The following is a 72,089-nucleotide window of genomic DNA, read 5'->3' as shown; positions in this document are numbered from 1 at the left end:
ATTTGCAAAAAGGAAATAAGAGCGGCTAAAGTAGAAACTGAAAAACTAGTAGCAAAGGAAAGCAAAATGAATCCCAAAAAATTCTTTAAATACATTAATAGCAAGAGATTAAAGAAGGAGAGTATAGGCCCTTTAAAAGACAAGTTGGGAGTCTTAAGCAAAAATGATAATAACATAGCGGACACACTAAATGAGTTTTTTTCAACAGTATTCACTAGAGAGGACCCAATTCAGGGACTGACACACAATCTCAATAATGAGAATATCCCACTGATAGGTACTTATTTAAGCGAGGAAGTAGTCTGTGACCGATTAAAACATTTAAAGATTAATAAATCACCAGGGCCCGATGGTATTCACCCAAGGGTTCTAATGGAGCTTCACTCTGAACTGGCAAAACTGCTATTTTTGATCTTTAAGGATTCAGTTATATCAGGTATGGTTCCCAAAGACTGGCGTATAGCGGAAGTAGTGCCTATATTCAAAAAGGGAAGTTAAGCTGAACCAGGTAATTATAGACCAGTTAGTCTTACATCTATAGTGGGGAAAGTATTGGAAGGTATTCTAAGAGATAGTATTCAGAAGTTCCTTGAAGTCAATAAGGTCATTAAAAGGAATCAACATGGGTTTATGAAGGACAGATCCTGTCAAACCAACTTACTTGGCTTTTATGAAACAGTAAGTGCAAACCTAGATCAGGGTAAAGACGTGGATGTAATCTTTTTAGACTTTGCCAAAGCGTTCGATACTGTACCACACATGAGACTTATCTACAAGCTACAAGAATCAGGGCTAGGAAGCACAATATGCACTTGGGTCAAAAACTGGTTAGATAATAGGGAGCAGCGCGTTGTGGTTAATGGATCTTTTTCAACTTGGACTGAAGTGCTAAGTGGTGTGCCGCAAGGCTCAGTATTAGGACCGCTATTGTTCAATATTTTCATTAACGACCTAACAGAAGGTCTAGAGAGCATGGTGTCAATTTTTGCAGATGATACCAAATTGTGTAATGCTATAAATACAGAGGAGGATGCCGAGTCTCTTCAGAACGACTTAGTTACATTAGAAGCATGGGCAGCCAAATGGAGAATGCGCTTCAACACAGACAAGTGTAAGGTAATGCACTGTGGTAACAAGAACAAAAATTACACCTACCTACTAAATGGGGTAAAATTAGGGGATTCTGTACTGGAAAAGGACTTAGGTGTCCTCATAGATAGCAAACTAAGCAGTAGTACCCAAAGTAGGACTGCAGCAAAGAAGGCTAATAAGATATTAGCATGCATAAAACGGGGTATTGATGCTAGGGACGAGAGTATTATACTCCCGTTATATAAATCACTAGTGAGGCAACACCTTGAATACTGTGTACAATTCTGGGCACCGTACTACAAAAAGGATATCCTGGAGCTAGAAAAGGTTCAGAGGAGGGCGACCAAACTAATTAAGGGCATGGAGACGATGGAATACAAGGAAAGGCTTGAAAGACTAGGCATGTTTACATTGGAAAAGCGGAGACTAAGAGGGGATATGATCAACATCTACAAATATATAAGGGGACAATACACAGAGCTTGCGCAGAACCTGTTTTTGGTTAGATCAACACAGAGGACTCGTGGACACTCGCTCAGGTTAGAGGAGAGGAGATTCCGCACAATACGGCGTAAAGGCTTTTTCACGGTAAGGACAATACGTGTTTGGAATTCCCTGCCTGAGGGAGTTGTAATGGCGGAATCTGTCAACACCTTTAAGAATGGGTTAGATAAATTCCTAATGGATAAGGATATCCAGTGGTATGGTGCATAGTCATGCATTATCGTTACTATCAGGGCCGTAACTACGTGTGTGCCAAGTGGGCTTGGCACACAGCGCAGTTGCCCTGAAGGCACACGGCCAGCGGCATGTAATGAGTCAATTTGACTCATTACATGCCGCCTCTGAAGTCCGCGCCGTGCGCCGCCACACGCGCACGCAGGGGGGGGGGGGTTCCGAGTACCTGGAAACCCCCCTGCCCGCCGATCCATCAGCGCAGCTAACCGATGTGTCTGTGTTTTGTAATACTCTCCTCGGGCTGTCTGTAACGCTGCAGCAGCATCCGTCCTTATAGAGGACGGATGCTGCTGATTGAAAAGTAGGGGGAGCAGGAGAGCACAGCTCCTCTCAGGCAGTCTCACTCCATGTGGCTTTGTGACGGAGAGCTGGTCGGGTGAGGCAGTGACTGTCTCTCTACTGACTGCAACATCTAGAAGGTGTGTCTCGCATGTGGGTGCCAGAGGTGGGTTTGGGGAGCGGTGTATTTATAAATGACAGTGGCTGGGTCAGCACTTACTCTACAGGTGTGTGGCTGACTTGCAGGGGGGGGGCGTGTTTTTAATGATGGTGACCTGTTTGCTTTACTTGCTGTAAAAAATGATGCTGGCTGTGTTTTATTTTAATGTGAAAGAGGTGTATGTTTGTGTCCTATCTATCTAGCTATCTGTTTGTGTTTGTGACATACATGTGTGCTATAGAGTATGGTGTGTGTGTGTGTGTGTGTGTGTGTGTGTGTGTGTGTGTGTGTGTAGCTATGAGTGTGTGTTTGTGACATACATGTGTGCTATAGATATAGCTTTGTGTGTGTTTGGATATACATGTGTGCTATAGATATAGCTTTGTGTGTGTTTGGATATACATGTGTGCTATACAGTATAATATATATATATATATATATATATATATATATATAGAAGAAATGTGTCTGGCACTCTCCCGTGGGCTAATAGAGCAAGGCTCACGCTCCGGTGCCCTCCCAATCAGACCCGATGGTCTGTATATAGGATGAAAGAACGAGGCGGCACTCTGGAGACTTTGGTGAAGCGGTGAACTTTGTCAGGTGAGACTTTATCAACGTTTCGGGGTGCAAGCCCCCGTCATCAGGACACACACCGCTTCACCAAAGTCTCCAGAGTGCCGCCTCGTTCTTTCATCCTATATATATATATATATACACACTGTGCGTGTTTGTATGTGTGTGTGTGTGTATATATATATATATATATATATATATATGTGTGTGTGTGTGTGTTTGTGACATACAGTACATGTGTACAGTAGCTGTGTTTGTATGTACAGTATGTGTGTATGTATATAGATGTGTATTTATATATATTATATATATAATATGTATATGCGGCACACCTCAATACTTAAAACATGCAGTTAAACAAACAAAAAAAGTGGTACCCTCCAGTTCAGGCTGTACTGATGTGTACAGCATAATACAATGTCAATATGCAGCGGGACTCAAAATAAATAGATCAGGCAGGTTTTAGTTAACTAACGTTTCAATGCTCAGACAGCGGCATTTTCGTCAGGGTGCAAAACCTTGCACCCTGACGAAAATGCTGTTGTCTGAGCATTGAAACATTGGTTAACTAAAACCTGCCTGGTCTATTTATTTCGAGTGCCGCTGCATATGGACCACACACACACACACACACACACACACACACACACACACGAGTGCCAACATTAAACATTACTGTGTGTGTGAAAATATATATATATATATATATGTGTGTGTGTGTATGCATATTGTGTGTATATATATATATATATATATATAAAATTTGTTATGGAAACCCCCCCGGATAAATCCTGCGTTTGCCCCTGGCCGCAGCCGCGCTGGAGGAGAGAGAAGCGCCGGAGGCAGCTGAGAAGGAGGAGGAGGGAGGGGGACTGGAGCCGCAGCAGCGCTATTTCATTGGTAGCTAGCGCCGCTGCAGCATCCCCCTCTCCTTCCGTATAGGCTGCCCGGAGCTGCTGTGGATGCGGTTCCTCCATCCCAGCATCCACAGCAGCGCCAGGCAACCAATACGGAAGGAGAGGGGGATGCTGCAGCGGCGCTTACTACCAATGACATAGCGCTGCTGCGGCTCCAGTCCCCCTCCCTCCTCCTCCTTGTCCGATGCCTGCACACTGCACAGAGGGAGATGCCAGCAGGAGGAGCCTGTCAGCGGGGAGAAGGTAAGTATATCCCTCTCTCTTTCTCTCTCTGGGGGACACCGTCTGCCATAATGTGTAAAAAGGCGTCCTGGCTGCCGCAATGTGTAAAAAGGGGGCCTGGCTGCCGCAATGTGTAAAAAGGGGGCCTGGCTGCCGCAATGTGTAAAAAGGGGGCCTGGCTGCCGCAATGTGTAAAAAGGGGGGACTGGCTGCCGCAATGTGTAAAAAGGGGTCCTGGTTGCCGCAATGTGTAAAAAGGGGTCCTGGCTGCCGCAATGTGTAAAAAGGGGGCCTTGTTGCCGCAATGTGTAAAAAGGGGTCCTGGCTGCCGCAATTTGTAAAAAGGGGGACTGGCTGCCGCAATGTGTAAAAAGGGGGACTGGCTGCCGCAATGTGTAAAAAGGGGGCCTGGCTGCTGCAATGTGTAAAAAGGGGGACTGGCTGCCGCAATGTGTAAAAAGGGGGACTGTCTGCTGTAATGTGTAAAAAGGGGGACGCTGTCTGCTGTAATGTATAAAAGGGGCTCTACCTGGTGTAGTGGCGCTACTGTGCAGCGTAATTTGAATAATGGAGACTACTGTGCACCGTAGTATGAATTGCTATTATTTTGTGGCCACGCCCCTTCCCCATGAAGCCACGCCCCTATATATGTTTTTGCGCGCCTACGGCGCGCACTGCCCCTATCTTGCATGGGGGGGCGCCAATGCCGTTTCTTGCACACAGCGCTAAAATGCCTAGTTACGGCACTGGTTACTATAAATAGGGATAAAATGCAACGGCTGACAGCAGCAGCAGTCAGAAATTTTAGTCAAATTATCATGCATAGGAGACCACAAATAGGTTGAACTCGATGGACAATTGTCTTTTTTCAACCTCAGATACTATGTTACTATGTGGTTAATTACCGCTGATGTATCAAGTTTATATACAATTATTCCACATAATGATGGTATCTCTGCAGTTGGAGACCTTTTGAGGAGTGAGGGTACCATGAGACAGGATCATATTGAAATTGTGTTGGCATTAGAAATGATTCTTAAAAACAATTATTTCATGTTTGATAATAAGTATTATCTACAGCTTACCAGTTGCGCTATGGGGTCCTCCGTGGCCCCAGCTTACGCAAACATATTTATGTTTAAAATCGAGGAAATGCTGTTTTTAGGGATCCTGAAATTTCTTCTGATATACGATTTATACTCGATTTATTGACGACCTGTTGATTTTTTGGAGTGGGTCACAAGATGCTTTTGTGAAGTTGATTGAATTCCACAATTTGTCATATAATCCAGTGAAACTTACCCTTACTATGAACAAAGAGGTAATTGATTATCTGGATGTGCGTATTATGAAGGATAACAACACATTAACATCTACATTATTCACTAAACCTACTGATAGAAATTTGTTGCATGAATATCAAAGTTGCCATCTACGAAGCCTAAAAATGGGGCTTCCTTATTCACAAATGCTTCGAGTCCATAGACTCAATAGTAATATTGATAGAACTATTGTCCAATTGGACAATATGGTTGAAAAAATTGTGTTGAGGGGTTATCATAGCCAATTTTTATTGGAAACCAAGAAACGGGTTCTTGCTATTGATAGATGTGATTTGCTTAAATGTACTACTAGAGATAAAATCAATAATAAGAAACTACCATGGGTATCCCAATATATGACTGCGTCACCCTTTGTTCGTAGGGTTTCTAATAAATTATGGCCATTAATTAGTTCAGATCCTGAGATTGGTCTAACTGATTCGGTACTAGTGCCATGCTATTCAAGAGGGAGGAACTTGCGAGATATTCTCGTTAAAACCAATTATACTGCACCAACTAGTTTGAGTAAAAAACTATTTTTGACTATTAAAAAACCAGGGTGTTTTCGATGTGGATGTGTGACCTGTGGGTTTATGATGTCTGGTGATACATTTAACCACCCTCAGACTGGTAAACCTATTAAAATCAAATACCATCTCACATGCAGTAGTTGTTTTGTAATATACCAACTGGTATGTCCCTGTGGATTGTCATCTATTGGCAAGACACAGACTAAATTCAAGGAAAGAATGGCTAATCATCGCCATGCTATTAGATCAGCGTTGATCAATGGATCTAGTGAGCAGCCTGTGGCGAGACACTTTGCGGATAAAAGCGTCCATTAGCCACCCTGCGATATAGAATGATTGACCACGTTCCTCCTAATACTCGTGGCGGTAATCGTAGTAAAACTCTTTTACAAAGGGAAACATTTTGGATCTCTAACCTGGATGTTGTAGCCCCGAAGGGGCTAAATTAATCAATTTCATTTGCTTGTTTTTTATAATAATATGTGGCACTATTTGAGCGCTCACAGACATGAGGTCCCTTGTGATGTTGATTTGCCTCATATTTATTGCCACAATTTATTATAGATTATAGAATATGTATAAATTTCTGGTATCATTAATATATATTTATTTAATTAAAGCATTATGCACTGTTTTGTGATAAAAATACCTGATACTAGCGATCACCGTATGATATAGTGAAAGATAAGGATAATTTTATATCAATTTGCCTGCAGTGAATGGTGATTTTATTGTTTCCATATATCAGGATGAGTTGGATTTAAAATTGTTGATTTCACAACTGTTAATATGATGACGTTATAATCAATGAAACTATAAATATCTTTGCTCACTATGGTTGCTTGGCAACAGATGCAGTGACGGGTCACGTGGTGTGCGGCGCGTTCACGTCATGGACGCGATGGAGGCGTCATGACGTCATCAACAGCGGACGGACTGGGGAACAGCGTCATCTGTTGGACATGCACATGGTGATGGTGGAGGGTATTTAGGTAAGATTATTGTACTGATGTTGGGCTCTTGAAAACAGTTAATAAAACTGAAACGTTGACATAAGGTTTGCTACATATATCGTCCTGCTGTGCCTGTATTGTGAGTGCCGCATCTTTGGGAAATTATTTACACTGCTTATGCTTATGCTGGCACCGGATCAAGTTTCCCATGGTTATGTGAGTGCCGGACCATAATAATTATATTTCTCTAACGTCCTAGTGGATGCTGGGGACTCCGTCAGGACCATGGGGATTAGCGGCTTCGCAGGAGACAGGGCACAAAAATAAAGCTTTAGGATCAGGTGGTGTGCACTGGCTCCTCCCCCTATGACCCTCCTCCAAGCCTCAGTTAGGTTTTTGTGCCCGTCCGAGCAGGGTGCAATCTAGGTGGCTCTCCTAAAGAGCTGCTTAGAAAAAGTTTTTAGGTTTTTTATTTTCAGTGAGTCCTGCTGGCAACAGGCTCACTGCATCGAGGGACTTAGGGGAGAGAAGTGAACTCACCTGCGTGCAGGATGGATTGGCTTCTTAGGCTACTGGACACCATTAGCTCCAGAGGGAGTCGGAACACAGGTCTCACCCTGGGGTTCGTCCCGGAGCCGCGCCGCCGACCCCCCTTGCAGATGCCGAAGATGGAAGAGGTCCAGAAGCAGGCGGCAGAAGACTTTTCAGTCTTCCTGAGGTAGCGCACAGCACTGCAGCTGTGCGCCATTGTTGTCAGCACACTTCACACAGCGGTCACGGAGGGTGCAGGGCGCTGGGGGGGCGCCCTGGGCAGCAATGTATAATACCTTTTTTATGGCTAAAAATACATCACATATAGCCCCTGGGGACTATATGGATGTATTTAACCCCTGCCAGGTCTCAGAAAAACGGGAGAAGAAGCCCGCCGAAAAGGGGGCGGGGCCTATTCTCCTCAGCACACAGCGCCATTTTCCCTCACAGAAATGCTGGTGGGAAGGCTCCCAGGCTCTCCCCTGCACTGCACTACAGAAACAGGGTTAAAACAGAGAGGGGGGGGGCACTGATTTGGCGATATGACTACATATATTAAAATGCTATAAGGGAAAAGCACTTATATAAAGGTTGTCCCTGTATAATTATAGCGTTTCTGGTGTGTGCTGGCAAACTCTCCCTCTGTCTCCCCAAAGGGCTAGTGGGTCCTGTCCTCTATCAGAGCATTCCCTGTGTGTGTGCTGTGTGTCGGTACGTGTGTGTCGACATGTATGAGGACGAGGTTGGGAGGCGGAGCAAATTGCCTGTAATGGTGATGTCACTCTCTAGGGAGTCGACACCGGAATAGATGGCTTATTTAAGGAATTACGTGATAATGTCAACACGCTGCAAGTCGATTGACGACATGAGACGGCCGGCAAACATATTAGTATCTGTCCAGGCGTCTAGAACACCGTCAGGGACGTTATAATGCCCATTTTACCTCAGTCGGTCGACACAGACACGGACACTGACTCCAGTGTCGACGGTGAAGAAACAAACGTATTTTCCTTTAGGGCCACACGTTACTTGTTAAGGGCAATGAAGGAGGTGTTACATATTTCTGATACTACAAGTACCACAAAAAAGGGTATTATGTGGGGTGTGGAAAAACTACCTATAGTTTTTCCTGAATCAGATAAATTAAATGAAGTGTGTGATGAGGCGCGGGGTTCCCCCGATAGAAAATTATTGGCGGTATACCCTTTCCCGCCAGAAGTTAGGGCGCGTTGGGAAACACCCCTTAGGGTGGATAAGGCGCTCACACGCTTATCAAAACAAGTGGCGGTACCGTCTCCAGATACGGCCGCCCTCAAGGAGCCAGCTGATAGGAGGCTGGAAAATATCCTAAAAAGTATATACACACATACTGGTGTTATACTGCGACCAGCGATCGCCTCAGCCTGGATGTGCAGCGCGGGGGTGGCTTGGTCGGATTCCCTGACTGAAAATATTGATACCCTTGACAGGGACAGTATTTATTTACTATAGAGCATTTAAAAAATGCATTTCTATATATGCGAGATGCACAGAGGGATATTTGCACTCTGGCATCAAGAGTAAGTGCGATGTCCATATCTGCCAATAAGATGTTTATGGACACGACAGTGGTCAGGTGATGCAGATTCCAAACGGCACAAAGATGTATTGCCGTATAAAGGGGAGGAGTTATTTGGGGTCGGTCCATCGGACCTGGTGGCCACGGCAACTGCTGGGAAATCCACCGTTTTTACCCTAAGTCACATCTATGCAGAAAAAGACACCGTCTTTTCAGCCTCAGTCCTTTCGTCCCCATAAGCATATCTGCCCAGGGATAGAGGAAAGGGAAGAAGACTGCAGCAGGCAGCCCATTCCCAGGAAAAGAAGCCTTCCACCGCTTCTGCCAAGTTCTCAGCATGACGCTGGAGCCGTACAGGACCCCTGGATCCTACAAGTAGTATCCCAGGGGTACAGATTGGAAAGTCGAGACGTTTCCCCTCGCAGGTTCCTGAAGTCTGCTTTACCAACGTCTCCCTCCGACAGGGAGCCAGTATTGGAAACAATTCACAAGCTGTATTCCCAGCAGGTGATAATCAAAGTACCCCTCCTACAACAAGGAAAGGGGTATTATTCCACACTATATTGTGGTACTGAAACCAGAAGGCTCGGTGAGACCTATTCTAAATCTGAAATATTTGAACACTTACAAAGGTTCAAATCAAGATGGAGTCACTCAGAGCAGTGATAGCGAACCAGGAAGAAGGGGACTATATGGTGTCCCGGGACATCAGGGATGCTTACCTCCATGTCCAAATTTGCCCTTCTCACCAAGGGTATCTCAGGTTCGTGGTACAGAACTGTCACTATCAGTTTCAGACGCTGCCGTTTGGATTGTCCACGGCACTCCGGGTCTTTACCAAGGTAATGCCCGAAATGATGATTCTTCTTCGAAGAAAATGGACGACCTCCTGATAAGAGCAAGGTCCAGAGAACAGTTGGAGGTCGGAGTAGCACTATCTCAAGTAGTTCTACGACAGCACGGGTGGATTCTAAATATTCCAAAACCGCAGTTGTTTCCGACGACACGTCTGCTGTTCCTAGGGATGATTCTGGACACAGTCCAGAAAAAGGTGTTTCTCCCGGAGGAGAAAGCCAGGGAGTTATCCGAGCTAGTCAGGAACCTCCTAAAACCAGGAAAAGTGTCAGTGCATCATTGCACAAGAGTCCTGGGAAAAATGGTGGCTTATTACGAAGCGATTCCATTCGGCAGATTCCACGCAAGAACTTTTCAGTGGTATCTGCTGGACAAATGGTCCGGATCGCATCTTCTGATGCATCGGCGGATAACCCTATCTCCAAGGACAAGGGTGTCTCTCCTGTGGTGGTTACAGAGTGCTCATCTTCTAGAGGGCCGCAGATTCGGCATTCAGGATTGGATGCTGGTGACCACGGAGGCCAGCCTGAGAGGCTGGGGAGCAGTCACACAGGGAAAAAATTTCCAGGGAGTGTGATCAAGTCTGGAGACTTTTCTCCACATAAATATACTGGAGCTAAGGGCAATTTATGATGCTCTAAGCTTAGCAAGACCTCTGCTTCAAGGTCAGCCGGTATTGATCCAGTGGGACAACATCACGGCAGTCGCCCACGTAAACAGACAGGGCGGCACAAGAAGCAGGAGGGCAATGGCAAAAACTGCAAGGATTTTTCGCTGGGCGGAAAATCATGTGATAGCACTGTCAGCAGTGTTCATTCCGGGAGTGGACAACTGGGAAGTAGACTTCCTCAGCAGGCACGACCTCCACCCGGGAGAGTGGGGACTTCATCGGGAAGTTTTCCACATGATTGTGAACCGTTGGGAAAGACCAAAGGTGTACATGATGGCGTCCAGCCTGAACAAAAAACTGGACAGGTATTGCGCCAGGTCAAGAGACTTTCAGGCAATAGCTGTGGACGTTCTGGTAACACCGTGGGCGTACCAGTCGGTGTATGTGTTTCCTCCTCTGCTTCTCATACCCAAGGTATTGAGAATTATAAGACGTAGAGGAGTAAGAACTGTACTCGTGGCTCCGGATTGGCCAAGAAGGACTTGGTACCCGGAACTTCAAGAGATACTCACAGAGGACTCATGACCTCTGCCGCTAAGAAGGGACTTGCTTCAGCACGTACCATGTCTGTTCCAAGACTTACCGCGGCTGCGTTTGACGGCATGGCGGTTGAACGCCGGATCCTAAGTGAAAAAGGCATTCCGGAAGAGGTCTTTCCTACCATGGTCAAAGCCAGGAAGGACGTGACCACACAACATTATCACCACATGTGGCGAAAATATGTTGCGTGGTGTGAGGCCAGGAAGGCTCCACGAAGAAATTTCAACTCGGTCGATTCCTGCATTTCCTGCAAACAGGAGTGTCTATGGGACTCAGATTGGGGTCCATTAAGGTTCAAATTTCGGCCCTGTCGATTTTCTTCCAGAAAAAATTGGCTTCAGTTCCTGAAGTCCAGAAGTTTGTCAAGGGAGTACTGCATATACAACCCCCTTTTGTGCCTCCAGTGGCACTGTGGGATCTCAACGTAGTGCTGGGATTCCTCAAATCACATTGGTTTAAACCGCTCAAATCTGTGGATTTGAAATATCTCACATGGAAAGTGACCATGATGTTGGCCCTGGCCTCGGCCAGGCGAGTGTCAGAATTGGCGGCTTTGTCTCACAAAAGCCCATATCTGATTGTCCATTCGGACAGGGCAGAGCTGCGGACTCGTCCCCAGTTTCTCCCTAAGGTGGTGTCAGCGTTTCACCTGAACCAGCTTATTGTGGTACCTGCGGCTACTAGGGACTTGGAGGACTCCAAGTTGCTAGATGTTGTCAGGGCCCTGAAAATATCGGTTTCCAGGACGGCTGGAGTCAGGAAAACTGACTTGCTGTTATCCTGTATGCACCCAACAAACTGGGTGCTCTTGCTTTTAAGCAGACGATTGCTAGTTGGATGTGTAGTACAATTCAGCTTGCACATTATGTGGCAGGCCTGCCACAGCCAAAATATGTAAATGCCCATTCCACAAGGAAGGTGGGCTCATCCTGGGCGGCTGCCCGAGGGGTCTCGGCATTACAACTCTGCCGAGCAACTACGTGGTCGGGGGGAGAACACGTTTGTAAAATTCTACAAATTTGATACCCTGGCTAAAGAGGACCTGGAGTTCTCTCATTCGGTGCTGCAGAGTCATCCGCACTCTCCCGCCCGTTTGGGAGCTTTGGTATAATCCCCATGGTCCTGACGGAGTCCCCAGCATCCACTAGGACGTTAGAGAAAATAAGATTTTACTTACCGATAAATCTATTTCTCGTAGTCCGTAGTGGATGCTGGGCGCCCATCCCAAGTGCGGATTGTCTGCAATACTTGTACATAGTTATTGTTACAAAAAAATCGGGTTGTTATTGTTGTGAGCCGTCTGTTCAGAGGCTCCTACGTTGTCATACTGTTAACTGGGTTCAGATCACAAGTTGTACGGTGTGATTGGTGTGGCTGGTATGAGTCTTACCCGGGATTCAAAATCCTTCCTTATTGTGTACGCTCGTCCGGGCACAGTATCCTAACTGAGGCTTGGAGGAGGGTCATAGGGGGAGGAGCCAGTGCACACCACCTGATCCTAAAGCTTTATTTTTGTGCCCTGTCTCCTGCGGAGCCGCTAATCCCCATGGTCCTGACGGAGTCCCCAGCATCCACTACGGACTACGAGAAATAGATTTATCGGTAAGTAAAATCTTATTTTATATATATATATATATATATATATATATATATATATTGGTGAATCTTCATGTGGATGAGAGTGTGGGACTTGTGAAAAAAAGTAAAATATATATATATATATATATATATATATATATATTTGCAGAAGAGGCCGGCACTCAATTTTCATGAGTGGTATTCGCCTTGGTGCCCTCCTCAAACGCCTTGCAGCGAGTGGTGTATAGCATATAAACGGCGGCATGGTGTTTTTCACCTACATTCATTGCAACTAATAAGTCCTTGGAGTGCCGCCGTTTATATGCTATATATATATATATATATATATATATATACAACTACAAAATATAGCCGGCACTCACAGAGACTAAATTCTTGACTACGCACAGCAGCTAAAGTCAATGTTTCAGGAAAACTTCCTTTTATCAAGACCAACTGCACAGTGAAAAAACAATAGTGTCTGAGTAACCAAATAAGGTGTGATAAAGGGACTATAACCCAGACTATGACTATTATGATCACTAATATAGGGATAGGGTAGACATATCATGGCCCAAAACGGAGCGAGTTATACTAACAAGAAGTGAATAGCATAATTAGAGACGGGGTACATTATTACTGGTCTGAACTCAAAATGTACAATTACAGCACAAATACCAAAACAGGTAGAAATAGGGGATGGTGTGGAATTATACTGAAAAAAATGAAAAATATGAGGAAAAGACTACAGAAAGCACGTATATGATAAGATATCATTCAGGCCCAATGTTTAACTGTTTGTAGAGTGTAGATCCAGCGTGCTTCTTTTTGTAGTAGAATCTTGCCATGGTCACCACCTCTATTGGATTCCGGAACACCATCAATGATTTTATATCGAATTGAGGCCAAACTGTGGTGAAAGTCCTTGAAATGGCGGGCCACCGGTTGATCAAAGCCCTTTCCGTCCAATGCAGCTCTTATACTCGATCGATGGAGGGCTATCTTTTCTTTAAATTGGCGAATGGTTTTCCCGATGTACAGGAGTCCAGATGGACATTTAATGTAATAGATAACAAATGTATCTGTTAAGATATGTATCTGTTAAGCGCCTTGAGTCCTATTGGAGAAAGAACGCTATATAAATAAAATTATTATTATTATTATTATTATTATTAAAACGACTTGAACAGGTAAATGGGGAGTTAATGCAGAATTTCTTGCCAGATCTCGGGTGATGGAAAAATTGCCCAATTTCCAAACAACTGTACTTTATTACATGATTTCCAAATATTTGGATCTGTTTTTACAACCTATTGTAAGTGAACAAAAAACCTGTCTTAAAGATACCACCGCCTTTTTGACTAAAATCATGGCCCTGACTCCATTGCCAGATAAATATCTTATAATATCTTAGTTGTCGTTAGCCTGTACACAAACATTCCCCATCATTGGGGTATAGAGGCTATCAGACGATGCATCACAGGCAATGTGAGGTACACAGGGCCAGATGTTGATTTTTTTTATTCACCTTTTCGAACTCACTTTGACTCGCAATTATTTTATTTTTGATGGTAAATTATACCAACAAAACTCGGGGTGTGCAATGGGTTCTTGTGTAGCCCTTAGTCTGGCTAACCTGTTCATGTGTGAGGTAGAAAATGACTTGTTTCTGTCCAATCCCATTATGTCCAGTAACATTATGGCCCACTATCGTTACATTGACAACATATTCATATTATGGTCAGGCACTGAAGAGAGCTTCAGTAATGCCATGTGTCATGTCAATACATTGGACACATCGATCAAGTTTACTTTTTCATCCAGTTTAGAATCCATCCATTACCTAGATGTTACTGTCATTCAGGATCTTGACTATTTGTTGCATACAACATTATATGTGAAAGAGACAGACAGAAACACTACCTTACATGCCAATAGCCATCACCCTCCAGCACTAAAGTGGGGCTTACCCTACTCTCAATTTCTTAGAATTTTCCACATTTGCAGTGACAGTGAGGATGCCAGCAGGCGAATTGATATCATGACATGCAAGTTTCTAGTTAGAGGTTACAAACTCAAGTACCTCAAGAGAGCAAAGGAGAGGGTGCTGACAAAGAATTGCAGTGATTTGTTGCAAAAGATTAACAAGGCAAGCAGTGGTGATTGGATAGTCTCGCCACAGGATTTCTCTACCAGCAGTAGTCACACTGTCAGGACAGCAAAACAGATTTGGCCCATTATATCAAGAGACAAACTACTACCTACAATCTACAAAACAACAATTCTACAAGCATTTCGTAGAGGACGCAATATCAAGGACACTATCGTACATAGCGATATTTCCAATTTCAGCAGAATGACACCTGTATATTTTTTAACACGTAAACCGGGCAACTACAAATGTCTAGGCTGCACTACGTGCAGTTGTTTGGAAATTGGCCAATTTTTCCATCACCCGAGATCTGGCAAGAAATTCCGCATTAACTCCCCATTTACCTGTTCAAGTCGTTTCGTTATCTATTACATTAAATGTCCATGAGGACTCCTGTACATTGGGAAAACCATTCGCCAATTTAAAGAAAGGATAGTACTCCATCGATCGAGTATAAGAGCTGCATTGGACGGAAAGGGCTCTGATCAACCGGTGGCCCGCCATTTCAAGGATTTTCACCACAGTTTGGCCTCAATTTGATATAAAATCATTGATGGTGTTCCGGAATCCAATAGAGGTGGTGACCATGGCAAGATTCTACTACAAAAAGAAGCACGCTGGATCTACACTCTACAAACAGTTAAACCATTGGGACTGAATGATATCTTATCATATACGTGCTTTCTGTAGTCTTTTCCTCATATTTTTCATTTTTTCAGTATAATTCCACACCTTCCCCTATTTCTACCTGTTTTGGTATTTGTGCTGTAATTGTACATTTTGAGTTCAGACCAGTAATAATTTACCCCGTCTCTAATTATGCTATTCACTTCTTGTTAGTATATCTCACTCCGTTTTGGGCCATGATATGTCTACCCTATCCCTATATTAGTGATCATAATAGTCATAGTCTGGGTTGTAGTCCCTTTATCACACCTTATTTGGTTACTCAGACATTATTGTTTTAAGTCCAATATGCCTGAATGCCGTATTCTATTATCCTGTTTAGACTTTGTTCTATGGTCTCCCTATATGCCTGTAACATAGGTTTTTCATTGCCTCCACTGTTTGTTTTGTTTTGTTCAGCCGGGTTTCTATGGAGATGGTCTTCACTTTACATGTTCTATGCCCCCCGTGGATGCCGGGTCGCCGGCGCCGACGTGCACCTATGACGTCACCGGGAGTCCCGAAGAGCGAAGGACGCTGTGTACACGAGGTGACTGGTAATGTATTTAAATGTTTGTTTTTTCACTGTGCAGTTGGTCTTAATAAAAGGAAGTTTTTCCTGACACGTTGACTTTAGCTGCTGTGCGTAGTCAAGTCCTTTAATTTAGTCTCTGTGAGTGCCGGCTATATTTTGTGGTTGTATGTTGCTTGCAAGCAGGGCACCAGAGCAAGTTGATGCCTATACTTTAAGTGGAGTGCCAATTAGACTTTCTTCATTTATATATATACAGTATATATAATGGGCTTCTGATTGAGCGACTGATACATTTCTGTGGTCTGGATGGTACAGTCCTAAGCTGGTTCAAATAATTTCTCACAGGCAGGTCACAGAGAGTATCATCTGGATTATACTCATCACCACCAGTGCCATTGCCATGTGGTGTCCCACAAGGTTCTATACTATCCCCCATGCTTTTTGCAGTATACATGCTCCCATTGGGCGAAATAATCAGGCGCCATGGCCTGGTCAACCACTGCTATGCAGATGATACACAACTGTACTTGTCCTTTGCTCCGGGCACTGATAACCCAATAGCAACCCTAAATGGCTGTCTAGCTGAACTACTGGAGTGGATGAGCGCCAGCTGGCTGCGACTGAACCCGGATAAAACAGAGGTCCTTATGATATGACCGCAACATCAAAGGACAAGACTGCAGCATAGCCAACCAACTGGACTTACACTAGGGGATTCAGAATTACAGACCAGTGATCGTGTGCGGAATCTTGGCGTTGTCCTGGATGGTGGCTTGACACTTAAACATCAGATATCAGCCACAATCAAATCCTCATTCTTTCACCTGAGGAACATAGCCAGAATCAAGCACTTAATTCCCTCAGATGATATGCCAAAAGTCATACATGCCTTTGTATCATCTCGTTTAGACTACTGTAATGCCCTCTACCTTGGTCTACCAGCAAAAGAATTGCAGCGCTTACAGCTGGTGCATAACACAGCTGCCAGGCTATTAACCAACCAGCCCCGTTCTAGCCACATAACACCCATCCTCTACTCCCTTCACTGGCTGCCTGTCCGATGGCGAATCATCTTCAAGATTGGCTTACTGAGTTTCAAAGCATTACATGACCAAGGCCCAAGGTACCTGAAACAGCTTCTGACCCCATACTGCCCCACTCGATTACTGCGATCTGTAGATGAAGGACTTTTAGCAGTACCTAGAATCTACCGTATTTCATCTGGGGGTCGAGCTTTTAGTCATGCGGCTCCGACTCTATGGAACTCACTTCCCCGAACAGTGCGAGAGGCCCCAACTATAGAATCCTTCAAAAGTAGACTCAAGACTTTCCTGTTTACTCAAGCATTTCCATAATGTCCCTTTTAGTATCTTCATGCTTCTGTATTTTATGAAAATGTACTTCATCATTTTCTGTACTATATTATGCTATGTATCTGTTAAGCGCCTTGGGTCCTATTGGAGAAAGAGCGCTATATAAATAAAATTATTATTATTATCATTATTATTATTATATATGTACCATACACGAGTGGACGGCACTCCAGGCTGAAGAAAAACAACAACAACAGCATCTTCATTTCATCAACGTTTCAGTGCTTGGAAACAGTTTTATCAAGATTGTCAGATCACATAATAAAAAACGTGAACACGGGGGCGTGGCCTGGCTGGCATCGGGGAAGGTCGGGTCTCTGCTGAGCTCCGGCTGGCAATCCATTAAAATACACCCCTAAGACAGATTTGGAGGCCCACCTGCAAGGGACTAGTCCCCTAAGCCCTACCACATCACCCTGCACCCGGAGGAAGAGGCTGCGGAATCGGGGGGGCCCTGCGTTGCCCCCTGCGGATTGCAACCTACCTCCGCCCCAGAAGCCGGGGCCTCGATTTTGGAGCGGCGCCGGCGATCCGTGGGACCCGGTGCGGCGACCCTGCGGACTCCCCCACCCACCTGAAAGGCACTCCCTGGCACCAGAGGACTCACCCACCGGGCGCTGACCCTCACGGGAGACCGGTGACCGGACGATCTGCGGGAGGTAAGGGCCGAAAAGTGTGTGGCTGGCGGCCGGTGGCCATCTTGCGGTTGGCGCCGCCCAGCCTTTGGACTTTACCTAGCCAATCCCCGACCTCTCCGGGCGCCTGCCCTTCCACCCCCGTCTCACACATCACTGCTGGCAAGATCTCTCCCCCCGCTGGCGGGGATCAACGACCGGGGGACCTCCGGTGGGCCTATATCTCGCTGATAAGCGGCGGCCATCTTGGGACTGGCACAGCACCCATCTCACTCCCTGACTGGGGCTGGCTGTAGCTAGGGCTCCCTCTTGTGGCGAGTACTGGAATAGTCAGCTCACAGCCACTATACTTATATTTCTATAACCCTGCCTGTTCTCATATCTCCTGGAGTCATTATATTACACCTTAAAACAACGGGTGTGATGCTTTAACGGCCCTGCCGCCATCTGCTGTGCCCGAAAGCTGCGGACTCATCGCTGTGGATGCCCAGCTCCCGCTGCCTCACCCTGAGCCTTTTGACATATACGACACGCTGCTGTGACGTTCAGGAGTATCACACTGTGACACCTCTAACACGTTGTTTCCGGCAAATCCGATCCGCTACGTCCTGATATGTCTGCTATCCTCATAGCAATGTAACTTTCCAATACCCTCCCGACGCTGATGTGACCTTCATTAAACTGCTCACTGCGCCCTACATGGCTTCTACTCTACGTATCTATCTCTAGCGACTTCATATGGAGAAATTCCTGGTGTCCACCCCAATGTCCTCGACTGGTCCTATTTCAAGCGCACGCGAGGACACATCCCACAGAAATTCCTCGGACTCCGACTGCTCCACCACCCGATCTCGATCCCAAAGAAAACGTACTAACGCTACAACTACTAAACCGCCTAAAATTAAACCCACTGACATTGCTGCGGTTCTTGGACCTCTCTAAGACGAAAAACTGGCGGGCCTTAAAGAAGCTATTGATTCCACCTTGGCCCAGCTAACCCAACACAGTAGCCGTTTGGATGATGTCGAGCAGAGGGTCTCCACATTGGAGGATGATCTACAAGCCGCACAGTCTACTATAAAGACCCAGACCACGGAAATCAAAGGCCTCACGGAAAAACTTGACAACTTGGAAAATCGGAGCCGTCGGAACAACCTGAGGGTGGTGGGCATCCCGGAGTCGGTGAGGGGCCACGCGCTGCTGGACCTTCTATCCAACTGGCTACCCGACAAATTAGGTATGGACCTTCAGGGTTCACCTCTGGCCATTGAAAGGGCACACAGAATTGGCCCTGAACGCAGAGAATCCGCGGGACGCCCTAGACCTGTTATCCTACGGATTCTAAACTACGCGGATAAAGCCAGGCTCTTAGACCACTACCGAAAGTCAGAGAACATCCTCTATAAGGGAGAAAGACTGCTCATCTTCCAGGACTTCTCCACTCATGTCGCCAACAAGCGCAGAGAGTTCGCCCCGATTTGCAAGCGACTGTTTGAAGACAACGTCAAGTTCTCACTGTTATACCCTGCTCGTCTTCGGGTCTTTGTCAATGGAAAACCATGCTTCTTTGACGATCCGATAGCGGCAAAGACCCATTTTGCACACCCTGACACTTGACTGTCCACCCTCACTTAAAGCTTGCATATCTATATAACAGCTTTAATCAATGGGTCACACAATGTTCGGGATATGATTTAGGCATGCTATTTGCGCATGCTGGAGGCTATGCCTCCCATTGTTCTATGTCTGTTAGTTTGATATTTTTATCTGTTTGTTTGTTTGCTCGTTCTGCCTGCTGGGATAATGTGTCTCGATCCTCCATAGGTTGGCCCCTCCTTGCTCATTGGGACGGGGGGGGCACCATTTCACCTATACGATTTTGACATTCTGCTTTCCATCTACGGGGGTAGGATAGCATAGCTACCCATGCTGACACTCAGACCTCAACTCCGGTGACAGCCCCACTTTTAGATTTTAATATAGTTTCGTGGAATGTAGAGGGTCTCAACAGCCCCATTAAACGCAAGAAGGTGACTGCACACCTCTCTCGCCTGTCCCCCCAAGTCGTGTTCCTACAAGAAACACACTGGGTGCATGATTCCCCTGTGTCACTAAAAGCCCCCTGGATTGGGGAATGTATATCTGCTCCTTACACCAATAAAACCAGAGGGGTTGCTATACTCTTTCATAGAAATCTTCAATTCTCCATCCTTAAAAAATATATCGACCCAGAGGGCAGATTTATCCTCCTAGATGTCTCCATCGACAATGTGATATATACCTTTTTGAATCTATATGCACCCACTGGCTCTAACAATCTCTTCTTTGCAGACATCCTTCAGAGAGTCCTGTCCTGGGGCGGCAAAAATTTAATTTTAGGGGGAGATTTCAACACGGTCGTTGATCCATCCATGGACAGGTCGGGGGTGAGTACCAAAAAACCCGGATCCTCTTCTACTCTGCTTTCCTCTCGTTGCTCTCAACTTACCTTACTAGACCCTTGGCGTACACACCATCCCCTTCAACGGGATTATTCTTTTTATTCACACCCGCACTCCACCCACTCTCGCATTGATTATCTATTTCTATCTAAACACCTTTTCTTTAAAGTCACCCACACCTCAATCAAGGACATCATTATTTCAGACCACGCTCCCATCACCCTGTCCCTACATTTATCTCTACCCCAGAACATTTCTAAATGTTGGAGATTCCCAGCATATCTCATACACTCAGAGGATTTCTTATTACATCTCAAACATTCCTGGCATAATTATACTACTGATAACTTGGATCAAATTTCTAACACTCCACTCTTCTGGGGGGCCTCTAAGGCAGTCCTTCGAGGCCATATTATTTCCTATGTTAATTCTAAGCGTAAGAAATTCAACACCAAATTGCAGGAACTTAGCGCGGCTCTCACACTCGCATATCGCACCTACAAACAATGCGACAATCCTACCCATAGAGAAACGTACCTCATGGCAAAACAAATCTATGATACCTTTCTCACCGAACAGGCCCAGATCAGCTATGATTACGGCAGAAACAGGTTCCATAGGTGGGGGAACAAGTCTGGCAGACTCTTGGCCAACTTGGTTAGGGGGCCCCGAAACAAAACATGGGTTAACTCGTTGCACAGCTCTGGAGGTGTTCTCTCTGATCCCACTGACATTTGCTCGGCCTTCATGAGGTTCTATAAATCTTTATATACTGCCGACACTGATAACGCAACTGATGGTCAACTATTCCTGGTTGAGGCGCAGTTACCAAAGCTGGAAGTGGAGGAAAGGGACTCGCTGGATGCTCCCATAACTGACGATGAGGTACGGGCCACTATTAAGTCCCTACCCAATGGAAAGAGCCCTGGCCCTGACGGCTTTAGTGCCGAATTTTATAAGATGCTGGATGCCGATATACTCCCTACATTAACACGATTATATAACCACATCCTAACAACAGGGGAGACTCCCCTTCGTTTTAACGAAGCCAAGCTTATAGTACTCGCAAAACCGGGTAAAGATCCTGCCCAAGTAGGGTCATACCGCCCCATTTCACTCCTCAATCAGGACTTTAAAATATTGACCAAAATCATAGCTAATAGGTTGCAAGCCTACCTACCCCGCCTTATCTCACCCGCGCAGATGGGGTTTGTCAAGGGTAGACAATCCACACGAGGAGTGCGAGCGGCCCTGACTGCGATATCTCACACCCGCTTCAATCAGGCCAAAAACAACATCATTGTGAATTTGGACGCAGAGAAGGCGTTTGATAAAGTTGCCTGGCCTCACCTATCCCGAGTACTCGCCCACCAGGGATTCGGCGCAGCGTTTTGCAACTTGGTTCAGACCTTGTACAATAACCCAGTGGCACAGGTCTTAGTCAACAATGTGACATCTCCACCCTTCACGTTGGAAAGAGGCACTAGACAAGGATGCCCCTTATCTCCCCTCCTTTTTGACCTAGCATTAGAACCTCTTATACGCCATATTTTGCTACACCAAAACTATAGGGGCATCGAGGTGGGTACACAGGAATTACGGGTGGTGGCATTCGCAGATGACCTCCTCCTCTTTATGTCAGACCCTCACCGTACGATCCCACAGCTGATTGCTGTGATTGATTGTTTCTCCTCTTTTGCAGGGTTTTCCATTAATTACAGTAAGTCGGAGGCACTAGCCATATATGGACAGGCGAGATTAGGTTGGGGGACCACTTTTCCCTTTAAATGGGCGAATACACATATTACTTATCTAGGTGTTGCACTCCCTACTCACCCCTGCCACCTGTATAGGCTTAATATCACCCCGGTGCTCCATAAGATTAGAACCGAACTTGGTCTCTGGCAACCCCTCCCCCTTAACATGCTAGGGAGATGTAACCTATTTAAGATGGCCAGCTTCCCAAAACTCCTCTATGTTCTACAGATGACCCCCCTTCTATTATCCAAGTCGGATATATCTTCTCTGAATACCTCTATCTCCAGATACATCTGGGCTGGTAAACGTCCAAGGATTAGCATGAAAAAATTGTCCCAGACGGTACCTAGAGGAGGAATCAATTTACCTGATGTTAAACAATATAATCTGGCATGCCTCCTCCGCATTGCTATGGACTGGCCTGGAGACAATAATTACTACACAGACTCCAGCCTAGACTCTCAACTTTGCGCCCCCTTATCCCTCAGTTATCTTCTCCATGCCAAACCCTCCAAGTTGGCGCTACATATCACCACTAACTCATTACTACTCCCCATAATACAGGCGCGGCAAATGGCGAGGAAATCTTTCAATCTTCAACACCTATACTCACTCTCGATGCCCCTTATAGGCAACCTGGAGTTTCAGGAGGGAGAGGCTCTGCAACCCTTCATTGCCTGGCACTCTCTTGGTATCCGCAGTCTGCGCAACTTGCTTAATTCCTCTCGCGTCCCGCTGTCTTTCGCAGAGGCACGAGGAAAATATGGCCTGCCCCCTCACCACGAGTTTGCCTACTTCCAGGCAATACATTATCTTAAAAATGTACTTTCTAAATTGACGGGGAATGACTTTCTTAACACTCTAGATACATTACTCCAATCAACATGCTACTCTATATCAACCATCTATACACGTATCCGTCATGAACTCATTCCTGACACGGACCTTCCAGAGCTGTCCCAATGGTCCTCCCACATCTCAACGGTAACCCCTGAATCCCTCCTAAATCACTTTCAACTCACCCTAAAACTTATCCCTGCAAGCTCCTATCAAGAGATGGCCTATAAAATGCTCCATAGGGCATACATCTCACCCAAACGCCGATCTTTGATGGGCATCTCAGAAGACAGCAAATGCACTAAATGCTCAACGGAGGGGGCTGACCTCTTCCATTGCTTCTGGGACTGTGCTCTGGTGTCACAGTTTTGGCATGAGGTACATCATTATGGAACCACCTCCTTAGGCATATCCTTTTGTTGCACTGTTTCTTGGGCATTGTTTGGGTGTTTGACTGACCAGCCAGACATCCCCAGGACTAACAAAAAATTACTTGTGATACTATCTGCGGCTGGCAGGAAGGCTATCCTACAACAATGGATCCACAACATACCTCCTAATCTTTCGATGGTGACCTATAGATTATTTTTTCTATTCACCATGGACTGGCTGGAGGCCTCTATCCATAAGGAGAGGCTCACCCCTGCCCTGTTCCAATGTTGGGACACATACATTCTGACACTACCCTTACACACTAAACAAGCCATTGACAAATGCTTTCAATCTACCTCATGGTACCTCCTCCACACTTTAGCCCAACCTAACCCCTTGAACATCCGATTTACCCTCTCTCCTTTCCTTTTTCCGAATCCCTCCTCCGCTCCGTTTTATTCTCAATCATCTACCGGGTTGACTAGAAATATGGACCCTCGATATGGGAAGATTGCTCTGTGGATGGATCGACGACCCGTGTCCCATAGCAGGCATTACATGTTAGTTTATTTTCTTATGTTTTAGATATTAGGTATATGTTGAGGGAATTCGAAATACTCTGTCCATATTGGCGGAGAACCGAGGTTTAAACCACCCCTTTTCATCTATAGTCTGCTCCGCTTGGAGAACTGAAACATATCCTCAATTCCCTGATATCCTTAGTTATACATGAGTTACCTTTCTTGGAAGGGTATAAAGGTTTTTATGTAGAGAAAAGTTTGAAAATACGTTTTGATCTCTACCAGGTTTTATATGAGACTGAATACTTTACAACTTCCTGTCTTATGCCTAGAGGCCTATATATAGTGCATATTATGTTGTACAATGCTAACTATATATTCCACTCGATGTCTCGAAATACTGTATATCTATTCTGTATGGTGTGAGATTATAATAAAAATAATTTGAAAAAAAAAAAAAAAAAAACGCGAACACTCATCCCATCAATAGCCTCCCCGTCAATCAGCGGGGCGCAGGGCTATGACGCAAGATTGCAGCTTAACCCACTATAAACATATATATCATAAAACTCAGTGTTACATAAAACACATACATAATAACGCAGTAACACAGTGGCAAACAGTATCAATGACATAATATATAATGTTGCAAGCCGTGCAGCTAAGAAAAAACAATGTTCCCAAACATGTTATTTCCAAATAGCAACACACTATAAAAATAAGTCATATATATAATTAATTAGTTTCTTCGCGCACCATACAATAAATGTATTTCATAAATAGCAGTGAAGACCCAGCGACTCATTAAGCCCTTTCGGGGCCATGGTCCCCAATCTTTCTATCCACTGGGTCTCCCGCTGTAACAATGAGTTTCTCCTGTCACCTCCTCTGGACAACAAAGGGATTTGATCGATCATCCTATATTTAATTGCTGTAATATTATGCTTTGCCTGTGCAAAATGATGCGCTAATGACTGTTCACTTGTACCCTTAAGAATGCCAGCTTTTATAGCAGATCTATGGATCGCCATTCTCTTCTTGAACTGGCGCTCCGTTTTTCCCACATATTGTAGAGAGCAGGGACAGGTTATTACATAAATAACAAATTGACTAGAACATGCCTAATGAAAACCTTTCTACCTGAGAATGGATGGTTAAAGACAGCTCCAGTCTGTAAAAAAACACAAGTTGTGCAGTTGGGACATCAGAAGCACCCATTTTTAGGAGCCCCTAAAAAAGTGGATGTCTTACTCTTGCCCATGTCAGTAATATCTGTACGAACCACATAATTCCTTAAATTTTTACCCCTGCGGTAGCAAGGCATCAACTTAGAATTTGTGAAATTCAAATCAGGGTCAGTGTGTATAAAGGGCCATAACTATTTGGCTGTTTTAGTTATATGAGGACTCAAATGTGTGCAAGAATTAGCCCACACAAATGTCTTATCAGTATTTTTTACCTTTTTGCTGCTAAGAAGGAGATGGTCATCACATAAGGACAGTGCTTTTAATTTCGTGGCATTAAGATTTTTAGGACAATAGCCCCTTTCTAAGAATTTTTTATACATCAAATCAACCTGAACCAGGGCATCATCTCTGTTACTAGTAATACGTAGTACCCGTAAGAACTGACTATAGGGCAATGCATCTTTATGCGATTTAGGATGGGCAATCGATGCCATTAATAAATGGATTCCTGTCCGTAGGTTTAGTAAACAAGGACTTCTGTAATCCATCATCTTTCCTAGTATTTGTAACGTCTAATTAATTAACAGAACCTTTACTGAGCCGGTAAGTAATAAGCTTCAGTCCGGAGTGCAACTGACTCGTGTATGGAATATGAATGACTGATTGCCAAACAGTTAAATGCAGAGGGCACCCGGCAAGTTGCAAGTTTTGGGACTGACACAGAGTGCCGGATTTGGTGTTGAGATATATATATATATATATATATATATATAGAAATATATATATATATATATATATGTGTGTATATATATATATATATATATATGTATATACATACTGAAAAAAATGAACGGCGGCACTCAGGAGGCAGGTAAGTGGTGAAGCAAAAGGGTGCTTTATCTACGTTCCGGGGTACATAGCCCCATCATCAGTACACACAAAGTGAATAGTGAAACAGTGAAAACTTAAATACTTTACCCAGCACGTCTCCAGTCGTCCTCTCAGCGCCGCCGCTCAGCTTCTGGGGTCTGGACTTCCGGTCCCGGGTTCAGTCACATGACCGGATGCCTGCTCTTCTTCCTGGAGCCGGGAGCCGCGGGCTGCGGTGTTTCCGGGGGGTGCGGTCTGGGTGCAGGAAGACGCCAGCAGGAACGAGAGGGTGGTCTTATCCACACATTTTAAAAGGTAAGACTTGCTTATGTGAGGTTTGGTTGTTGTCTTTCACCGTTTTTCACAGCATAGCACCTTGAAATAAACGCCTGTGAGGCGTTGAAACGTTGGTGTTTCACTATGCCTGTCATTGTTTATTGAAAACATTTTTTATGTGATTTAATACACGCCTTGTATGGCTGAACTAAGCCGAGGAGTGCCGCATGGTTCTTCAAGCTGAGGGGAGAGGAGTTGCAATCCACCCCAGAGAGCCGTTGTTGGTATATATATATATATATATATATACACACACACACCATATCAACGTTTCAATGCAGAGGCATTTTCATCAGGACCTGTTTTTTTTCCTGAGTGCTGCCACATGGAGATTGTCTATTGTTACTTGTGCGTGTGTGTGTGTGATTTAGACCCATCCTACACCAGTTCCCCTAAGCCCCAGATGGCACGGACTATATTGCATAATATATATATATATATATATATATATATATTCATTCACACATTACTGTTTAGGCAAGTCAGTCACATGAAGGACGATCAGCGCTGAGATGCGAGGCACTGACCGTGTTTGTCCTTCTGGCTGTGGATTGTCGAAGTCAAAAATATTACATAAAAAGAACATACAAACTACACACATTATCAGTCGCTATACTTGCAAATACGCGCAGCGAGCACAGCAATATATGGTAACACACGCATTTACACGGACATGCCACAGAAATGGATTCGACACTTATTTCATACAGTACATAATTATAATAATATCAAACGCCAGACATCATAATGATTTAACATTATATAATGAAGTATTGTCATGTATGTGTATTATTTGAACGAAGCAAGATAGACCTATCATATTTACTATAAAAGCAACCAGATTAAAGTGTAGATTCATTTGATACTTGTAATTAAGTTGTAGGACATTGCAACAAATAGTTATGATTAAATGTATGAAAGGTAAAATCACTTTTATTAGAACAATAGATATTCCAAACAGGTAGTGGACAGGAAGCTCAGGCCAGCCCCTTTGGATGTCTTCAAAGCTGAACCTGTTGAACATATACAAATAGACTAGTGACTCATCATGAATGAGAAAGTCCCCTCCCCCAAAAACTAGATAACATATTACTGATCACACAGGAGGCAGTTGCTGTTTTGTCTCAGAGGATGATGGAGTTGCTTCTAGACCAGTTCCTGCATGATTTTACAGAGAGAGAGAGAGTGATATGGAGAGACAAATTTATATGAGAAAGATAATGGTATTGTATGCTGGCCTGTAACTGTATGTAACTGTATACAGTGGCGGAAGTCCCGGAGGCAATGGAGTCAGTTGCCGCCGGGCTCCAGCAGTAAAGAGGGCACCTTCTCCATTGCCTCTGGTTCACTTCAGTTACTGTGTGCCCATTCCCTAACAACCCGGCTGCCCGGCTCCCATCCTCGCACTCCGAGTCTCCGTCTCCTGCCTTGTGACCTCCAGGCTGTCTGGCTCTACCCCCGCACTCTGAGTCTCCGGCTCCCACCTCCTTGACCCTCAGATGCCCGGCTCCCGCCCCTGCCTCCTGATTCCCCTGCTACCCGCCTCTGCCTCCTAACCCCCTGGCTGCTCGGCTCCCGCCGCTGCCTCTTGATCCCCCGGCTGCCCGGCTTCCGCCACAGCCTCCCAATCGTCCGGCTCCCACCGCTGTCTCCTGATCGCCCGGCTCCTGCCGCTGCCTCCTGATCCCCGGCTGCCCGACTCCCGGCTGTCTGGCTCCCACCTCCTGACCCCCAGACTGCACAGATTTCGCCCAACACCCTGGCTGGTCAGCTACCGCACAAAGAGGCAGATCCAGCAGGGGAAGCGATAAGGAGCAACTGGTGAGGTGAGAAGAGAGGGGACTGACAGGGGAGAGAGAGTGCCAGGGCAGGGACAGAGAGAGAGAGTATATATGTGGCTGTGTATATATGAGTGTGTATTGTATATGTATATATGCAGGTGTGTGTGTGTGTGTTTGTGTGTTTTATACATGGCTGCGTGTGTGTAGATATATGTGGTTGTGTGTGTGTGTTTATGTATGTATATATATATGGCTGTGTGTATACTGTATATGTGGTTGTGTGTGTGTGTAATGTACCTGTAACAGAAATACATAAATTACCTATTAAGGTAAAAGATAATAGGGCAGAAAGATTAGATACTGCAGAGCATATGGGTGGACACACAGATAGTAGTGGAGCTGGGGTAAGTAGAGCCTGGATATACAGTATGGTTCAGGGGTGGGAATCTTGAATGAAAATAAGAGTTTTACGGGTACTTTTAAAGGATAGGAGGCTGGGAGAGCTTTCTAGAGGTTGGGAGTGGGAAGAGGTTATTAGGGGGTGGTGAAGAAGCGGTCATTGGTGGACTGGACCGAGGCAGTGAAAGTGCGGGTGAGGGGGGCACCATCGTCTATTTCGCCTCCGGGCGTTTGGTATGAACTTACGCCCCTGACTGTATATATTAACTGCTTACTATGTGAGTTGTAACCATGTAATTATGTGTATACTATAAATTGTAATATATTGAATCCATATCCTTTTAATAACATATATATACATCAATGAGCTTTGGAACTCAAATAATGTGTGGGTGTATTGTTTTCTCTAATGGGATGCAGTGTTTTGCTATGTATAGCGCACATTCATGGCACATGGTAATAAGAGGTGCAGGCGTTTACAATATATATTAGAGCGGGCATTTTAAATATTTTTAAGGAAACAATTTGGCATTCACAGGATCTGTTTGAGAGAGGACAGCAGATGTTACCCTTGCAGATGCACTACTGCATGTGTAGTGGCGGCCGGACTTGGACGCCCCGTCGTAACTGCTGGTCACTGCAAGCTGGGAGAGGGGGCAGATCAGCTTGTGGTTGGGAAAGCCTTGCCGCCCAGCTGAAGGTACCACCCTGGCAGGGACAAATGCAGGATTTCCTGGGGGGGTTTCTATATATATATATATATATATATATATCTATCCATATATCCACTCGGAGACTTGTAGATCTGTGAAAGAAATCAGCATTTCATTATCAATGATTCGGGGACTGTATCTTCAGGATACACTGCAAATGTTAATAATTAAACACTGATTACTGCAGTGACTTACAAGACTCTGATATATATATATATATATATATATATATATATAGTGATGCAGTCAGGCGGCATATATATATTCCAATATATATATTCCAAGGAAGGCAGCGGCAACACATACATATAGTATACATACATACAAACATATATATAGTGCACACATACCTGGGGATACAGAGGGGAGTCACTGCCAGCTAATTGTGACTTGTGAGGAGATAAGAGAGCTGCTGCTGTTGCTATGCATGCGCAGCAGCTACCACTCTCTCCCGGCTGGCTTGACTGCCAAGAGTTCCTATTGTGGTCGCGGTCGCGGCTTTTTCCCAGTCATCGGGTCGGGGGGAGGAAGGGGTGGAACGAGTGCCAAGGCAGGAGAGGGAGGCGGTACAGGACTCAAACATGCGGCTCCACTACAGCCCCCACACGGCAGATCCGACCCAGGGTGAGCATGGAGCAGGTGTCTCACATTCCTCCCGGCAGGCGCAACACACATCCTCCTGGCTGTCATTCACTATTTCATCCCTCTCAGCGTTGCCGCTCCTCAAGTGACGCCGCACATAGGCAGCTGCCTAAAGCTGCCTAGTGGGGGAGCAGGCTCTGACTGCGAGTAAGGGAGGGATGGGTAATGCTTCTCCGCCTGGAAGCAGCTAAGCTGCTATCCTCCCTTTGGCAGTGGCTCTCCCGGAGGGTTACGGTTGTTAGGTCGACACAACTTAGGTCGACACTCATTAGGTCGACCACTGAAGGTTGACAATGCCATTAGGTCGACATGCATTAGGTCAACATGTACTAGGTCAAAAGGTCGACATGAGTTTTTCACTTTTTTTTCTTCATTTTTTGGATTTTTTCATACTTAATGATCCACGTGGACTACGACTGGAACGGTAATCCATGCGAGCCATGCGAGAGGACATGGTGCACTAATTTGGGTTCCTTGTCACTTTATGGAGAAAACAACACTAAAAACAGTCAAAAACTTCATGTCGACCTTTTGACCTGTCAACCTTGTACATGTCGACCTAACGCCCATGACGACCTAATGCATGTCGAACTAATGGCAATGTCGACCTTCAGTGGTTAACCTAATGAGTGTCAACCTAAGTTGGGTCGACCCAACAACCCATACCCCTCCCGGAGACTCGCACTGCAGCCAAGCAGCCAGTCCCTATTGTTAGCGCTGGTGTCCCAACGCGCCGCATTACAGGGAAGTAGACACACTAAATAAACTACAGCTCCCAGTAGCCCTTAGCGCCGGAATGCTCCAGCGCTAAGGGCTGCTGGGAGCTGTAGTTTATTTAGTGCGTCTACTTCCCTGTAATGTGGCGCGTTGGGACACCAACGCTAACAATAGTGACTGGCTGGCAGAACTGACTGACTCGCTGAATCAATGTAAAAGGTGATAATGCTGTGCAGTGGCACTGCACACCCACTGCACTGGACAGCACTGTCACCTTTTAGAATTAATTTAGCATCCAGACATTACCCTCCACGATATCACCCACTCCATCCGTTATATTAGCCTTCTCGGGGCTTCCAAGCCGGAAGGCCAGGTGCTGTGTTGCAGAGTCAGGGCCTCTGGGTATCTGGGCGCGGCTGTGGCGGGGAGGCACTTCTGTGACATCACGCGCACAGGAGGCTCCAGGCAGTGGCGTAACTAGAAATTTTTCTCCCCCAAGCCAAAAAATCCTTCGGCGCCCCCCCCCCCCCCCATACCCCCCGTAATTGGCACTAGCAAAGGTAGAAAAATGCGCGCGCCTGCGGCGCGCGCCGGCAAAAGAGGGGTGTGGCTTTGTCGAAATGGGCGTGGCTTTGCGTGGAGGGCGTGGCATTGCAGGAAAAGACTACCTTATACCCCAGTTTTGCAACCTGCACGCCCAGACGTTGGCCACCACAGGAAAGAAAAATAATCCTGATTCATGCCCCTTACATTATTTGTCATTTTTCCTCCTTATAGTAATGCCCAGTATACATTATTCCAAGTGCCTGCTCCCTGCTTCTCCCCCCCCCATGTTGGAGGGACACGGAGCGCATCGCGCGTCTCTCCTGCGTCCCTCCTGGCTCTCCCCCCGGCTGGTCTAATAAAAGCAGGGAGGGAGAGGAGACCGCAGATTGACATGCGGACGCTCGTCCGCATGTCAATCTGTTCTAAGTCAGTGGCGCCCCTGCAGCCCCTCGCCCCCAAGCCACCGCGCGGGGGCAGTAGTTACGCCACTGGCTCCAGGGCTCAGAAAGTATGCGGCGCTGGGAGGGCTATGAAAGCCTTCCGCTGCGCCGCTTTTATACACATCTATGCCGGTGGCTGCAGCAGCTTTTGTTCCACCTGCGCCGCGGCGGCTATAGAGTGGGATTGTTGATGTCAGAGGGGGCAGGCAGACTGGCAGCAGGTCATAGGACGCTGCAGTAAAAGGATTTCCCCCCCCCTATCTACAGCGCAGAGACTTGCTGCAGATGCAGTGGCATACCCTCCAACTGTACCTTTTTGGCAGGTACAGTACCTTTTTTTATGTTCTGTACCGATTACTGGCTCTGACAAACTTCAATTGAAAGAATAGGAAAAGGGGCGTGGCCACATCCCTTTACCAGTGGCCTTGCCCCCTTTTCAAATTTGTAGCGATTTTTATGTGTAAATTGTTGGAGGGTATGTTGTTGCAGATGCAGTGGGCCTATTTTGGGGTGTGGGGCTGGAGCTGCAGCTCCATCAGCCCCATTGTTAATCCTGCTCTGGGAACACACAGCAGCCAAAAGGCAGAGCCTTCCATTGGATGTAACCTATGTGGGACGGCGTTTCTCACCAAATCAGCAGTGGACTCGGTGTGATAGACCTGCTGCTAACCCAATGAGAGCTCCCTATCCCATACCTCCCAACTGTCCCGATTTTCGCGGGACAGTCCCGTTTTTTGGGGACTGTCCCGCTGTCCCACCCGCGGGCCGCAGTGTCCCGCGGTGGGGAGGGGGGGGGGGGGGCAGTTGGGAGCCTCTGTGTCTCGCTGCCCTGGTGAAGGAAGGGGGGGGGGGGGCATGGTGATGGGGCGTCGATGTTTTCGGACCATTCCGTCATGCAGCCGCTGTGACCCAAAAGATGGCGGCCTGGCGACTGCCTTCACAGCTAGACTGCAGAGGCAGGGGGCTACCCTTAAAATGCGAGCACATCTCTGTATAGCAATGCGCTTGCTTATCAGCGGGGGAGCGGACCTGGTATGTGGGGCGGCCTTGCCCTGTGCTGGGCGGCCCCCCCTCATGCTAGAGAAAGCAGTTGTAGTTTTGCTATTTTTAGCAAAACTACTACTGATGCTGAATTAGGCCCAAAATCCATAGCTATGCCAACAGTCATGGATGCTGCATACACACGCACCCGCTAGCGGCCTAAACATTATTGCAAATACTACGGGTAGCGGGAGCACTGCTTCCCACTACTCCTGATTATTCCCCAACGCCGGCTCCCCCTTACTGCTCTGGGCAGTAGGAGAATCGCTCTCCCACTGCCTGTGTCAAGTGTCGTCTGTCTATAGCCAGAAGTGCCGCACTGTTTTGAATATGCTATGAATATAGTTTGTGAGGGCACCGGACACAGTTTTTCTGTTCAACGGAGTGTCGAACCATATGCTATATATATATATATATATATATATATATATATATATATATAAAAAATGTGTGTGTGTGTGTGTGTGTGTGTGTATAATATACACCTAGTATCATAATATGTATACACCCAGTGCAATGTCACAGAGATCCTATTGCCTGCTTAACCCCCCTGCCCAAGTATTTCCTATCCCTACCCGCCTCCATTCCCCTAGTACTGTCCAAACTTCTATCTACCCTTACCCCCTTAAAACCCCCAGTACTGCCTGCCCTCACACCCCATAATATGTGATAGGACACAGAAATAGTTGAGTGAGGAGTCCCTGGGACCCACAATTTTTTTGCTGTGCACGATCACTGCAACACCCATTAGCACATTAATCCACCCACCCTATCAGCTGACATAACGCTCCCCTCACACAGCAGCACCCATACTTCGCTCACACAGCATCCACACTACGCTCACACAGCAGCACCCATACTACGTAACACAGCACCCATACTACACTCAAATGCACCCATACTACACTCACACAGCACCACCCATACTTCGCTCAAACAGCATCCACACTACGCTCACACAGCAGCACCCATACTACGCTCACACAGCATCCACACTACGCTCACACAGCAGCACCCATACTACACTCAAACTGCACCCATGCTACGCTCACACAGCAGCACCCATACTTCGCTCACACAGCAGCGCTCATACTACACTCACACAGCAGCACCCATACTATGCTCACACAGCATCCACACTATGCTCACACAGCAGCACCCATACTACACTCAAACTGCACCCATACTACGCTTACACAGCAGCACCCATACTACGCTCAAACAGCATCCACACTACACTCACACAGCAGCACCCATACTACACTCAAACTGCACCCATAGTACGCTCACACAGCAGCACCCATACTACGTCACACAGCACCCATACTACACTCAAACTGCACCCATACTACACTCACACAGCAGCACCCATACTATGCTCACACAGCAGCACCCATACTTCGCTCAAACAGCATCCACACTACGCTCACACAGCAGCACCCATACTACGCTCACACAGCAGCACCCATACTACGTCACACAGCACCCATACTACAATCACACAGTAGCACCCATACTACACTCACACAGCAGCACCCATACTACGCTCACACACAGCACCCATACTACGCTCACACACAGCACCCATACTACGCTCACACAGCAGCACCCATACTATGCTCACACAGCAGCACCCATACTATGCTCACACAGCAGCACCCATACTATGCTCACACAGCAGCACCCATACTACGTCACACAGCAGCACCCATACTACGTCACACAGCACCCATACTACACTCAAACTGCACCCATACTACACTCACACAGCACCCATACTATGTCACACAGCACCCATACTACTCAAACTGCACCCATACTACGCTCACACAGCAGCACCCATACTACGCTCACACAGCAGCACCCATACTATGCTCACACAGTATCCACACTACGCTCACACAGCAGCACCCATACTACGTAACACAGCACCCATACTACACTCAAACTGCACCCATACTACGCTCACACAGAAGCACCCATACTATGCTCAAATAGTATCCACACTATGCTCACACAGCAGCACCTATACTATGTCACACAGCACCCATACTACTCAAACTGCACCCATACTTAGTGTTCACTCTAGGATTTTTTTAGGGCAGGGTGCTGAGCATTGAAGAGGGCACATTTTTATTTTGAAGGGCATGTTTTTGATGTGACGCTTTGCGCACAAAGCATAGCGCATATGTTTATAGTTTTTGTACATACAATTTGCCCTTAGTAAATCATATACCCATGCATACATATAAGACACCTAACATCTGTACTGAGAAACATACTGTATATGTCCAGTCTTCTATGTGTTATAAAACAGAAAAGTTAAACAATGGGTTAAAATAGATAGGAAAATAAGTCTGTTCTACTAGGGAAATACTGTAAGCAGTACATGCTCACTGCTTACCCTGTTCTTTCCCTCTTTATCAGAGTGCTGTGTTATTTACAGTGCCTCCTCTGCCATTCAGTTTGCTAAAGGATATAAATTGTGTTGCAATTTCAGAGGTAGGCAAGGAGTAGATGACAGCATTGTAACATGCACTCTGACTGTTGCATTCTGTATACAAGGGGGCGATTTATGGCCCTGCAGGGTGCACTGAAAAAGGGCAGGGTGCTTTTTCACATTTCAAAAACGGGCAGGGTGCAGCACCCTGCTGAAACAGCCTAGAAGGAACACTAATACTACGCTCACACAGCAGCACCCATACTACGCTCACACAGCAGCACCCATACTACGCTCACACAGCACCCATACTATGTCACACAGCACCCATACTACACTCGAACTGCACCCATAGTACGCTCACACAGCCCAAATTAGCCCCCACCATCCCCCACAGCACTCAGAAATCCAACAATTTATACATCCCACATTCACCCCCATACAGACACATACACACATCAGAACCCCCATACAGACACATAAACACATCAGAAATCGATTCTGCTCATCATGGACACGTAGAGCCACTATAGAAGTTACCTGGCATCCTGCAGCAACATCAGCAGCAACTACATGCTCGTGTAGTTACAGTCTGGGGGCGGAGCTTGTGTGTGTCAGGCTCAGTCAGGACCCGGAGTGAGGAGAGAGTGGACGCTGGAGGAGAGGGGAGGGGTGGCCAGTGCACTGCCAGCACGGGTCTGTGGCTGCTGCCTGCTGATCTCACTGACAGGTGAGGGTGTCAGGCTTTAGGAGGCGGGGCCTGGGAGGAGGGGGTGTGGACGCAGCCGTGGACCAGGCATTTTCATGTCAGGGGATGGGGGTGCGTGTGAGTGTGCGGCTCGTTTTGGTGTCACCCTATTGACGGGTAACACCCGGGTGCGGACTGCACCCCCCGCACCCACCTCATGACGCCACTGCTCTGCGCATGCGCACAGCGTCTATTCACTGGATTCAGAGGGAGAGGGGGCATGCCAGCAGCTCACAGAGCGCTGGGCATGCCCACTCAGTGACGAAAACGGGGGCATGGCTCGCGACCGCGGGTCCTCCCACGAAGCCACGCCCCTTTTCTTAGGTCACGCCCTCTTTAGGTAACTGTAAATTTGGGAGGTATGCTATCCACACAGTCACAGAGTGACATACAGTATCTGGGCTATTATATAGGAGATAATATTGTGAAAGATCCTGATTTCCTACATGCTGACTCTCCTTTTTTTTTGTACTGAAATAAATAAAAGAAGTTTTTCATTACAGATCATTCAAGGCAATGTAAACTTATATGAAGACAATAGCATATTAACACTTTATCTGTAATCATAATAGCATACTTCCCAACATTCTGTGGGCTCAAAGAGGGACTCCTGCGTGCGCGTAGCGCGCGACCGAAAAGAGGGCGTGACCTAACCAAAAGGGGCGTGGTCTCGCGGCACTGCCGCGATCGTGTCATGCCCCCGTTTTTCATCACTAAAGGGGGCATGACCAGCGCTCTGTGAGACGCTGGCATGCCCCCTCTCCCTATCTTCACTGAATAGACGCTGTGCGCATGCGCACAGCTTCTAAACATCGCTGCTCTGCTAAGCAGAGCAGCGATGACAGGAGCCTCCCAACCTCCCCTTCCACACCGCGGGACACTGCGGCCCACGGGTGGGACAGCCCCAAAAAAATGGGACTGTCCCGCGAAAATTGGGACAGTTGGGAGGTATGTAATAGGGAAAACAATAAAGGAAAAAAAACTGGAAAAAAGGAGAAGTAATGCCAAATATAAACTCAAGAGAGTCTAGACTCATCTCTTTAATATTGCATCTTTTGTCAATTTTGTTAACCCTCTCCTATGGCAAAGCCTCCATTCCATTCTCCCCTATTATCCAGCATTAACATTTTTCAAAACCTACTTATCCACCTGTTCCTATCACTTCATGTCCTACTCTTTTTCCCCTATGTAGGCGTCCCCCCATGCCAGTGTTTCCCGACCTTGGTCCTAAAAGCACACTAACAGTCCAGGTTTTACTGATATCCAGGCTTGAGCACAGATTGTTAAATCAAAATAACTGAGGTACTAATTTAGTCACCTGTGCTCAAGTATGGATAGCCTTAAAACCTGGACTGTTAAGTAGTGATGAGCGGATTCGGTTTTACTCGGTTTTACTCGGTTCTCAAAACGGCATCTTATTGGCTATCCAAAACACGTGACATCCGTGAGCCAATAAGATGCCGTTTTGAGAACCGAGTAAAACCGAATCCGCTCATCACTACTGTTAAGGTGTGTACACACTGGCCAATATATATTGTGAGTTCGTCTGCCAGTGTGTATGAACAATATGTCTGTGAACGCCGTCATTCTGACATATCGCTTCAGCCCTGCAGCACAACCGATGACCAATATATCTGCCTATATATTGGTACATTGCTGTGTGTCAACACACTGCCGGGTCCGTCCATAGATATATCTGCAGATCAATTGATCTGCAGATATATCGAGCGGTGTGCACCCAGCGTTACTGTACCTTGAGGACTGTGGTTGGGAACTCCTGCCCTATGCTTTGACTTTGTCTTCTCAACCTACATCTCTTCAGTCAGTATACAGTATTATCATTTGCTTTCTCCTCTAGTATCACCTATATGCCAACGACACCCAAATTATCTTATTGTCCTTTGACTTTTGTCCTTTTTTCTTTAACTGCTGCTTACTGTACAATGCTTCACTCCTCCTCCTCCTAATACTCTGTGTTTCTCATATCTGTTGTCTCTGTGCCATTCTTAATTTTGCCATTTAATTCTCAATCCTGTATTCTCCCCTTAGTTCAGTCCTAACCTTGGTAGCAGATAATTGTCAATCATCATTATTATTATTATTATTGCTACATTTTATTTATAAGGCACCACAAGTGTTTCGCAGCTCCGTACAATGGACAGTACAGGGAGACAAAACTTAGCATTACAGTAAATAAATAACAAAAATAGAGTACAGGTAACAAAGAGCACCACAATTCTCAAAACATAGTACAGCTGAGATGTACTGTAAGTAGCGAGGGAGTAATCATCATACTACTTGGGGCTGGCGGCCATAGATAGAGATAAGCCTTTACCAGCAGGAGAAAAAGCAGGTAAAGATGGTCGCTGAGTAGGAGAGAGCTGTGAGTGAAATGTGTCGAGAAGAGGGCTTTGACAATAAGAGGAAAGAGGGCCCTGCTCTGAAGAGCTAACAATCTAGTGGGAAGGGGCGACAGACAGATGACATGAGGTGCAAGCAAGTGGGAGGTAGCCTGATGGCAGTGTGTTAGCAAAGCAGTGATGTTCAAGGCATGAGGAAGGGGGATGGAGGAGCAGCCTCAGGACTAGGTTATGCATCGGAAGGGTATGCTTTGATGAATAGGTGGGTTTTCAGTGCCTGTTTGAAGCTTTGCAAGGTCGGAAAGAGTCTAATGGAGCGCGTTCCACTGAAGGGGTGCAGCACGGGCAAAATCTTGAACTCGTGCATGGGAAGTAGTGACCAGGGCAGAGGAGAGGTGACGGTCATTGGCCGACCATAGTGTGCGGGAGGGAGTATGAAGAGAGAGGAGGTTGGAGATGTAGGGAGCAGTGGAATTAGAGATGGCCTTGTATATGAGGGTGAGTTTGAAGAGGATTCTGTAGGGGAATGGGAGCTAGTGTAGATTTTGTCGAAGGGGAGTGGCAGATAAGCCTTGCTGCGGAGTTGATGACAGATTGGAGGGGAGCAAGATGGGAGCAAGTGAGGCCAGTGAGGAGAACATTGCAGTAGTCAATTCGTGTGATGACCGGTGAGTGGATGATAAGTTTAGTTGCACTCTGGGAGAGAAATGGCCTGATGCGAGCAGTGTTGCGTAGCTAGAGCAGACAGGATTGTTCCAGAGCTTGGATGTGGGGTGCAAAAGAGAGAGAGGAGTCAAGAATGATGCCCAGGCAGCGGAGTTGGGGAACGGGGGACATGATGGTGTTGTCAACAGTGATAGAGATATTGGTAGGGGGTGTTGCTCTGGCTGGGGGAAAGATAATGAGTTCAGTTTTGTCCATGTTCAGCTTCAGAGAGTGCTCAGACATCTAGGAGGAGATGGCAAAGATGCAGTTGGAAACCTGAGAAAGGTCAGAGGGGGACAGATCAGGAGAGGAGAGGTAGAGATGTGTGTCATCAGCATAGAGGTGATATTGAGGGCCAAAGGAGTTAATGAGTGCACCCAGGGAAGAAGTGTACAGGGAGAAGAGAAGGGGGCCTAGGACAGAACCCTGAGAACACCAACAGGAAGGATGGAAGGGTGTGAGGTGGTGCTGGAGGCAGACACAGAGATGGAGCGGTTAGTGAGGTAAGAGGTAAACCAGTCAAGGACAGTGCTAGAAAGGCCAATGTTTTTGAGTAAGAGAGGATGATCCATGGTGTCAAATGCAGCAGAGGGGTCCAGGAGGAAAGAGAAGTGGCCCCTGGATATGGCCAAAAGCAGGTCATTGGTGACTTTCACCAGGGCAGTCTCGGTGGAGTGGAGTGGGCAAATGCCAGATTGTAGTTGATCAAGGATGGAGTTGTCAGAGAGGTAGCTTGTGAGATGGCTGTAGACCAGTCGTTCAAGTATTTTGGAGGCAAATGGGAGAAGGGAGATGGGGTGGTAGCTAGTGAGTGATGAAGGGTCGAAGTTGTTGTTTTTTTGAGAATAGGTGAGACCAGAGCATTTGAATGGTGAGGGAAAGATGCCAGTAGAGAGTGATAGGTTAAAGAGGTGAGCAAGGTAGGAGCAGGCAGCGGGGGAGAGGGAGCGGAGAAGATTGGAGGGGAAAGGGTCCAGGGGTCAGGTTGAGGGGGGATAAGATGAGGGAGTGGACTTCCTTGTCTGAGATGGGATGGAAGGAATACAGGGTGGGATAGATGGAGGGGAAGGATGATGGGGGCAGAGGGGTGATGGGAGGAGATGTTCATGTTGGATATCTTCAATTTTGGAGATGAAGAAGGAGGCAAAGTCAGTGGCAGTGAGGGAGGATGGGAGGAGAAGGGCGGCGAAGGAGAGTGTTGAAAGTTAGAAAGAGACGGCATGGACTGGAGGACTGAGAAGAGATGAGTACTTGGAAAAAGGATTGCTTGGCAAGAGAAAGAGCAGAGCTGTAGGAGGAGAGACTAAACTTGAAATGGAGGAAGTCCACCAGAGAATGAGATTTCCTCCAGGAGCGTTCTGCAGAGCATAACATTTTTTGTAAGAATCATGTTAGTTTGATGTGCCAGGGTTGGGTTTTGGAGTGGTGAAGGGAGACAGTGGAGAGGGGGGCCACAGAGTCCAGAGCTGCATTAAGGGAAGAGTTATAGAAGGAGGTTGCGTGGTTGGGACAAGTCATAGTGGAAAGAGGAGAGAGGAAAGTGTCGAGGGAGGACAGGATAGTGGGGTCGAGAGACCCGAGATTGCATCTGGTGATGGTGGGTCTGGGCTTGGAGAGGAGAAGGGAAAGAAAGCAGAGGGTGGAAGAAAGCAGATGGTGGTCAGAGAGAGGGAAGGAAGAGTATGAGAATTCAGAGAGATCACATCGGTGGGTAAAGACAAGGTCAAGGGAGTGGCCGAGATTGTGAGTAGGGGTGGAGGTCCATTGAGAAAGTCTAAAGGAGGTGGAAAGGGCAGCAAGAAGATTAGTGGAAGCCGCATTAGTGATGTCAATAGGGATGGTAAAGTCACCGAGGATGATAGAGGGGAGGTCGGAGGAGAGAAAGTGGGGAAGCCAGGCAGCAAAGTTGTCAAGGAAAGGTTAACAGCGGCCAGGGGGTCAGTAGATCACTGCCACATGGAAGTGAATGGGGTCTTCATGGAAGACTGGAGGTGAATCATGCCTGCCAAACTCACATCTCAACCCTCTTCAGTCTACACAACCACTGCCTGCCTAATTTTCCTTTTCTCTAGTCTGCGCTATACCAGCACACTCTACCGGTCAGTCGACTGGCTCCCTGTGCCATACAGAATTAAGTTTAAACTCCTCCTATTCGCCTGCACAGACCTAAACAATTCTTGTCTTGCCTAAAGGTGCGTACAGACTAGGTGATATTTTAAATGATATTGTTTGTAATATTGGGGGTAATTCCAAGTTGATCGCAGCAGGAATTTTGTTAGCAGTTGGGCAAAACCATGTGCACTGCAGGGGAGGCAGATTTAACATGTGCAGAGAGAGTTAGATTTGGGTGGGGTGTGTTCAATCTGCAATCTAATTTGCAGTGTAAAAATAAAGCAGCCAGTATTTACCCTGCACAGAAATAAAATAACCCACCCAAATCTAACTCTTTCTGCACATGTTATATCTGCCTCCCCTGCAGTGCACATGGTTTTGCCCAACTGCTAACAAAATTCCTGCTGCGATCAACTTGGAATTACCCCCATTGTCCAGTGTGTATGCACTATATTGTTAACGATGCATGCTCCCGCAAGTTGTTAATGATATAGCCGTTGTCTGTGCATGCAGCTCAATTTGGATTATACTGTCCAAAACTGCATGTTCGGACCAGCCGCAGCGTGACGTCACTGAACGATATTTTGTAATCACTATATCGACCGTCCGGGAGTCAAGGGAAAACACTAGACAATATCGTCTAATGTGTACCCACCTTTTTAATCTACAGCCTCACACACTCCTCCCACCTACTTCATTCTGCCACCGACTACTTCCTCTCCTCCTCCCTGATCATATCCGCATCCGGGAATGCTCTTTCGTGCTCAATTAGACTTTCATCTAGCCTTAAATATTGCATAACTCATCTCTTTATTCAAGTTCACAACTTTTCCTCCTAAATCTCAAGGATGTGCACTCCCTGACTCTGTTCCCCTCTCCCTCTGTGTGTCCAACCACTGGAGCATATTCAGTGGGCGCAAGATTTTTTGCACCAATATTAACACTGAAATCGCAACCAATATTTAGTTATTAGTTAATTTTCTACTGGAAGACCCTGTTTGAAATGCAATTAAAAGTCATCCTGTACCCCAAAAAGATAAAAAATAAAAATATTGGCTAACACAATAAAAAAATTTTTTGATGGCTTGGAAAATATTTAAAGCTTTTTAAAATATATTAAATTGTCTGTTTTGTGCATTTAAAATAAATAAATAAAACCTTAAATTATAAAATGAAAACTTTTCATTTTATGTATACATGAATAAAACAAAGAGTAATTTGGGCCAATTTAAATAAATAAAAAGCATTGTTTAAAATTGTTATATTTAGGGTGCATAAATTAACAAAAGTTCATATTGGATTGATTTGAGGCCATTTTTTTCTAAACAAGCAATAATTACATGTTATTATTGGACCTATTATGCTAATTGGAAATGTAGAATTGCCTAATTAGTCATTGAGAGAGTGTCCTAGGGATTCTGAAGAAAGTCACATAATTTTCAACATAAAATGGGGATTTGTGAGAAAAAAATCCTTGTTAAATCCTATTGAAATTAACGTGGCAAATTTCTCCCTGGCAATTGAATAGGAAATTCCTTGCGTCACGGGATTTTTTACATTTATGCCCACAATTGAATATGCGTTTTTAGCCTCTCTAGATTGTAAACTCTCTGTCAGGGCCTTCTCAATGTTTGTGGTCTCTATGTAGTTGTATGTATTTGTGAACTTGTCTATAACTATCCTATTTGGTCACCTTTGTACATTTATAATGTTGCTATACATTGTACACCCTGGCCAGTATACATACACCCTGGCCTATATACATTCAGCTCGCTACCCCTGGAGTCAGTGGCGTAAGTTTGTCCCAGTTGCCCGGAGGCAAGAAAAATATTGGTGCCCGCCTTATATATCATCCGTGAGCCAATAAGATGCCGTTTTGAGATCCGAGTAAAACCAAACCCGCTCATCTCTAATTCTAACTACAGTATATGAAGCTACTACAAAACCGTTGCAACTAGGCAGATCTATGTAGGGGTCCAACCACACTCACAGTCACTCACAATGCTGATTATTTCTCTGACAATTAATTTGCAAGTGTCATATCCAGGATTAGAACCCACAACCTTTTACACTGGAAGCATGCACCTTACTGATGGAGATATGTGCTCTTGCATAGGAAGTTTGAGAATTCTAACTATGTGAAGTTACTTGTAATCGCCGATGAAATAACTTCATATAGTTAGAATTGTCATGTTTCCTTTATATGAGCAAATAGCTTCATCAGTAAGTAACATAGTAACATAGTATCTGAGGTTGAAAAAAGACAATTGTCCATCGAGTTCAACCTATTTGTGGTCTCCTATGCATGATGATTTGACTAAAATTTCTGACTGATGCTGCTGTCAGCCATTGCATTTTATCCCTATTTATAGTAACTATAATGCATGACTATGCACCATACCCCTGGATATCCTTATCCAATAGAAATTTATCTAACCCATTCTTAAAGGTGTTGACAGATTCCGCCATTACAACTCCCTCGGGCAGGGAATGCCAAACACGTATTGTCCTTACCGTGAAAAAGCCTTTACGCCGTATTGTGCGGAATCTCCTCTCCTCTAACCTGAGCGAGTGTCCACGAGTCCTCTGTGTTGATCTAACCAAAAACAGGTCCCGCGCAAGCTCTGTGTATTGTCCCCTTATATATTTGTAGATGTTGATCATATCCCCTCTTAGTCTCCGCTTTTCCAATGTAAACATGCCTAGTCTTTCAAGCCTTTCCTTGTATTCCATCGTCTCCATGCCCTTAATTAGTTTGGTCGCCCTCCTCTGTACCTTTTCAAGCTCCAGGATATCCTTTTTGTAGTACGGTGCCCAGAATTGTACACAGTATTCAAGGTGTGGCCTCGCTAGTGATTTATATAACGGGAGTATAATACTCTCGTCCCTAGCATCAATACCCCGTTTTATGCATGCTAATATCTTATTAGCCTTCTTTGCTGCAGTCCTACTTTGGGTACTACTGCTTAGTTTGCTATCTATGAGGACACCTAAGTCCTTTTCCAGTACAGAATCCCCTAATTTTAACCCATTTAGTAGGTAGGTGTAATTTTTGTTCTTGTTACCACAGTGCATTACCTTACACTTGTCTGTGTTGAAGCGCATTCTCCATTTGGCTGCCCATGCTTCTAATTTAACTAAGTCGTTCTGAAGAGACTCGGCATCCTTCTCTGTATTAATAGCCTTACACAATTTGGTATCATCTGCAAAAATTGACACCATGCTCTCTAGACCTTCTGTTAGGTCGTTAATGAAAATATTGAACAATAGCGGTCCTAATACTGAGCCTTGCGGCACACCACTTAGCACTTCAGTCCAAGTTGAAAAAGATCCATTAACCACAACGCGCTGCTTCCTAATATCTAACCAGTTTTTGACCCAAGTGCATATTGTGCTTCCTAGCCCTGATTCTTGTAGCTTGTAGATAAGTCTCATGTGTGGTACAGTATTGAACGCTTTGGCAAAGTCTAAAAAGATTACATCCACGTCTTTACCCTGATCTAGGTTTGCACTTACTGTTTCATAAAAGCCAAGTAAGTTGGTTTGACAGGATCTGTCCTTCATAAACCCATGTTGATTCCTTTTAATGACCTTATTGGTTTCAATGAACTTCTGAATACTATCTCTTAGAATACCTTCCAATACTTTCCCCACTATAGATGTAAGACTAACTGGTCTATAATTACCTGGTTCAGCTTTACTTCCCTTTTTGAATATAGGCACTACTTCCGCTATACGCCAGTCTTTGGGAACCATACCTGATATAACTGAATCCTCAAAGATCAAAGATAGCGGTTTTGCCAGTTCAGTGTGAAGCTCCATTAGAACCCTTGGATGAATACCATCGGGCCCTGGTGATTTATTAATCTATAAATGTTTTAATCGGTCACAGACTACTTCCTCGCTTAAATAAGTACCTATCAGTGTGATATTCTCATTATTGAGATTGTGTGTCAGTCCCTGAATTGGGTCCCCTCTAGTGAATACTGTAGAAAAAAAACCCATTTAGTGTGTCCGCTATGTCATTATCATTTTTGCTTAAGACTCCCAACTTGTCTTTTAAAGGGCCTATACTCTCCTTTTTAATCTCTTGCTATTAATGTATTTAAAGAATTTTTTGGGATTCGCTTTGCTTTCCTTTGCTACTAGTTTTTCAGTTTCTACTTTAGCCGCTCTTATTTCCTTTTTGCAATTTTTGTTACATTCCTTATAGTGCTGAAATGACTCTGCTTCCCCGTCAGATTTGTATTTTTTAAATGCTCGCCTTTTCTTGCCCATAAGTTCCTTAATCTTTTTGTTAAGCCACATCGGTTTATGATTTTTATTCCCATTTTTGCTACTCATAGGAATATATTTGAGTGTATTTTTAGCTAGCAGGAATTTTAGTACCTCCCATTTCTCCGTAGTATTTTTTCCTAAAAACAAACCTTCCCATTCAATATCCCTGAAAAATACCCTCATCTTTTCAAAATTTGCTTTGCTAAAGTTTAAAGTCCTAGTTGAGCCAGTATAGGGCTGTTTGTAGAAACTGATATTGAATGTGACCATATTGTGGTCGCTGTTTCCTATGGGTTCCCCTACTATAATACCCGATACCAAATCCTGATTGTTTGTTAATACCAGGTCTAAGATTGCATTGTACCTAGTTGGTTCCTCAATTAGTTGGACTAAGTAGTTATCATTTAGTGTGTTTAAAAACATATTGCCCCTAGCAGTATCACATGAATCGTTTTTCCAGTTTATCTCTGGATAGTTAAAATCTCCCATCACTACTATGTCTCCTACTCCTGCTGCTCTTTCAATTTGCTTTAGTAACAATTCATCATCAGATGTGTTGATACCAGGCGGCCTATAGCATACACCCAATACTAACTTTTTTATTCCTTTTTCCCCGCATGCAATTTCTACCCATAATGTCTCAACAGTGTCTACAGTCCCCTCCTGAATATCTTCCCATATATTAGGTTTTAAAAACGGCTTTACATACAGACACACCCCTCCACCCTTTTTATTTAGTCTGTCTCTCCTAAACAGTGTATAGCCCTCTAGATTGACTGTCCAATCATGAGATTCATCCCACCAAGTTTCAGTAATGCCTATAATATCATACTGTTTGCTTGCTGCAAGTATTTCTAGTTCACCCTTTTTACCAGTAATGCTTCTGGCGTGTACATACATACAACTAAGAGAAGTATTTCCCTTGCGTTAGGGACATCTTTCACCTTATGTGGCAAGGATGACCTGTAATCGTCATTGGTTAGTGCTTTAGTAAAATCCCTTTTAGTACCCATGTTAGTAACCTTACCGCCTGCTCTTACCCTCCCCCCAACTTCTCCCCCATTTCGTTTACTACCGCCATCCCCACTATTCTCACTGCATGACCCGTAGTTTCTAGCTAAACCCTCCCCCCAGGCTCCTAGTTTAAAATCTCCTCCAACCTTCTAACCATCCTTCCCCCCAGCACCGCTGCCCCCTCCTCAGTCAGGTGCAATCCGTCACGACAAAAGAGATGGCGCCTGACTGAGAAGTCCGCCCAGTGTTCCAGGAACACAAACCCCTCTTTCCTGCACCAATCCCTAAGCCACACATTTACCTCCCTAATCTCCCTCTGCCTCCCTGGACTAGCGCGTGGCACGGGTAATAATTCCGAGAATATTACCTTAGATGTCCTTGCCTTCAGTTTCTTTCCTAAGTCCCTATAGTCTTTCTTAAGGACATCCCACCTTCCGCTAACTTTGTCATTGGTGCCAACGTGCACCAAGACCGCCGGGTCTTTGCCAGCCCCTCCCAACAATCTATCTACCCGGTCCGCGATGTGCCGTACCCGAGCACCCGAGAGACAACAGACTGTACGGCGATCACGGTCCCGGTAGCAGATTGCCCTATCTGCCTTCCTGATGATAGAATCCCCTACCACCACCATTTGACTAGGTACCTCTCTATCTTTTATCCCAACCGCGCCAGAGGGACCGCACCTCTGGATGCTAGAGGGAGCAGTCTCCTCCGGCACCGTCATTTCTTCACTATCATCCTCCGATTCCTCGTCCAATCGGGCAAATTTGTTCGGGTTTGATAGTTCGGAGATGTCGTGCCTCCCCCTCTTTTTCTTCCTTCTAACTGTGACCCAACTGGCTACCTGATCATCATCCTCTTCTACCAGTGACCCCTCCCGCAACTCCTCCACCGTTCTGTCTAAACTACGCTCGAGATTGTGAATCTCCCTCAGTCGCGTAACGGTTTGCTCTAGATCAGTTACCTGGGCTTCCAGGGCAACCGTTCGCACACACCTCGTGCAGATGTATTCACACTTGGCCGGTAGCTCCAGGTGTGCATACATCTTGCACGACATGCACTGAGTGAGGTCCTCAATCACAGCCCCTCCCATATTGTTTGCAAGGTCTAACTCCCTGTTACACTCAAAGAAAAAGCGGCAAAAATAAAAAATAGAAGACAAGCAATCTCACTTATACAATAATTAAGCTGGCTTATACTTATCTATCTTTGTGCGGTTCTTGGTCCTTCACTTTTATGCAGCCGTAGTACTCTCTCCTGCGGCACCTATACTCCACTTAGCAGTTGCAGTTGTTCCAGCTCACTGCTCCTCCTTTTCACTCGGCTTCCAGCTCCTGCTAAGAAAAAAAAAAAAAATGCCCCTCACACCCGCACAATCACAGCCCCTCTGCTACTCCAAGTAAGAGACCCTCTCACTCACCCACAAGGTCAGCCCCTTGCAGCCTCACCAGAAGTTTAATGGTACTGTAAATGTGTGTTCCTGATTGTGTATTATAAAACTCACCTTTTTCTGTATTCTAACTCACCTTTTTGCTGTTTACAACTCACACTTAGAAATCCCAGCAGCACTTGGAAGAGACCAGCCCCACAGAGCAGGCTCCAAGAGTCTAGTCACTGCTTATATAGGCTCACCCAGCTGCTTCAATCAGCCCCTCCCCCTCCTGATTACTCACACCTGAGTTAACCCCTCTGGCTTTTCACCTCACACTTTATTTGTTTTTATATTTTTTTACCCTCCAAAAAAAAAAAAAAACCCAGTACAGATATATTAAAACAAAAAGAAACAGTATAGATACAAACAATCAGAATTAGATTACTTTCTCTCACAAAATTACTATCACTATATGGATAGACAGATTAATCAGAGTTCACCTTTTTGCTGTTTACAACTCACACTTAGAAATCCCAGCAGCACTTGGAAGAGACCAGCCCCACAGAGCAGGCTCCAAGAGTCTAGTCACTGCTTATATAGGCTCACCCAGCTGCTTCAATCAGCCCCTCCCCCTCCTGATTACTCCTGATTACTCACACCTGAGTTAACCCCTCTGGCTTTTCACCTCACACTTTATTTGTTTTTTTTATTTTTTTACCCTCCAAAAAAAAACAAAACAGTACAGATATATTAAAACAAAAAGAAACAGTATAGATACAAACAATCAGAATCAGATTACTTTCTCTCACAAAATTACTTTCCCTATATGGATAGACAGATTAATCAGAGTTCACCTTTTTGCTGTTTACAACTCACACTTAGAAATCCCAGCAGCACTTGGAAGAGACCAGCCCGACAGAGCAGGCTCCAAGGGGTATATTTACTAACATTCGTAATTTTCGGAAAAAGGTCAAAGTTCAATCACGAATGACATAGAAAGTGTAAAACTGCAACTTTTTGAATTTATTACGCCTAATTTACTAAGCTGCCGTATTCGGATTTTTCATTTGTTCCGATGTCGATGTCATTCGTGTTTTTTTCCCTTTTTTTATGGCAGTGATTAGCAAAACACTGCCGACTTTATCACAATGAATCTCGGCCGGATCTGTGTGATCCGTGCTGGGGTTCATTTTTTTTTTTTTTAATAAACACTGTAAAACGGAGAAAAAAAATGCGTGGGGTTCCCCCTCCTAAGCATAACCAGCCTCGGGCTCTTTGAGCCGACCCTGGTTGCAGAAATATGGTGGAAAAAATGACAGGGGTTCCCCCATATTTAAGCAACCAGCATCGGGCTCTGCGCCTGGTCCTGGTTCCAAAAATACGGGGGACAAAAAGAGTAGGGGTCCCCCGTATTTCTAAAACCAGCACCGGGCTCCACTAGCTGGACAGATAATGCCACAGCCGGGGGTCACTTTTATATAGTGCCCTGCGGCCGTGGCATAAAAAATCCAACTAGTCACCCCTGGCCGGGGTACCCTGGGGGAGTGGGGACCCCTTCAATCAAGGGGTCCCCCCCCCCCAGCCACCCAAGGGCCAGGGGTGAAGCCCGAGGCTGTCCCCCCCCATCCAATTGGCTGCGGATGGGGGGCTGATAGCCTTTTGTGAAAATGAAAAGATATTGTTTTTAGTAGCAGTACTACAAAGCCCAGCAAGCCTCCCCCGCATGCTGGTACTTGGAGAACCACAAGTACCAGCATGCGGCGGAAAAACGGGCCCGCTGATACCTGTAGTACTACTACTAAAAAAATACCCAAAAAAAGACAATACACACACACCTTGAAAGTAAAGTTTTATTACATGCATCCACACAAACATACATACATACTTACCTTATGTTCACACGAGGGTCGGTCCTCTTCTCCAGTAGAATCCATGGGGTACCTGTTGAATAAATTCTACTCACCAGATCCAGGGTCCCAGGCTCCTCGTAGCATCCATTTGTAATCCACGTACTTGAATAAAATAAAAAAACGGAAAGCCGAGCCACGCACTGAAAGGGGACCCATGTTTGCACATGGGCCCCCTTTCCCCGAATGCCAGAAACCCACTCTGACTGATGTCTAAGTGGGTTTCTTCAGCCAATCAGGGAGCGCCACGTTGTAGCACCCTCCTGATCGGCTGTGTGCTCCTGTACTGTCTGACAGGCGGCACACGGCAGTGTTACAATGTAGCGCCTATGCGCTCCATTGTAACCAATGGTGGGAACTTTCTGCTCAGCGGTGAGGTCACTTTCGGTCAACCGCAGGGCAGAAAGTTCCCACCATTGGTTACAATGGAGCGCATAGGCGCTACATTGTAACACTGCCGTGTGCCGCCTGTCAGACAGTACAGGAGCACACAGCCGATCAGGAGGGTGCTACAACGTGGCGCTCCCTGATTGGCTGAAGAAACCCACTTAGACATCAGTCAGAGTGGGTTTCTGGCATTCGGGGAAAGGGGGCCCATGTGCAAACATGGGTCCCCTTTCAGTGCGTGGCTCGGCTTTCCGTTTTTTTATTTTATTCAAGTACGTGGATTACAAATGGATGCTACGAGGAGCCTGGGACCCTGGATCTGGTGAGTAGAATTTATTCAACAGGTACCCCATGGATTCTACTGGAGAAGAGGACCGACCCTCGTGTGAACATAAGGTAAGTATGTATGTATGTTTGTGTGGATGCATGTAATAAAACTTTACTTTCAAGGTGTGTGTGTATTGTCTTTTTTTGGGTATTTTTTTAGTAGTAGTACTACAGGTACCAGCGGGCCCGTTTTTCCGCCGCATGCTGGTACTTGTGGTTCTCCAAGTACCAGCATGCGGGGGAGGCTTGCTGGGCCTTGTAGTACTGCTACTAAAAACAATATCTTTTCATTTTCACAAAAGGCTATCAGCCCCCCATCCGCAGCCAATTGGATGGGGGGGACAGCCTCGGGCTTCACCCCTGGCCCTTGGGTGGCTGGGGGGGGGACCCCTTGATTGAAGGGGTCCCCACTCCCCCAGGGTACCCCGGCCAGTGGTGACTAGTTGGATTTTTGATGCCACGGCTGCAGGGCACTATATAAAAGTGACCCCCGGCTGTGGCATTATCTGTCCAGCTAGTGGAGCCCGGTGCTGGTTTTAGAAATACGGGGGACCCCTACTCTTTTTGTCCCCCGTATTTTTGGAACCAGGACCAGGCGCAGAGCCCGATGCTGGTTGCTTAAATATGGGGGAACCCCTGTCATTTTTCCCCCCATATTTCTGCAACCAGGGTCGGCTCAAAGAGCCCGAGGCTGGTTATGCTTAGGAGGGGGGACCCCACGCAATTTTTTTAAAGAAAATAACCACTTTCCCACCCCTTCCCACTGATATACATGCACGGATCTCATGGATCCCTGCATGCCTATACAATCACGGATTAAAAAAGCAGGTCTGTTTTTTTTTAGCACTTTTTTACGAGTTGTAATTTTTCACGGCAGTGTTTGTTTTTTTTTGCTTTGCACTTCTTAGTAAATTACCGAGATTCATACTTAAACAGCCGCGTTTTGACCGATGGTGTATTCATTCGTAATTTTTTTCTTGGACTTCCAAAAAATTACGAATGCCCTCATCACTGCCGTAATTATTGCTTAGTAAATTACCGAGATGACACTTTGATGAAAAAACGGCATCTCGGTCAAAATCGGGTCCTTAGTAAATATACCCCCAAGAGTCTAGTCACTGCTTATATAGGCTCACCCAGCTGCTTCAATCAGCCCCTCCCCCTCCTGATTACTCCTGATTACTCACACCTGAGTTAACCCCTCTGGCTTTTCACCTCACACTTTATTTATTTTTTTATTTTTTTACCCTCCAAAAAAAAAAAACCCAGTACAGGTATATTAAAACAAAAAGAAACAGTATAGATACAAACAATCAGAATCAGATTACTTTCTCTCACAAAATTACTATCCCTATATGGATAGACAGATTAATCAGAGTTCACCTTTTTGCTGTTTACAACTCACACTTAGAAATCCCAGCAGCACTTGGAAGAGACCAGCCCCACAGAGCAGGCTCCAAGAGTCTAGTCACTGCTTATATAGGCTCACCCAGCTGCTTCAATCAGCCCTTCCCCCTCCTAATTACTCCTGATTACTCACACCTGAGTTAACCCCTCTGGCTTTTCACCTCACACTTTATTTGTTTTTTTATTTTTTTACCCTCCAAAAAAAAAAAACCCAGTACAGATATATTAAAACAAAAAGAAACAGTATAGATACAAACAATCAGAATCAGATTACTTTCTCTCACAAAATTACTATCCCTATATGGATAGACAGATTAATCAGAGTTCACCTTTTTGCTGTTTACAACTCACACTTAGAAATCCCAGCAGCACTTGGAAGAGACCAGCCCCACAGAGCAGGCTCCGAGAGTCTAGTCACTGCTTATATAGGCTCACCCAGCTGTTTCAATCAGCCCCTCCCCCTCCTGATTACTCCTGATTACTCACACCTGAGTTAACCCCTCTGGCTTTTCACCTCACACTTTATTTGTTTTTTTATTTTTTTACCCTCCAAAAAAAACCCCAGTACAGATATATTAAAACAAAAAGAAACAGTATAGATACAAACAATCAGAATCAGATTACTTTCTCTCACAAAATTACTATCCCTATATGGATAGACAGATTAATCAGAGTTCACCTTTTTGCTGTTTACAACTCACACTTAGAAATCCCAGCAGCACTTGGAAGAGACCAGCCCCACAGAGCAGGCTCCAAGAGTCTAGTCACTGCTTATATAGGCTCACCCAGCTGCTTCAATCAGCCCCTCCCCCTCCTGATTACTCCTGATTACTCACACCTGAGTTAACCCCTCTGGCTTTTCACCTCACACTTTATTTGTTTTTTTTATTTTTTTACCCTCCAAAAAAAAAAACCCAGTACAGATATATTAAAACAAAAAGAAACAGTATAGATACAAACAATCAGAATCAGATTACTTTCTCTCACAAAATTACTATCCCTATATGGATAGACAGATTAATCAGAGTTCACCTTTTTGCTGTTTACAACTCACACTTAGAAATCCCAGCAGCACTTGGAAGAGACCAGCCCCACAGAGCAGGCTCCAAGAGTCTAGTCACTGCTTATATAGGCTCTCCCAGCTGCTTCAATCAGCCCCTCCCCCTCCTGATTACTCCTGATTACTCACACCTGAGTTAACCCCTCTGGCTTTTCACCTCACACTTTATTTGTTTTTTTATTTTTTTACCCTCCAAAAAAAAAAACCCAGTACAGATATATTAAAACAAAAAGAAACAGTATAGATACAAACAATCAGAATCAGATTACTTTCTCTCACAAAATTACTATCCCTATATGGATAGACAGATTAATCAGAGTTCACCTTTTTGCTGTTTACAACTCACACTTAGAAATCCCAGCAGCACTTGGAAGAGTCCAGCCCCACAGAGCAGGCTCCAAGAGTCTAGTCACTGCTTATATAGGCTCACCCAGCTGCTTCAATCAGCCCCTCCCCCTCCTGATTACTCCTGATTACTCACACCTGAGTTAACCCCTCTGGCTTTTCACCTCACACTTTATTTTTTATTTTTATTTTTTACCCTCCAAAAAAAAAAAACCAGTACAGATATATTAAAACAAAAAGAAACAGTATAGATACAAACAATCAGAATCAGATTACTTTCTCTCACAAAATTACTATCCCTATATGGATAGACAGATTAATCAGAGTTCACCTTTTTGCTGTTTAAAACTCACACTTAGAAATCCCAGCAGCACTTGGAAGAGACCAGCCCCACAGAGCAGGCTCCAAGAGTCTAGTCACTGCTTATATAGGCTCACCCAGCTGCTTCAATCAGCCCCTCCCCCTCCTGATTACTCCTGATTACTCACACCTGAGTTAACCCCTCTGGCTTTTCACCTCACACTTTATTTGTTTTTTTATTTTTTTACCCTCCAAAAAAAAAAACCCCAGTACAGATATATTAAAACAAAAAGAAACAGTATAGATACAAACAATCAGAATCAGATTACTTTCTCTCACAAAATTACTATCCCTATATGGATAGACAGATTAATCAGAGTTCACCTTTTTGCTGTTTACAACTCACACTTAGAAATCCCAGCAGCACTTGGAAGAGACCAGCCCCACAGAGCAGGCTCCAAGAGTCTAGTCACTGCTTATATAGGCTCACCCAGCTGCTTCAATCAGCCCCTCCCCCTCCTGATTACTCCTGATTACTCACACCTGAGTTAACCCCTCTGGCTTTTCACCTCACACTTTATTTTTTTTTATTTTTTTTTTACCCTCCAAAAAAAAAAACCAGTACAGATATATTAAAACAAAAAGAAACAGTATAGATACAAACAATCAGAATCAGATTACTTTCTCTCACAAAATTACTATCCCTATATGGATAGACAGATTAATCAGAGTTCACCTTTTTGCTGTTTACAACTCACACTTAGAAATCCCAGCAGCACTTGGAAGAGACCAGCCCCACAGAGCAGGCTCCAAGAGTCTAGTCACTGCTTATATAGGCTCACCCAGCTGCTTCAATCAGCCCCTCCCCCTCCTGATTACTCCTGATTACTCACACCTGAGTTAACCCCTCTGGCTTTTCACCTCGCACTTTATTTGTTTTTTTTATTTTTTTACCCTCCAAAAAAAAAAACCCAGTACAGATATATTAAAACAAAAAGAAACAGTATAGATACAAACAATCAGAATCAGATTACTTTCTCTCACAAAATTACTATCCCTATATGGATAGACAGATTAATCAGAGTTCACCTTTTTGCTGTTTACAACTCACACTTAGAAATCCCAGCAGCACTTGGAAGAGACCAGCCCCACAGAGCAGGCTCCAAGAGTCTAGTCACTGCTTATATAGGCTCACCCAGCTGCTTCAATCAGCCCCTCCCCCTCCTGATTACTCCTGATTACTCACACCTGAGTTAACCCCTCTGGCTTTTCACCTCACACTTTATTTGTTTTTTTTTTATTTTTTTACCCTTAAAAAAAAAAACCCCAGTACAGATATATTAAAAAAAAAAGAAACAGTATAGATACAAACAATCAGAATCAGATTACTTTCTCTCACAAAATTACTATCCCTATATGGATAGACAGATTAATCAGAGTTCACCTTTTTGCTGTTTACAACTCACACTTAGAAATCCCAGCAGCACTTGGAAGAGACCAGCCCCACAGAGCAGGCTCCAAGAGTCTAGTCACTGCTTATATAGGCTCACCCAGCTGCTTCAATCAGCCCCTCCCCCTCCTGATTACTCCTGATTACTCACACCTGAGTTAACCCCTCTGGCTTTTCGCCTCACACTTTATTTGTTTTTTTTTATTTTTTTACCCTCCAAAAAAAAAAACCCAGTACAGATATATTAAAACAAAAAAGAAACAGTATAGATACAAACAATCAGAATCAGATTACTTTCTCTCACAAAATTACTATCCCTATATGGATAGACAGATTAATCAGAGTTCACCTTTTTGCTGTTTACAACTCACACTTAGAAATCCCAGCAGCACTTGGAAGAGACCAGCCCCACAGAGCAGGCTCCAAGAGTCTAGTCACTGCTTATATAGGCTCACCCAGCTGCTTCAATCAGCCCCTCCCCCTCCTGATTACTCCTGATTACTCACACCTGAGTTAACCCCTCTGGCTTTTCACCTCGCACTTTATTTGTTTTTTTTATTTTTTTACCCTCCAAAAAAAAAAAAACCCAGTACAGATATATTAAAACAAAAAGAAACAGTATAGATACAAACAATCAGAATCAGATTACTTTCTCTCACAAAATTACTATCCCTATATGGATAGACAGATTAATCAGAGTTCACCTTTTTGCTGTTTACAACTCACACTTAGAAATCCCAGCAGCACTTGGAAGAGACCAGCCCCACAGAGCAGGCTCCAAGAGTCTAGTCACTGCTTATATAGGCTCACCCAGCTGCTTCAATCAGCCCCTCCCCCTCCTGATTACTCCTGATTACTCACACCTGAGTTAACCCCTCTGGCTTTTCACCTCACACTTTATTTGTTTTTTTATTTTTTTACCCTCCAAAAAAAAAAACCCAGTACAGATATATTAAAACAAAAAGAAACAGTATAGATAAAATCAGAATCAGATTACTTTCTCTCACAAAATTACTATCCCTATATGGATAGACAGATTAATCAGAGTTCACCTTTTTGCTGTTTACAACTCACACTTCGAAATCCCAGCAGCACTTGGAAGAGACCAGCCCCACAGAGCAGGCTCCAAGAGTCTAGTCACTGCTTATATAGGCTCACCCAGCTGTTTCAATCAGCCCCTCCCCCTCCTGATTACTCCTGATTACTCACACCTGAGTTAACCCCTCTGGCTTTTCACCTCACACTTTATTTGTTTTTTTATTTTTTTACCCTCCAAAAAAAAAAAACCCAGTACAGATATATTAAAACAAAAAGAAACAGTATAGATACAAACAATCAGAATCAGATTACTTTCTCTCACAAAATTACTATCCCTATATGGATAGACAGATTAATCAGAGTTCACCTTTTTGCTGTTTACAACTCACACTTAGAAATCCCAGCAGCACTTGGAAGAGACCAGCCCCACAGAGCAGGCTCCAAGAGTCTAGTCACTGCTTATATAGGCTCACCCAGCTGCTTCAATCAGCCCCTCCCCCTCCTGATTACTCCTGATTACTCACACCTGAGTTAACCCCTCTGGCTTTTCACCTCACACTTTATTTGTTTTTTTATTTTTTTACCCTCCAAAAAAAAAAAACCCAGTACAGAGATATTAAAACAAAAAGAAACAGTATAGATACAAACAATCAGAATCAGATTACTTTCTCTCACAAAATTACTATCCCTATATGGATAGACAGATTAATCAGAGTTCACCTTTTTGCTGTTTACAACTCACACTTAGAAATCCCAGCAGCACTTGGAAGAGACCAGCCCCACAGAGCAGGCTCCAAGAGTCTAGTCACTGCTTATATAGGCTCACCCAGCTGCTTCAATCAGCCCCTCCCCCTCCTGATTACTCCTGATTACTCACACCTGAGTTAACCCCTCTGGCTTTTCACCTCACACTTTATTTGTTTTTTTATTTTTTTACCCTCCAAAAAAAAAAAACCAGTACAGATATATTAAAACAAAAAGAAACAGTATAGATACAAACAATCAGAATCAGATTACTTTCTCTCACAAAATTACTATCCCTATATGGATAGACAGATTAATCAGAGTTCACCTTTTTGCTGTTTACAACTCACACTTAGAAATCCCAGCAGCACTTGGAAGAGACCAGCCCCACAGAGCAGGCTCCAAGAGTCTAGTCACTGCTTATATAGGCTCACCCAGCTGCTTCAATCAGCCCCTCCCCCTCCTGATTACTCCTGATTACTCACACCTGAGTTAACCCCTCTGGCTTTTCACCTCGCACTTTATTTGTTTTTTTATTTTTTTACCCTCCAAAAAAAAAACCCAGTACAGATATATTAAAACAAAAAGAAACAGTATAGATACAAACAATCAGAATCAGATTACTTTCTCTCACAAAATTACTATCCCTATATGGATAGACAGATTAATCAGAGTTCACCTTTTTGCTGTTTACAACTCACACTTAGAAATCCCAGCAGCACTTGGAAGAGACCAGCCCCACAGAGCAGGCTCCAAGAGTCTAGTCACTGCTTATATAGGCTCACCCAGCTGCTTCAATCAGCCCCTCCCCCTCCTGATTACTCCTGATTACTCACACCTGAGTTAACCCCTCTGGCTTTTCACCTCACACTTTATTTGTTTTTTTAATTTTTTTACCCTCCAAAAAAAAACCCAGTACAGATATATTAAAACAAAAAGAAACAGTATAGATACAAACAATCAGAATCAGATTACTTTCTCTCACAAAATTACTATCCCTATATGGATAGACAGATTAATCAGAGTTCACCTTTTTGCTGTTTACAACTCACACTTAGAAATCCCAGCAGCACTTGGAAGAGACCAGCCCCACAGAGCAGGCTCCAAGAGTCTAGTCACTGCTTATATAGGCTCACCCAGCTGCTTCAATCAGCCCCTCCCCCTCCTGATTACTCCTGATTACTCACACCTGAGTTAACCCCTCTGGCTTTTCGCCTCACACTTTATTTGTTTTTTTTTATTTTTTTACCCTCCAAAAAAAAAAACCCAGTACAGATATATTAAAACAAAAAAGAAACAGTATAGATACAAACAATCAGAATCAGATTACTTTCTCTCACAAAATTACTATCCCTATATGGATAGACAGATTAATCAGAGTTCACCTTTTTGCTGTTTACAACTCACACTTAGAAATCCCAGCAGCACTTGGAAGAGACCAGCCCCACAGAGCAGGCTCCAAGAGTCTAGTCACTGCTTATATAGGCTCACCCAGCTGCTTCAATCAGCCCCTCACCCTCCTGATTACTCACACCTGAGTTAACCCCTCTGGCTTTTCACCTCACACTTTATTTGTTTTTTTATTTTTTTACCCTCCAAAAAAAAAAAACCCAGTACAGATATATTAAAACAAAAAGAAACAGTATAGATACAAACAATCAGAATCAGATTAGTTTCTCTCACAAAATTACTATCCCTATATGGATAGACAGATTAATCAGAGTTCACCTTTTTGCTGTTTACAACTCACACTTAGAAATCCCAGCAGCACTTGGAAGAGACCAGCCCCACAGAGCAGGTGTCTGCTTCCTGTGTATCTATAATAAAGAGGGTGTGATTTGTAAGGTGCAGTGACTAGTGGGGAAGTCGGCTACGGAAGAGATACCGGCTGCTGTCAATTAACTTAATTGATTAATGTTGCTGAACACAAGGAACAGGAGGAGAGGTGCCCCCCTTCAAAGCAGGAGCCCGGCGGCAGCTGACTCCGTTGCCTCCCAGAGTTCTGCCTCTGCCTGGAGTAGCGAGGGCACCCAACCCTTAATGCAGCTAAACATGATTACTTTGGACGCAATATGTGCGATAACGGGGATCACTTTAAAAAAGGAGATTGGGTGTGATATATCATTTGAATACCGCCCAAAGTGTGTAACCCCTGTGGCACCATATAAATAAAAGGTAATGATGGGTTGACTCTATTTTGGAATCCTAAGATAAATTCTACTCCATGCAACCTACCAACATACAGTATCACTGCTACCTAACCTATTAACAACATACATTAACACTATGTTAACGCCGAAGATATACTGCCACCAGGGACGTGCTGTCAGGGGAGGCAGTGCCTCCCCTGTCCTTAATGATTAAAATACAAAGAAGATACTTATGTCACAGATTCTGTGTCATAAGTATCTGCTTTATCCTTTCTATTATTTAAATTATGTAAAAAAAAGGTTTACATTTGTTCGGAGGCACCACTCTCGGTGCCTACTGCTGTCAATATGTAAGGGACGGAAGCGGTGGGCGGGGCCAAACAGCGGGCTGTAGAAGCCCATTAAAAAAAAAAACAGTAAGCGGCACTAGTATGAGTGCCTCTGTGACAGGGGCATGCTTTCAGCCCATATGAAAGCACGCCCCTGTCACTAACACTGGAGTGATTGGGTAGTGGGCAGGGCTGGACTGGTTGCCCGGCACCAAACCACCCCCAATTCCTGGGCTGGCTGATTTGAGCATCAGACCAACCCCCCTGCCCCCCAACCTTACCAGCGTCGGCCGATAATCTCCATTCTCCCCACCCGGGCTTCACCCGCTGGAGTTTAAAGTCGTGGCGGCCGCATCATATACAGGGAGAGCAGGACTGCAGCGAAGGTCCTGCCCCCCTCCCAGGGCCATCCGCCACTCACTTTCACACACAGCACCAGGGCTCCGGGGAACACCCTGCGGGGAGAAGACCTCTGCTGCGGGGCTCCAGCGGTAAGGAGAGGGGGTGGGAGGGGGGAGAAGACCTCTGCTCCGGGGCTTCAGCGGTAAGGAGAGGGAAGGGGGGATGAATACCTCTGCTGCGGGGCTCCAGCGGTAAGGAGGGGGGGATGAATACCTCTGCTGCGGGGCTCCAGCGGTAAGGAGGGGGGGATGAATACCTCTGCTGCTGGGCACCAGCGTTAAGGAGAGGGGGGGGAGTAGACCTCTGCTGCTGGGCTCCAGTGGTAAGGAGAGGGGGGGGGGGAGAAGGCCTCTGCTGCGGAGCTCCAGCGGTAAGGAGAGGGGGGATGAATACCTCTGCTGCGGGGCTCCAGTGGTAAGGAAAGGGGGGGAGGGAGAGAAGACCTCTGCTGCGGGGCTCCAGTGGTATGGAGAGGGGGGAAAGGGGGGAGAAGACCTCTGCTGTGGGGCTCCAGTGGTAAGGAGAGGAGGGGGGAGACCTCTGCTGCGGGGCTCCAGTGGTAAGTAGAGGGGGGGAGGGGAGAGAAGGCCTCTGCTGCGGGGCTCCAGTGGTAAGGAGAGGGGGTGGGAGGGGGGAGAAGACCTCTGCTGCGGGGCTCCAGTGGTAAGTAGAGGGGGGGAGGGGGGAGAAGGCCTCTGCTGCGGGGCTCCAGTGGTAAGGAGAGGGGGGTGGGAGGGGGGAGAAGACCTCTGCTGCGGGGCTCCAGCTGTAAGGAGAGGGAAGGGGGGATGAATACCTCTGCTGTGGGGATCCAGCGGTAAGGAGGGGGGATGAATACCTCTGCTGCGGGGCTCCAGCGGTAAAGAGGGGGGGATGAATACCTCTGCTGCTGGGCTCCAGCGGTAAGGAGAGGGGGGGGGAAGACCTCTGCTGCTGGGCTCCAGTGGTAAGGAGAGGGGGGGGAGGGGGGAGAAGGCCTCTGCTGCGGAGCTCCAGCGGTAAGGAGAGGGGGGGGGGTGAATACCTCTGCTGCGGGGCTCCAGTGGTAAGGGGGGGGGGAGGGGGAGAAGACCTCTGCTGCGGGGCTCCAGTGGTAAGGGGAGGTGGGAAAGGGGGGAGAAGACCTCTGCTGCGGGGCTCCAGTGGTAAGGAGAGGAGGGGAGAAGACCTCTGCTGCGGGGCTCCAGTGGTAAGTAGAGGGGGGTAGGGGGGAGAAGGCCTCTGCTGCGGGGCTACAGTGGTAAGGAGAGGGGGTGGGAAAGGGAGAGGGGGGTGGGAGGGGGGAGAAGACCTCTGCTGCGGGGCTCCAGCGGTAAGGAGGGGGGATGAATACCTCTGCTGTGGGGCTCCAGCGGTAAGGAGGGGGGATGAATACCTCTGCTGCGGGGCTCCAGCGGTAAGGAGGGGGGGGATGAATACCTCTGCTGCTGGGCTCCAGCGGTAAGGAGAGGGGGGGGGAGAAGACCTCTGCTGCTGGGCTCCAGTGGTAAGGAGAGGGGGGGAGGGGGGAGAAGGCCTCTGCTGTGGCGCTCCAGCGGTAAGGAGCGGGGGGGATGAATACCTCTGCTGCGGGGCTCCAGTGGTAAGGGGGGGGAGGGGGAGTAGACCTCTGCTGCGGGGCTTCAGTGGTAAGGAGAGGGGGGAAAGGGGGGAGAAGACCTCTGCTGTGGGGCTCCAGTGGTAAGGAGAGCGGGGGGGAGGGGGGAGAAGACCTCTGCTGCGGGGCTCCAGTGGTAAGTAGAGGGGGGGAGGGGGAGAAGACCTCTGCTGCGGGGCTCCAGTGGTAAGGAGAGGGGGTGGGAGGGGGGAGAAGACCTCTGCTGCTGGGCTCCAGTGGTAAGGAGAGGGGTGGGGGGGGAGACCTCTGCTGCTGGGCTCCAGTGGTAAGGAGAGGGGGTGGGATGGGGTGAAGACCTCTGCTGTGGGGCTCTGGTGGTGGGGAGGGGGGGTGTGGGGAGAAGTCTGCTGCTGCGGGGCTCCATGAATGGGGACGAAGAGGGAGAAGTCAGCAGCTGCAGCAGTGGCGGAACTACCGCCAGGGTTGATGCTAGATTCAAGTGGGCTAAGGGACCTTTTCCATCAGGGGGAGGAGCCATGACACAAGGGGGAGGAGCAAGGCCAGTGGGATAGTTCCTCTACTATTCACACAACCAACTATTACCTTTAGTAATCAGGTGGCGAGCGAAGCGTGGCGAGTGAAGCGAGTCCGTGGGGGTACTTTTCGGGTACCCTGTTCGGCTGTAGCTCCTCCCCCTGGTGATGTATCTCCTCCCCTAGGTACGTCAGAAGGTCCCTTCTCCCACTCCGATATAGAACCAACCCTACTGCCAGTGCAAGCAGTGCCTTGCACTGGGGCCCGCCACTGTCAAGGGACACAAAGACAGCGCGGCATGTAATGAGTCAAACTGACTAATTACATGCCGCCAGAGGCGTCGTAACAGGAAGGGGGGGGGGGGGAAGGGGCAGCTCGACCCCCAAACATGAGAGGCGCCGCCGCCAACTTGCAAAAGGAGCGAATCGCGGCAGTGAACAGAGGCGGGTTGCGCCGGCAGCTCTAGCTGCCTACCGCTGCTCTAGCTGCTTTCCGCGATCGGAGCTCTCAGCTCCGATCGGGTGACAGCGCATACATATGAGCCAGCAGCAGCAAGAGCCGGCCCCTGGACATTGTGCGGAGGCAGCAGTGAGGGGCGTGGCTTAGCAGCCAGGAAAGACTTGCGTGGGGCAAGCGGCGGGCGGCATTATATGCACGCTGAGCCATGCACAAACTAGGGATAGACCTGTAGTGCCCAGACATGATCCTCGTGCTATAACTGAATTCAGCCAGCAGCCAGCCACACATCTGAGGGTACAGGAGGGCTGATGGCAGGACATGGCCCTAACGTCATTCTCCGGCTGCATGACACATAGGGGCTTGTTGCGGCTGCTCTCTCCTGGCCTCCTTCATCATACCCTGGCACTGGTGAGTCTACATTTTTATATTCAATCAGTGTGTGGGGGTGCTGCTGAGCCACCTGATGTGAATAAGGTGAATATGCTATAGTGTAATGTGAATAATGAGTGAAACATTGTCTCTCTCTCCCTGGCACTGTATCTTTCCCTCTTTCTCTCTCCGTTATGTGTAAAAAGGGGATGCTGTCTGCCATTATGTGTAAAAAGGGGACGCTGTCTGCCGTAATGTGTAAAAAGGGGAACGCTGTCTGCCGTAATGTGTAAAAAGGGGAACGCTGTCTGCCGTAATGTGTAATAAGGAGGACGCTGTCTGCCGTAATGTGTAAAAAGGGACGCAGTCTGCCGTAATGTGTAAAAAGGAGGAAGCTGTCTGCCGTAATGTGTAAAAAGGGGACTCTGCCACCGTAATGTGTAAAAAGGGGGATGCTGTCTGCCGTAATGTGTAAGAAGGGGACACTGTCTGCCGTAATGTGTAAAAAGGGGACGCTGTCTGCCGTAATGTGTAAAAAGGGTGACACTGTCTGCCGTAAAGTGTAAAAAGGGGACTCTGTCTGCCGTAATGTGTAAAAAAGGGGACGCTGTCTGCCGTAATGTGTAAAACGGGCTCTACCTGGTGTAGTGGTGCTACTGTGGAGTGTAACTTGAATAATGGAGACTACTGTGCACCGTAGTATGAATTGCTATTATTTTGTGGCCATGCCCCTTCCCCATGAAGCCACGCCCCTATATATTTTTCACGTGCCTAGGGCGCGCACCATCTTGCATGGGGTGTGCCAATGCCGTTTCTTGCACACAGCACTAAAATGCCTAGTTACGGCACTGACAGTTGACATTTTGAATGACTACCCAATGATTGCATCCTTATTCTAGTACAAAAGAAAGAACTTTCAAACCAGCACCCGAAATCAAGAATGCCACAACAGCTGCTGATATGGTCACACCCACTTCCAATTAGTCTGCAGTCACGATTTGCAGATGTGCGCACCCTCTGGGATAAAGGGTGCACACATCTCTATTGTAGTGCTACCATTCACAATATGGACAACTACCTTCGTACAATAACACTACATTCACAACCCACTCTATACTTACACCCGCACTCAGGGGCGGATTGGGAACAAAAAGCGGCCCTGGAAAAATTTGTACTAGTGGCCCCACATGGGCAGCACCAGAGGTGTAAGGTCTAGCCATGGGCCATGGCAGCAGCACCCTCCCCCCAAGACTTTCCAGATAGTGGGCATATCCAGCACCAAGGGGGAAGTTAAAAAGAAATAAAATTAAATATTATGAGCACATTATATGATACACCTTTAGAATTTAGGAAACTATATAATTCTTTATAAAGATATATTTTCTTGCTAATTACACCAACCGTATTCCAATCACTATTCACTCAATCTTATATGTCAGCCAAGCAGGCAGACAGAGCATACACTAGATCATCTGCAATCACAGGCTAAGTGGCAAAGTAATTTTCATATATGCAAATTATTTTGCATCTTATTCATTGGGGTATATTTACTAAGGTCCCGATTTTGACCGAGATGCCGTTTTTTCTTCAAAGTGTCATTTCGGTAATTTACTAAGCAAAAATCACGGCAGTGATGAGGGCATTCGTAATATTTTGGAAGTCCTAGGAAAAAAATCACGAATCAATACACCATCGGTCAAATACGCCTGCAATTTGGTAGAAATCGGGAATTTACTAAAAAGTGCAAATCACAAACACTGCCGACAATAGCCAAACACTGCCGTGCAGAAATACAAATCGTAAAAAAGTGCTAAAAAAAAACAGACCTGCTTTTTTATCCCGTGTTTGGATAGGCATGCAGGGATCCATGAGATCCATGCATGTTTATCAGTGGGAAGGGGATGGGAAAGTGTTAATTTTTTGAAAAAAAATTGCGTGGGGTCCCCCCTCCTAAGCCAAACCAGCCTCGGGCTATTTGAGCCGGTCCTGGTTGCAAAAATATGGGAAAAAAATTGACAGGGGTTCCCCCATATTTAAACAACCAGCACCGGGCTCTGCGCCTGGTCCTGGTTCCAAAAATACGGGGGACAAAAAGCGTAGGGGTCCCCCGTATTTTTGAAACCAGCACCGGGCTCCACTAGCTGGACAGATAATGCCACAGCCGGGGGTCACTTTAATACAGCGCCCTGCGGCCGTGGCATTAAATACCCAACTAGTCACCCCTGGCCGGGGTACCCTGGAGGAGTGGGAACCCCTTCAATCAAGGGGTCCCCCCCCTCCAGCCACCCAAGGGCCAGGGGTGAAGCCCGAGGCTGTCCCCCCCCATCCAATGGGCTGCGGATGGGGGGCTGATAGCCTTTGTTGTAAGTTATGAATATTGTTTTTAGTAGCAGTACTACAAGTCCTAGCAAGCCTCCCACGCAAGCTGGTACTTGGAGAACCACAAGTACCAGCATGCGGCAGAAAACCGGGCCCGCTGGTACCTGTAGTACTACTACTAAAAAAATACCCCAATAAAGACATAACACACACACCTTGAAAGTATAACTTTAATGCATACATACACACCACCATATACACATACTTACCTTATGTTCACACGAGGGTCGGTCCTCTTCTCCATGTAGAATCCATGGTGTACCTGTTGAAAAAATTCTACTCACCAAATCCAGTGTAGAGGGCTCCTCGGGTAATCCATTTGTAATCCACGTACTTGTAAAAATAAAAAAACGGACACCCGACCACGAACTGAAAGGGGCCCCATGTTTTCACATGGGACCCCTTTCCCCGAATGCCAGGAACCCCCTCTGACTTAAGTCTAAGAGGGTTCCATCAGCCAATCAGGGAGCGCCACGTTGTGGCACCCTCCTGATCGGCTGTGTGCTCCTGTACTGTATGACAGGCGGCACACGGCAGTGTTACGATGTAGCGCCTATGCGCTCCATTGTAACCAATGGTGGGAACTTTGTGGTCAGCGGGTGACCGAAAGTAACCTCACCGCTGACCACAAAGTTCCCACCATTGGTTACAATGGAGCACATAGGCGCTACATTGTAACACTGCCGTGTGCTGTCTGTCATACAGTACAGGAGCACACAGCCGATCAGGAGGGTGCCACAACGTGGCGCTCCCTGATTGGCTGATGGAACCCTCTTAGACTTAAGTCAGAGGGGGTTCCTGGCATTCGGGGAAAGGGGTCCCATGTGAAAACATGGGGCCCCTTTCAGTTCGTGGTCGGGTGTCCGTTTTTTTATTTTTCCAAGTACGTGGATTACAAATGGATTACCCGAGGAGCCCTCTACACTGGATTTGGTGAGTAGAATTTTTTCAACAGGTACACCATGGATTCTACATGGAGAAGAGGACCGACCCTCGTGTGAACATAAGGTAAGTATGTGTATATGGTGGTGTGTATGTATGCATTAAAGTTATACTTTCAAGGTGTGTGTGTTATGTCTTTATTGGGGTATTTTTTTAGTAGTAGTACTACAGGTACCAGCGGGCCCGGTTTTCCGCCGCATGCTGGTACTTGTGGTTCTCCAAGTACCAGCTTGCGGGGGAGGCTTGCTGGGACTTGTAGTACTGCTACTAAAAACAATATTCATAACTTACAACAAAGGCTATCAGCCCCCCATCCGCAGCCCATTGGATGGGGGGGACAGCCTCGGGCTTCACCCCTGGCCCTTGGGTGGCTGGAGGGGGGGTACCCCTTGATTGAAGGGGTTCCCATTCCTCCCGGGTACCCCGGCCAGGGGTCACTAGTTGGGTATTTAATGCCACGGCCGCAGGGCGCTGTATAAAAGTGACCCCCGGCTGTGGCATTATCTGTCCAGCTAGTGGAGCCCGGTGCTGGTTTCAAAAATACGGGGGACCCCTACGCTTTTTGTCCCCCGTATTTTTGGAACCAGGACCAGGCGCAGAGCCCGGTGCTGGTTGCTTAAATATGGGGGAACCCCTGTCAATTTTTTCCCCATATTTTTGCAACCAGGGCCGGCTCAAAGAGCCCGAGGCTGGTTTGGCTTAGGAGGGGGAACCCCACGCAATTTTTTTTTTAAGTTTAAACATTTTTTTTTTTTTTTTTACAAGGTGCACAATGAAGCCCAGCACGGATCTCTCAGATCCGGCCGAGATTCATTGTATTAAAGTCGGCAGTGTTTTACAAGTCACTCACGTAAAACACTGCCTAAAAAAACGAATGACATCGACATCGGAAAAACCGAAAATGCAGAATACGGCAGCTTAGTAAATTAGTCGTAATCAATTCAAAAAGTTGCATATTTACACTTTCGATGTCATTCGTGATTGAACTTTGACCTCAAACGGGAAAATACGATTCTTAGTAAATTTACCCCATTATGTCTATTAATAGGACCACATGTCCTCAAACAAAACAGGCCCCGCGGATGCGTCGGCCCACCGGGAATCTTCCCTGTGAACCCTATGGCCAATCCGCCTCTGCCCGCACTTAAATTAAAATAGAGTGGTGCAGTCATCACCTGTCTGCTTCAACTGAACATTACTCCTGGTAGATTAGTTTCTTCGCTACACTTACCAGTTCTGTACTAATGTTGGAATGACTTGCCTGTTTAATGCTTTATATTGTCAGAGTACATCTAGTTTAAGGCAGTGAAATGAAATGTATTTTATTGTTAGAACCCATGATAATGATTCATTTATTAAAGTGCTGTGTTTTTGTACTAGGTTCAGTACGCTGCATATGTATCAGTGGGCGGTGTTATGTCTGTTATCCAAATGATGTTTGCAGGACTCCTCTTCCTACTTTTCACAAAATGCAGATGTATGCGAAAACATATGATAAAAGTAAGTGGTTTTGGTGACTTCCTGGTGAAACATAGGTTACCCATTATTACATACTGTAGGTTCATGAATAGTATACCAGCAGACAGAGCTTTCACAGTGAGCAATGTTGGGTACATACTTGCCGATAAATCACTGCCCTGTCGGCTAGTGTGTACCAACAATATGTCTGTGAATTCCGTCGTTCAGACATATCGCGTTGGCCCTGCAGCACACACAATGACCACTTTATCTACAGATACAGTATATTGGTGCATTGTTGTGTGTGTACGGGCGGTCAAGCGGAAAAAAACAGCCGGCATTGAATAGGTCAGAACCCCTTCCGACCTAAACCTGTCGGAAACTGACATCTTTCCGACAAGACGGCTGTTAACGACAGCAATTGAATATACCCCTATGAGTGATAGAAGATGCGGGTTAGATGGCCACTGGTTCGGTGAGGGCTGTTTTAGAAGTGTGAGAGAAGTGGCTATGAGAATAGAAGGGAAGATGGCCCTGCTCTAAGGAGCTTACAATCTAGGGGGAGAAGGAAGACAAACAGGTGACATGAGGCACAAGCAAACCTGAGGGCAGTAAGTAAGGAGGGTAGAGATGGCCAAGGCACGAGTCAGGGGGTGGGGAGAGTGATCTTGAGTCTGGTTGCATGATGGAAGGATACACTTTGATGAGCAGGTGGTTTATCAGTGCCCGTTTGAAGCTATGCAAGGTCGGGGAGAGTGTGATAGAGCAAGGGAGCTCGTTCCTGTGAAGGAGGACAGCACGGGTGAAATCTTGTATTTGAGCGTGAAATGCAGTGACCAGGGTAAAGGAGACAGTCATTGGCCGATCAGAGGGGGCAGGAGGCGGTATGTAGAGAGAAGAGGTTGGAGATGTAGGGGGCAATGGAGTTGGAGAGGGCCTTGTAAAGTTTGAAAAGGACTCAGACACTATCAGCTTTGTCATATTTCCCACTTGAATTTAGCTGGCATTACAGAGTTGTTTATTTATTTATTTTAAGCCACATTTATTGAACAATCCAGCTTCTGCATCAATTTATAATACATTTTGTATCTAATACATGAAATCTAGTATTCGAGCAAAGTCTCTTTGGTTTTGTGCTCAGCATTACTATAAGTGTTGGATTACTCCGCCATTGTGAGAGCACACACACGATCCTTTTCCAGTCATTAGGTTATTGTAAATCTAGATATTAAAGTTTTTGATTTATTTTTCCGTATTGGGTGTTTTACAGAAATTGGATATGTGACTACTCCAATAGCAATGGTGCAAGCTGGTGTGACCATTCTAAAGGAACCAAGCTCTCTCCCAAAAAAGTAAGGGCAATATCAAAGCCATTTGAAGTTCTGTTATGCTCTCTCACGGCCTAATTCAGAGATGCGCACAAATCCTATGTTTCCGTACATATCTGATGGTGCGAGATCTACACGTGTGCAGATGCTGTATTTTGCTTGTGCAGATCTTTCTGCGACATTGCTCGCAGTGGTCTGGATGTTTAGGGAGTGGGAGTGGCAACAGGTCGTATTACAGAAAACGGGCACGTCGCTCCCATTTTCTTGCTGTCCTGAAGCCAAGGGCCAACTTCACTGGCTTCAGCAGTGTAAATAGGGAAGCGAATCCAGACTCATTTTTTTCCCCCAATCCTGGTATTGAGTTGACAATTAAAATATAACCTCCCTCCACCCCCAGGAATAAAATAACTTTCATGCCTCCCCCCCAGCCAGCCCAACATCACACTATGAAAAACCAGGCTGTGTGTGACATACTGTCTCATTCACTATACTCACCCTCCTCCAGAGTCCACTCCGAGTCCAGATTGAAGAACAGCACTGGTACACACAGCCTCACAGGCTTCAGCATAGCAGTGTGCAGGGAGGGTTGGCACAGGCACTCACAAGCATAGCAGGACAGGTATTCAGACAGTATGACACCACACGGCCCCAGCATTCACTCAGCAGGCAGATCTCTGCGGCTCTTGAAAGGGTGGGCTGGCGTAGGACTGCGCAGTGTGACCTCACGCACAGCTGTCCCGGGACAGGACAGCGTCTGAGCCAAGTGCTCAGCAATGCCAGTTGAATTCAAATCTGCGCATGCATGCTGCAGTCCCAGAAATCCCGGTGATGAGGGTTGCTCAGATGGCAGAGGCTCACGCAGATCTGATGCTGCGGCATTAGCTTGTTATTGCATAGCAGCTGTATGATACGCATCCGTCTCTCAATCAAGCCCTTTGTGTACACTCGGACACTGATGTCATGGAGTCCTTATCTTACGTTTACCGTAGTTAGTTTGCATCAGTGACACACAATGCCATTCCATGTGTTTAACAGACCAGGGCTATGCCAGTTGTTCTCAATGTTATCAGGAAAGCAGGAGACTGTATGTAAATGCCACTTTGCAGGCCAAATTTCTTTCTAACTAGATCACTGAAAATGTTGCAGTGTAACACTGGCTTTACCTAAGCAGGGGTTGGTGCTTGTTGTGCCCGGAGGATGGATTTTAATAACATCATGGAATGTTTGGTAAGACTGTAGAATAATGATTATATTACATTCCTCTATACAATCTTGTCTTGCAGAGGTGGAGTTTACACCCCAGGAGCAGCCTTCTCTAAAACCAAACTGATTGAACGTCTCGACAAAGCCGGCATCCATTTGTCGGTCATCAGCAAGACGGAAGCCTGAGATATAGATATAGATATATATATTGCACTATAATTACCATGCATGACTAGTTGAAATAATAGGTAACTTGGCCCACATTACTACAGATAATACAGGACTTTCATTAATTTTCATATGTAATCTTACTACAGTAATAAAGTACATTCTACTAGAACATCTCTGCTTCTGTATTTCAGTTATTGTCATTTTGTGTCCTTTTGCTTTGTGCATTTACCTTGCAGCATAAACAGCCTCTGATCCATTCGTATTAAGGGACTGGATAGTCACTGTTTTGCTCTTTTTGTTTTATTTTTAAGTAACAAAGCGTCATACAGGTAATTTCCCAAACACATTTGTACATTCCAATAAGCCACCACCAGAACTCCTAGCATCTGTTCCTAGATGATGGTGAAGGCAAAAGCATCTCTTGCACTACAGTGGTTGGATACACATTTACTGTAAATGAACACAACACAGGTTCTACTATTGGTATACTGTACCTCAGTTGCAGTCTCGGCATAAAAATTCATATGATCACAGGACTCTTTGCAATCCCCAGATGGGGTTGGTACATAATGGGGTTGTTGCCAGATAGGTAATTTGTGTAAAATATAATTTAGCAATATTATAAGGATAAGGTATCTTGTCTGAATTAAAAAATTATGAAAGGTGATTTTAACCATAGTGAACAGGATGGAAATATATTTTATAGTGAGAAATAGATTAAATAAGTTTGAATGTATGAGGTAATGTTTAGATGATTTAAGAAATAATGTTTTGTATATGTGTGCATATAGTGGGTCATTCCGAGTTGTTCGCTCGCTGCCGTTTTTAGCAGAATTGCGAACAGGCTAAAAACCGGCAAATCTGTGCATGCGTATGGGCCGCAGGGCGCACGCGCTAAGTACTTTCACACAAAACTATGCAATTTTACACAGGGCAGTGCAACGCTTTTCAGTTGCTCTGCTGATCGGTGAATGATTGACAGGAAGTGGGTGTTACTGGGTGGTAACTGAGCGTTTTCCGGGAGTGTGCTAAAAAATGCAGGCGTGCCAGACGAAAATGCAGGAGTGGGAAACTGGGGAGTGGCTGGCCGAACGCAGGGCGTGTTTGTGACGTCAAACCAGGAACCAAACAGTCTGCAGTGATCGCAATCGGGGTGTAGGTCTGGAGCTACTCAGAAACTGCAGGGTAATATTTAATAGCAGAACTGCTAACCTTTCATTAGCAATTCTGCTAAGCTAAGAAACACTCTCTGAAGGGCGGCAGCCTAGCGTTTGCAATGCTGATAAAAGCAGCAAGCGAGCGATCAACTCGGAATATAGATGTGTATTTGTGTAAGATATTGTGTAGGGAACAAGTTTATACTGCTCAAACCATAAATGAGGCTATGTGAGGTTACAATATAACAAAGAATGTGTTTACAATCAAATGGACGCTGGAATCCACAGGTGTACATTTAGATCAGAATCAAGATTTGCAATACAGTATCTTTGGCACTTATAAACTAGCTTGCATATGGGCCCTCATTCCTAGTTGATCGCTCGCTAGCTACTTTTACCAGCCGTGCAAATGCATAGCTGCCGTCCACGGGGGAGTGTATTTTCGTTTTGCAGGAGTGCGAACGTCTGTGCAGCAGAGCGTCTGCAAACACATTTTGTGCAGAACAAGACCAGCCCTGTAGTTACTTATTCTGTGCGATGATTGCTGCGACGAATGACATGGTAATGACGTCAGATACCCGCCCAGCAAACGCCCGACCACGCCTGCGTTTTTCCCAAACACTCCCAGAAAACGGTCAGTTGACACCCAGATGCGCCCTCTTCCTGTCAATCTCCTTGCGTTCGGCTGTGCGATTGGAATCGTCGCTAGAACCAGTGCAGAACCACAAAGGACTTCATACTCGTACGATGCGCATGCGCATTGCGGTGCATATGCATGCACAGATTAGCCTTTTTTTCACTGATCGCTACACAGTGAACAACGACAGCTAGCGATCAACTCGGAATGACCCCCATTGTCCAGTTATATAGAGACAATGACAACACAAGCTCTATTGAACTTCTACTGACAACACAAGCTCTACTAGAACTTCTTATTTCTACCAACAAATCCCAATTGTTGATGCTAACACCTGAGGCAAACAAATATAGTTACACTTCAAATAACGAAAGGAAGATCTTTGATGAATAAGGATGTAACAAATTTTATAACCCTAGACTACATGTCCTGTTTGCCACCTTGAGGCAGAACAATTGGACATGTTTTACACGATTTGGAATCTGGCAGTTATCCGTTACAGGGGAACCAATAGGAATATGCTAGTTTGAAATGGT

The 72,089-nt window shown here is 45.8% G+C and overlaps 1 protein-coding gene across 2 annotated transcripts; it reads left to right on the top strand.

Annotated features, from left to right (window-relative positions):
• Window positions 1-15,786: 15,786 nt before the first annotated feature.
• LOC134911670 (saccharopine dehydrogenase-like oxidoreductase) lies at window positions 15,787-69,907 on the top strand. 2 transcript variants are annotated; one of them, XM_063919760.1, is made up of 4 exons: window positions 15,787-15,889; window positions 66,980-67,099; window positions 68,328-68,409; window positions 69,669-69,907. In XM_063919760.1, exons 1-4 carry the CDS (start codon window positions 15,799-15,801, stop codon window positions 69,772-69,774), a joined length of 399 nt encoding a protein of 132 aa, XP_063775830.1. In that variant the 5' UTR covers window positions 15,787-15,798; the 3' UTR covers window positions 69,775-69,907. The 2 variants fall into 2 exon arrangements, 1 of the variants encoding a protein (XP_063775830.1); XR_010176754.1 differs by lacking the exon at window positions 15,787-15,889 and adding an exon at window positions 35,566-35,653 and having other exon boundaries at window positions 69,669-69,902.
• Window positions 69,908-72,089: the final 2,182 nt, after the last annotated feature.

This window comes from Pseudophryne corroboree, chromosome 4 (genome assembly GCF_028390025.1).
Source record: "Pseudophryne corroboree isolate aPseCor3 chromosome 4, aPseCor3.hap2, whole genome shotgun sequence".
In the NCBI taxonomy this organism is placed as follows: domain Eukaryota; kingdom Metazoa; phylum Chordata; class Amphibia; order Anura; family Myobatrachidae; genus Pseudophryne; species Pseudophryne corroboree.
This window is presented reverse-complemented; position numbering and strand designations above follow the sequence as displayed.

Coding starts and splice junctions, on each gene's coding strand:
- LOC134911670 (XM_063919760.1), top strand. CDS start 15,799: ATGCCCCCCGTGGATGCCGGGTCGCCGGCGCCGACGTGCACCTATGAC. Junction 67,100..68,327: donor TGCGAAAACATATGATAAAA/GTAAGTGGTTTT, acceptor GGTGTTTTACAG/AAATTGGATATGTGACTACT. Junction 68,410..69,668: donor CCAAGCTCTCTCCCAAAAAA/GTAAGGGCAATA, acceptor CTTGTCTTGCAG/AGGTGGAGTTTACACCCCAG.